The sequence below is a fragment of the Lolium rigidum genome, chromosome 3, assembly GCF_022539505.1.
Source record: "Lolium rigidum isolate FL_2022 chromosome 3, APGP_CSIRO_Lrig_0.1, whole genome shotgun sequence".
In the NCBI taxonomy this organism is placed as follows: domain Eukaryota; kingdom Viridiplantae; phylum Streptophyta; class Magnoliopsida; order Poales; family Poaceae; genus Lolium; species Lolium rigidum.
In genome coordinates this window covers 26,457,990-26,530,078 of record NC_061510.1, presented here as the reverse complement: position 1 = coordinate 26,530,078, position 72,089 = coordinate 26,457,990, and the positions used below count along the sequence as shown (strand labels likewise).

The following is a 72,089-nucleotide window of genomic DNA, read 5'->3' as shown; positions in this document are numbered from 1 at the left end:
GATACCAGTTTGGGATTAGACGTAGGAGGTTTGACATTAAACGATACCATGATATTCTTTCGGGATTTACACTTTTTGAGACTTGGGGTCTATGAAAACACAAGCCATTATGAATATTAAATATGTCTATTTTCATTTTTATGAGTCGGGTACGAGAATGACCCTTTCTTCGTTTGGTTCGGGCATTAGACCTAGCCTCCCTGGGGCATTTATTCATTATCACGTGCGCCGATGCGATAACGTCCCGTCAATAAACTTTTCATCGGCTTCCAGTGCAACTACGCGCGTGCTAGCTCGATTCTCGCGTACCAGCCCGGTCGTTCCCGCATAGCCGTGGCTAAAAGAGGGACAACGCCGACCACAGTGTCCATGCAAACACTAGCTAGCACCAATGGCAGACCACAAGCAGACCCGGAGTCACTCGAGCGAGATGGGGACGAGACGGTGCTCGCGGCCGTCACATCAAAGTTGGTCGGGCGGAGAGGGAGGCGGTTCATGGCGAGTAGTATGTGGCAACAACTTAGATGATTGTTGAGGCAGTGGTGCTAAGGCCGGAGGCCGATACCTGACAAAGGACAAACTATGCTAGCTGGGGCATATGCGACACTGGCTTAGTTGCAGACCTGGCGGGCGAAGATAGCAATGCAACAATAGCTTGTGGCTGACGCGTGGTTGGACATTGACCTTGATGATGAGGGCGACACACCGGACACGACGAGGATGCTCGCCAGCTAGAAGTATTGCCATCCAATGGTCCCTAGCAGGGGTGGAGCTATAGTGTACTCACCGGTGTCACTTGACACCGCCCCCTAGGACACATTCCCTTGTAGCTATAGTGCATAAGAAATAATGACACCATCAAAAATAGTTGTAAGCTTGTGTTGCTTGTTGTTTTGACACCAGTGACTATTATTCTAGAAGATTTGCCCCTGGTCCCTAGCGTTGACCCATCGCGTGCACATGCATTGCTGGTTGAGGCGGGGCGTAGCCGGCGGCCGCGGGTGGACCAGTAGATGTATCCGGTCGACGCGATGATGGTGTAGGTGTAGGAGGTGGAAGGATGGGCGTCGTTACTGCGACATGCATGAGATCTTGTCCGAGGCCGGGTTCCCGCGCCGACGCAACGACCTAGAGCACGGCGTGTGCATAGCGCGAGTTTTGCGGCTCGCATTGGCCTCCGACGGTGTCCGCCCCTCCGGCCACACTAGGGACAGTAGGCTGCGCAAAAGCATAGCCCGACAATGCTAGGGCGCGCGGCAACGAGTATATGCGGTCCTCCTAGTTTAGGTTAACCCTCTCTAAGATATGTCACTTTTGGCCAAGTTTTAAAACCCCCAAACTGTAATTTCTGAATTTATGGTGGTCCGCAGGCCATGGCAAGGTGGAAAGAAGAAGACGGTCCGCATGTGTCAACACAGATGTATTTCTAAACCTAAATTTTTGTTAGGAATGGATCTGCGGATCAAAATGGTTGGATCGCTGGAGACATCAATCGGCCGTGAATGATCGCTTGATGCATGGTAGATTTTGTGAGGACGACGTTCAGTTCCCCCACACCCTACGTGTCGTCGAGCTGGAGCGTTGGAGTGTATGATTTCCATAAGCGATACGCCTGTGTGTTGCTAGCCTGCTACGAGGGTTCAGCGTGCGTGCTTCTTTGTGTTTTAGTGGTGTCAACTGTATCTTTGCCAGGAGTTATGATCGATGTGAGGTGACGAAACCGCGACTGATTGTGATATGATAGGGACATGGAAGCTACGATTTCTCAATAGCACGATAAATCACATTGATCTTCTGTGCACGCTTCCTATTTATGACTGATGTTCCGTCATATACATACGACTACACGGGAATATTGAGTTATCAGCACGTACTACTGGCCAATTATGAAACTCGTTGTTGACTCGTTGATTTAATTGGATAGGCCGAGACTAGCAGAGAAAGATGGTTGTGACTTGTGAATCTGGGGGGAACTCATCACGGTTTTAGTTAGGACTCTTACTAGTACGGCTTTGTGGAATAATAATGTTATTTCTTCTCTATAAAATTGTGTGTTCACAATTATATGCCACAGCTGGGACCGTTCTGAAGATGTGTTGATTTTATAACATTTTTGCTAGCTCTCGGCTAACTGAAAAATAGTTCAGCGTCGGCCAACCTCTCGTCACGTCAGGTCGTGTCTCAAGATTTTGTGCAACCTTATTATTAACTCATTCCTTTTCTTTCTTACACACGACCGAATGAATCGCGAGAGGTGAGGCGGAAACCCTTGTGCAGTGACATTGACGATGCATCGAACCCACAGGGATGGCCAAGGATGATGGTGGACTGACGGAGGACAAGCTTAAGGCAAGGCAGTGCGGCGAGTCATTGCGGTAGTGCGCTGGCCATGGACGGGAAGGATAGCGGTTAGCCGACGGTGTTTGCGGGAGCTCACTAGAGGAGAAGAAGAACGCCATGGGAAGGCAGCACTAACATGGACGGAGAGCTAGCTTGGTTCTTGGTCACATGAGACCTAGGCGCATAAACACGCCTGAACCACTGAAACAAAATAAATTAAGAAACTCACAATAAATGGGAAGGGTGTTTCTGCACCGGGTGCATATGCACCCATTATTTGAAATGCATTTTAAACATATTTAAAAATATCAAAAAAATATAATAAAAAATGTCACATGTATGTCTTGACATATTACATGCTCATAAAGTTGTTTTAGCAAAAACCGACATGTTTTGTGCCCTGTGTAAAAAAGAAAAAATTTGGTACTAAATCAATCCATTTCTCGTGACATTTTTTTTTTGTCTTTTTGCACAGGACACAAACATATCGGTTTTATGTGAAACTTTACATGCGCACATAGAAAATATCACTCTACATATAATATTTTTTACCAAATTATTAACTTTTTAAAATATGTTTTTTTCATATGCATCCGGGATTAGTTTTGAGTTTCCAACAATAAAGAATCAAACAAAAAAACTTAATTAGTGCTAGTGGTTAGCAAGCAATGAGCAACAACGAGCTAGTGGTCACCTAGCTAGCCTGCGAAGGCCGGTGAGCTTCCCTTGTTGGAGAGCGTTGGATTTATGCCGTCTCTGGTCCTGCCCTCCTGTCGTCATTCTGAATCGATTGCCCTTGATTAGTCATGCGATTTGCTCATACAAAATAAATAGTACATTATCCCAACGTCGACAGACCAAGGATTGATTAGAATGGACGGTGGTGCCGCATGCCGTATTGATTTCGTGCACGATGCTGGGGTTGGTGAAAGGCGTCGAGCTCGATATTTCTACCTGGATCGATCAGTCATCTCTGTCCATTAACTTTTGAACGAGGTTAAGTTTAGTCCAAATAAGACACTTTAACTTTCTCCTCCGGCCATGTCCGTCCATGTCGCTCCGTTTTGCATGACCCTTGAGGCTCAAGATTTTGAGCAGCGTTGCCATCACCGGCACCATCATTTTGACGCAGATTTTGACAGGTTTCGGTGGGTGCGCAGATGTTGGTTCTGTCACACAGATCCACGGTGTTTACCGACGATCGCCGGAGGATTCCAATGCTGATTTGGTGACTTGTCTTCACAAGTTGTTCCATACATATTTGTTACTAGCTCATGCTTTTCATTCACATATCATCTTCAGTGAAGCCGAGAGGACACCAGTTTTTTTCTTGCAAAGCAGGAGTTAGCACAGTTGAAGCACATCGTATTGATGCCTTCTAACAGGATTATTTTGTGTATGTATTGCATTATTTAGTGGAAAAGGTTTGCGATCGATCGAAAAAAGCAGAGGATAGACGAGACAAGAAATGAAGTTAAAATAATAGGAGGGGATGGGCTCCAAGGCTTACGTTCGATTTGGGGAGCGTGCGCAGAAAGGGAGACAAGAGTTGAATGGAATGGATATGTGAGTGGGGGTGGGGAAGATCAAGATAGGAATGAACACAACGGGAGTGGCGGCTGCCTTTGCATTATGTGGAGAGAAAGCATATCACGTACAGCAGCAGATGCATCCCATCAGAAGACCAACGGTGGTGCTGCCACGCGCGCACGCCCATGCCACGCAGAACCGAGAAATTTGTTGATATAATTTTTTTGGCCCGGACGAATGGACGATGATCTTGTCGATCATTTTGGAATGAAAATAATGTGCGGGGGATGCTCCATGATGTCCCCTCCAGTAGGGCGACGATTTGGACAACTTTGCCTTGCCTATGCATGCATCACATATTTTCTTCTTCCTTTATGATATTGTTTCGTCCTAGTACACGTAATATGATGTTATGATATCTCGAGCTTACAATATGAATTGCTCCAAAGCAATTCGGACCAACATACCTCCCCTCATGCCAGAGGCGGACCTATGTACAAGTCGGGGGGGGGGGGCACCGCCCCCAACTTTTTGAGAATTGTCGAAGGAAATTTCTTTGCAAGGCTTACAAGACACTTTTTTGATCACTTGGGCCCTAGATATAGATATTTTGTGTTTTGCCCCTCATATTTTCTTGGCAAGCTCCGCCACTCATGCGTCTAGATGAGTCGGCGAGAAGAAGGCGGGGTCTTCACAAACTTAGGGAACACGTTGACCAACAACTCCGACCTGCGCGACAATGACGAGAAATCCAAGACCCAAGTTGTTCGGGAGAATGTCGTCGCTTCGGAGGTCGTGGAGGAGGTGACATCCCACTTGCTCGCGCGATCGCTATGCACCAACGCCGTCAAGATGAAGCAGACGTGAAAGGACGACGAGTTCCTCTTCTCATAGGTGCTTTATGCGAAGAGGTTGTGCACCAACGCCGTCAAGATGAAGAGGACGTGAAAGGATGACGAGTTCCTCTTCTCATAGGTGCTTTATGCGAAGAGGTTGTGCACCAACGCCGTCAAGATGAAGAGGACGTGAAAGGATGACGAGTTCCTCTTCTCATAGGTGCTTTATGCGAAGAGGTTGTACCTCGTCGAGCTGGAGCGCGAACGGCGGAAGAAGGCAGGGCTCCTTAATTAACTTTGTCTACCTCACCTCCAACGAGGAGAGAAGTCTGCCGACTAGGTAGCGGTGCGAGGGACATAATGTTGTGATGTGAAACTCATTATCTTCACATTTTCAAAATAATCACTTAATTTTCTTGGGATTTTTCTGAAACATACAAAGGATTTGCCAGATTTCTATGTAGTCAATTGACTACACGAAACCCCATGGCTACGCCACTACGCGCTGCCACGCTGCACGCTCCGATGAGGTATCCCGGAGCCGCCTCTTGGTAGATTAGGGTTAGGAGGCGATGAACCAGGGTTGAATTGGTAATTTAGTATGAATGTACACATGTATGATGATTCGCTGCCATTGTAGAATAAACTCGTTTTTTAATTTTTTTTCAGTTTCATCTATGATTTCTGTTTTGGTCGACGTAAATTCAGACTGTATTATGGGTGTCTTGTTGAGAAGTTCTTACCGTTTATATGTAACTGTAAACTGCTACAAATTAATTATGTATATGCAAAATGATTGCTAGCAGTAACAAGGATGTTGGTACAGAAGAGGTACCGGAGACAGAGTGCATACTGGCTGATACGGACAGACGGAGAGACGGCGACGGGACAATACGCGCTGTCGACGAGAGGGCCGGCGACAGGGGCGAATAGGAGGAGGTGTACACCGTGACATTGGCTCGGCAACAAGGCCGATGCCGATGCAACCATGGTGGGGGTGGCCGCCCGGGGCTACCTGGCCGCGCGAGAAGACGGAGTACGGGGAAGAAGACGAGAAGTGGAAGGAAAAATAAGATATGGCATTGCCTTGCCATCCGTGTGCACTGCGCGGCGCGGAAAGAAGACGAGGACCACTGCGCCGGAGCGGCCCTGTTTGGCCGCTTGCAACGGAGTATCAAACGTGATCTTCATCCTCCCTGGCCGTGTATCGTCTCGTGTAGATATGTGCCTAGACTCTAGAGCAAAGCGTGGCTCTTGGAGCTTTGGAGGTAAATCAAATCGGTGGCGGTCTCTGTCGACGTCCCACGCATGCACTCAGTCTCGGGCATGCATGCCACGGCTCCCACCATTTTCGTGTGGCTACGGTTCGATTCGACGAATTCAACTGCAGCGAATGACCGGTTGATGCTTGATAGGTAGATTTCGCGAGGACGACGACCTTCTGTTTCCCCAACCGCTGAACCGTAGCGTTGGAGTGCATGGTTTCCATACGCGACACGTACGTCTGTGTAGTCACACGCAGCTGTGCCTATGAGATCAGAGCGTGCTCCGGCGTTTCTAGTGGTGTGAACCGTATTATCGCAAACCGTATCTCGCAAGGAGTTATGGTCGATGTGAGGCGACAAAGCCGAGACTGATTTTATCGGATGTCCCCGAAGGGACAGCCGAGACTGATTTTGATAGTACTTCCTCCTCCGTTCTTAAATACAAAATAATTTCACTTTTAAGGTAAACTTTAGCTAATAATTTGGTTAATAAAATATGAGTTGCATGGCATGTAAACCTATATCATCGGATGCACATTTTAATGAACTTTCCAATGCTATATTTTTGAATGATATATAACTTATATTTCCTTTACTAAATTATTAGTCAAAGTTTGACACTAAAAACGATGTGTCCATGTATATTCATGAACATAGGAAGTATGTGTTACTACATCCCGTACAAGTTTGTCCCGCTAAAAATCATCGCTGGTTTTGATGTACTTGAACATATTTGAATATCGATACATGTGAATCTAAAACAACAAACGCGGAACGGAACGAGAGTAGGCAAATGCTGCTTCGTGGAATGTTGAGTTTTCTTTTTGGCCAATTTAAAAACTTTGACACCTTGACTTGGGGGATTTGGATAGGAGTAGACTAGCGGAGAAAGATGCTTGTTACGTTTCTATATGTACGGCCTTGTGACATGATATTGTTAACTTTTACATAGAATATATATTAATATGTGTATAATTGTAATTTTAAGAGAACTGGATGTACAATTCAGCCACTTAGGTTTAAATTCTCGGAGACGCGGATTTAGATTCTTGTTATTTAAAAAATCTTTATAAAGGATTCCTCTACTGTACTTATTTTTATATAAAAAAATATTATCCAAATTTTAAGCGGACCGTTCTAGGGGTGTGACTATTTTATAATGGTTTTGCTAGTTCACACCTGGCTACTAAGATTTAGTTAGTGCTCCGTCACCTTTATAAACCTTACATTTGCCCCATCATTCGTGTGCCCCTATGAGCTACAATTGGATTGTAACACAGTTTTTTTTTTTTTTAGTTTCAAGCGGGTTGCAAAACTAAGAAAACTTTTTCAAGGCAGTGCCAAGAAATATTCACCCAGTAGCCCTATGAGTTGCAAATGGATTAGCTGAGTATTTTGATGCTCATGCAGTGCAATTCCGTTTTACGTAGTAGCCTATGAGTTGCAAGTAAACTGCAACCAGGTTTTTTGAGTTGCAAGTAAACCACAACCGGGTTTTTTGAGTTGCAAGTAAGCTGCAACAGACAAAAGATTGTTCACGTAGTAAAAAGTGTTAAAGTAGTAAATTCTTAATGCAGTGCAACGTGATGACGATGTCAGTCGAGCGGGAAATAAGTTATTCCCTCCGTTCTCAAATAAGTGTATGTTTGGACATGGCTTAAGTCAAATTTTATTAACTTAGGCCAACTCCCCAGAAAAGAGTACCAATATTTATGACACTAAATTAATGTCGCTAGATTTATCTTGACATGTAATCCCTCCGGACGGAAAAGATTGACGCGGAGCTAACACATCGCTAGCGTATAAGAAGGCACAATCCGGCGTCGATTAAAACCGACCGGAGTAGTAGTTCAGTAATATAATAATATGTCATATATGTTGATATTTTTTGTGTAAAAATTTAATCAAATTCAAAAATTTCAAAAAAAGAAAATATACACTTATTCGCGAACGAAAAGAGTAGTTCTCGGTAGAGCAAGAGTTAGACGGATCCTTTAATAAACTAAGAATCTCAATAAAGAATCGAACAGAATAACTTAATTAGCATTAGTGGTTAGCAAGCAATGAGCGCAACAAGGAGCTAGTGGTCAGTTGGTCACCAAGCTAGCCTGCGACGGCTGGTGAGCTTCCCTTGTTGCGGAGCGTTGGATTTATGCCGTCTCTGATCCTCTCCTCCTGTCGCCATTCCGCATCGATTGCCCCTGATGATTAATCATAGTACGATTTGCTCATACAGATATAATAGTGTACATTATGCCAACGTCGACAGGCCAAGGATTGATTAGAGGAGACGGTGTGCCGTTTGATTTCGTGCACGATGCTCGGATTGGTGAAGGGCCGTCTGTCGAGGTCGATATTTCTACCTGGATTAACTTTTCGGCGAGGTTAGTTTTAGTCCAAAGAGGTTCCTTTAACTTTCTCCGTCCACCCGTCCAATTCACTCCGTTTTGCAGGACCCTTGAGGCTCAAGGTTTTGAGCAGGGTAACCATCACAGGCATCATCATTTTGACGGGTTTTTTCTGTGCTGCACGGATGGCTGGATCTTTCACACAGATTCACGGTACTTACCTTGACAACTCCACGTTTGGTAGCTCATGTGATGCACATATGATCTGTTGATTCTGCACACAAAAATTTTCACCAGTACCTAAAGTGAAGCCGTGAAGGTTAGTCGTTTTATTTAGGCTGGAACGCGCCAATGATACAAGCACATCGTATTGATGCAATCAGGCCTTTTATCAAGATTCATTATATTTTTTTAGAGGAAAGGTGTGCGACCGATGGGAGAAAGAAGAAGATAAGACAAAATAAATGAAAAAAAGAAGGGAGGGAATGGGACCGAAGGCGTACACTGGATTTGGGGAGCGTGCGCAGAAAGCGAGAGGAGAGTTGAATGGAATTATGGAGGGATGGATGTGAGTGGAGGAAGATCAAGATATGAATGAACAAAATAGAAGTGGTGGCTACCTTTGCATGATGTGGAGAGAAAGCAAAGGTGCAGCGAGCGAGCACGGGAGAAAGGATCAACATTGCTTATCATGTACAACACACGACCAACGGTGCTGCTGCCACGCCCACACACCACACGCACAGAGGAGAAGTTCCCTAATATAATTTTTTGGACCGGACGATGAAAATAATGTGCGTGGGATGCTACATGATGTCCCCTCCAGTAGGGCGACGATATGAACAACTTTGTTTTGCGTATGCATGCAGCACATTCTTTCTTTCTTTCTTTCTTTCTTTATTAATCTGTTGTTTCGTACTAGCGCACGTAATAGAGTGGTACCGTGTCCCAAGTTTAAAAAACGAATGGTGTCATATATTCCTCTTGGCGAAGACCAGCTCTATATTATAATGCCATGCTCCCTAACCATTTGAAGCATCTGAATATTTCAAGTTTTGTGTTGTCAAACTTGGTGCAAGTTGAGACCCCACATTATACAGGAGAGTGAATTCACTTTTTACCCTCGTTATGCATTTCTGATACTAATAACCCTGCCCAATGAAAATTCGTGTGAATTACCCATTTTAAAAGCTTAGACCCTTGTTTTCTAATGTGTGTCCATTGGGTAAGGTGTTAGGTGAAGATCGGAGTCCACAAATATCAAGATGACAGTGAATAATGGAACATATGGATTAAACAAGTTTGGACATAATCGTCCATGAGGCCCTCCGATATTTACATATTTTGTGGCTCCACCTGAACATATCATGCCTATCCTATCAAACAATTACAAGCAATATGTAAAATTAGGATGAAACCATGTTTAAAGTCTCCTAAATGGAATATTTTGGTAGAAACTCCACTATATGGGGTAACATGTGCTAGAATTGGACAACTTAAAAAGTGAAACTCACTCTATGCAGAATGAACTTAATCCTAGCATCCAATATTTGCGTCGAAACCATAGTCAAGTTTGTGGTCACATTTTCAACTTGTAATGTTGTGAAATGTGGAACTCAGCTAGTAAATCTTTTTTACAGTAAAGAAGGATTCTCATCTTAAGAAATGTGGGTTCCAACGATCTTATGTATATACAAATTTAGAGATTAAATGGATTTTTTTTGCATGAGGGGACTAAAGCTAGTCGTAATGGGTAGTTACAACGGCAAAATGCGGTAGCAGCATAGTCTTATATTTGTTAATTTTTAGGATCTTAATGAAAATTGTGTGGAAGATATATTTTATCATAAATTTTCTAATTCTACGTAGTATTATACATGATGTAGTATGTACTCCTATTATACCCCCCGCCGCCGCCCCCACTCACCATTACCTCGCATTTTAGACAAATTACCGACATTCATAATATAAATGCATACAATTTATATTGTAAATATAGTTTATGATGATTCTAATATAATGAAATGCATACAATTTGTAAATACATGAATAATATATCTCCAAATATTCTTCCTCCGATTCTAATATATTACCAATATTCATAATATCAAATGCATAAATTTGTAAATATATTTTATGGAGATTCTAATACAATAGATTTTATGTTGTAGATGTTGATACTTTTTCCAAAATATTTGATCAGACTTTAAAAAGTTTAATTTTTAGAAACACAAAACATCGGGTAAGTGTGTCCAGAGAGAGTACTACCACTATCGTCTCTAATCATTAATCGCAGTGACACATTAGCTTATTGCATGAAATGCATGATACAAGTTGCCCTAGTACTGCGAGTAGATATTGATGAACGATGAAAACAACACTATACATTTTATCAGACCGTTAAGGACAGGTCGAGAAAAGCAACCCAGTCCTAGTTTATGCGTGGAGCCGCTGAGTGGATTCAGTTCGTCTGCAACGAGCTACCTGCCGGCACGTTTGCGGTGTCCAGGAATCAGGGTGGAGGGAGTGACGATTCAATTTGAGCTGACAAAACCGAACAACTCCACTGACCGATCATTGCAGGTATTAAATCTCCGTTTCATTTCATTAAATCATAACAGTCATGTCCACGGTGCATACGCTCGATCTTGTCTGATGCACATGACGCTTTGTCCTTGGTACACATTTTCCCTGGTGTAATAATAATGTATGCTGGGTCTAGTCGATGATTTGTCATTGGAAAAGATTGAGCTACAAAGTGAATCGTGGAACATAGTCTGAACACCTGCGCGTTGTGGGTATGTCGATCGATCGGTACTGATCACAGGGAACCCCTTGTGTCGTAGGGTTCATGCACCACAAAGGTCAGAGAGTCTGGTTATAATAATAACGTGGTTTTAGATGCAGCTAACCTGTCAATTTGTTGCCACGATACAAGATTCAGTCCCGTGCGTAGGCCGCACCCGTGACACAAGCCAACAAGCGGCGAATGGCGACCAGGTTGGCCGGCCTGTCGTGTGTCGATTTGAGCCAGCGCACGGTTCGGTTCATCGACCCCATGGGCTAGAACCTGAAGCTGCTACTTATTTGGCGTCTGACGAACATGGAGTCCCAAGGCAAGGGTTGGACGCACTTCGCTCTCCAATCCTGACCGGCCTTTCGTTTTTATTCAAGGTTGTTGTCGACAGTTTAGAATTAAGAAAGGTTTTAACCATGAAAGTAAGACACTTTTATAGTTTCGCAAATGGTTGACACTAGAACTAACTTATTCACTCTCGTGTACATGACGAAGATACGATCGAAGGGTATGAGCAACTCAAATCTTGCACAACAAATTATTTAAAAAATAGGGAAACTAGATAAAGTGAATTTCTAGATGGACAGATCCAGAATAGATGATGACTCCGCAGTTTTGGTCTGTTTGGGTCACGCGGTGGACATAATGTGGATCGCGGTCCAGCCTGCCAAGCTTGTGTCCACAGTGGAGCGACCCATTTAATCCGCACCGACAAATTTGGCCCGTTGGCCGCAAAGAACAATTCAAATCGAATTCAAATAAAATTTAGAAGCGCGTGAAATTTTGAAAAATATTTCATTCCATTCATTTGAACATAATTTACATAGGAAATATAAAAAAGAATAACCTAAGCCCTAGTTCGTCCCAGCGCCACCATCTTCCTCGTCGTCGGTGGTGAGGTCGATGAACGGCGGAGGCATCCATGGTGATGAGCGATGGAGTGGTTGCCGCGAGATCTTGTTAGTCGGCTCTTCTTCCGGCGTGTTCGGCTCGTCTTCCTCCTGGACTTCCTTTGCTATGAAATCAGAGTTGCTGCCTCGGTGGCGAATGGTGATGATGACTGGTGATGGGCGCTCTAGGTGTGAAGATCTTCGTCGGCGCAGGTCCTGCACATCTCATCTCCGGAACTTGTCGTCAAAGTTGGAGCTGCCAGATTTCTGTGCGAAGGGTCGGCTATTTGGCATGGACCAACGTGAGCTTCACGGGGATGCCATGGCGAGACCTCTCGGGTGGTCATCGTTTGATGAAGTCGGAGTCCCTGGTCGTGGAGGAGTGATGACGATGGTATCGGTGGGCAACCTCGACGATGAAACTTATTTTGGTGGTGTATGTGCGGTTTTTGTTGGTAGCCAGGTTGGCCCGGTGTGCCCTCACGACAGTCCTTTCTTGATGGATGTCGAGGGTAGTTGTGATGGTTTTTGCTCAGCTTTTCACTAATAAACTGGGCAATGTTGTTCTTAATTAATGAGGCGAGGTTCAGGGATCATCAAGAAAGACTCTCCCCAACTCCCGACCCCTCCCCAACCCCTCCTCTCCCGACCCCTCCCCAACCCTAACCGCCGCCGCCGCCGGTAGCGCCGCCGGGGCAAAGATCCTCGGGGCGTGGTGGCGGCGGGGGCCTCTCCTCGCCGACGTGGGGGACGGCGGACGGGCTCTCCCCTCCTCGACGCACGCGGTGGCGGCCTTCGCAGATGGTGATGGGCGGCGGCGGAACTTGCGCTGTGGTCTTCCCCCTCCCCTCCCGTAGGCTTCCACCCGCCGCACATCGGCAGGGGCTAGTGGTGGGCGGCGGCCAGGCCCTCGGTCTGTGCCATGCCCTCCCCCCCCGCCTCTCGTCGGTGCGTGGAGGCGATCTCGGGCTTCTTCCGCGTCACGAGGACGCCCGGGGCAGCAACCTTGGGTTCGACGGAGGAGGTGGCTCTCTTCTACGCCGGAGAGGGTCGGCCAGCGGTTGGTGGTGGTGGATCTTTTGATCTATCACCGCGATCCGGCGGCGAGATGGAGGGGCTTGGAAGCCGGCGATGGTGTCGCTGGTGGAGGGTTGGTTTGGCCAGCCCGGGATGGTCGCCGACGTGGGGGTCCGACACCGTATAAAGGCGGCGGTCCTAGGGCCTCTCTCGCGTGAAGAGGAGGACCTACCGCAGGCTCGGACTCGTGATCCGGCCGGGGTTGAGTTCGGAAGGCTCCGCCGGCGAATGTAACGAGTGCTTTGCCCGGAGTTTGCTGGATCGGAGGTATTCGGTCGTGCGCACCCATGCTTTTATTCCGACCGATTGGTTCTGGAGGGAGCGGCGCGAAGCTCTTTTTCTTTGTTGACATCAGGTGACTATGGATCCATGATGAAAGTTGGAAGAAGAGAATTTTATGAAGGCTAGAGGGCAGGACTAGCTAAGGGAGGTTCAAATCTTCGCGCTGTTGAGAGACTTGCTTGATGTTCCGGGCTTCACAGCAGCGGTATGAAAGTGGGGGCGACAACACAGGTGAAGTGCAGAGTCCTACCTTTCAGGGTGAAAACCCAAGGTCTGGCCTTAACCTGGTTGTGCTCGGCAATGGCCTTGGTGGAGGCATTGTTTTGAGAGCGGGGACTATCTTCAGGGTGAAAACCTAAGATCTTTGATCGGGCGACGACGGTGTGTGAGCACTGTTCCCTTCTTGGAGGCATCATTTTTTGGAGAGTCTTTAATTCAGGTGTTGTCTTGGCGGTGGATGTATTGCTGTTGTTAGGTCCGAGATACTGTAGCGGGACTTTTGTTTCTTAGTTTTCTTTTCCTTTTTTGGCTGTGTGCATCCGTAATGCCATTAGGGTGGTGCGTTATTGCAGAGGCTGGGTGTAATTGGTATCTTATTGATATTAATATATTCCCTTTATCGAAAAAAAACTTATGTGTGCACAATTATAAGCCACTCACTACTGAATTTAAGCTGTCCGTTCCGAGGGTGTGCCGATTTTCTAAACCCTGTCTGAACCATTCAAGCAAAATAAATTAAGAAACTCATAAAGAATGAAAGAAAACAACTTAATTGGTGCTAGTGGTTAGCAAGCAATGAGCAACCATGAGCTAGTGGTCACCTAGCTATCATGTGAGCGTTGGGTTTATTCCGCTTCTGGTCCTCTCCTCCTGTCGCCGTTCTGCTTCGATTGCCCCTGATTAATCATGCTACCATTTGCTCATAAGAATAGCACATCATCGCAATATCGACAGACCTGGAATGATTGATTAATCAGGAGGCCGTTGTGCCGTATGCCGTTTTGATGTCGTGCACAATGCCGCGGAGTTGGTGAAAGGTGTCGAGCTCGACATTTCTACCTGGATCGATCAGTCAGTCATCAGCTGATTAAGTTTTGAACGAGGCTAATAAGTTCAGTCCAAACAAATCGCTTTAACTTTCTTCCCAATCTCCGTCCATCCGTCCGAGTCACTCCGTTTTGCAGGACCCTTGAGGCTCAAGATTTTGAGCAGGGTAACCATCACCGGCATCATCATTTTGACGAGGATCTTGACAGGTTTCGGTGCGCGCGGGGATGTTGGTTCTGTCACACAGATTCACAGTGTTTACCGATGATCCCCGGAGGATTGCTATGCTAATTCGGCGACTTGTTGGTTTGACAAGTCCATCCGTCTGATTCGGCACGCGAAATTAGTCACCACACCTACAGTGAATTTGATAGTACACACAGCTCCTTTTTAGGCCGGAGTACTCTCAGTGGACACGTCGATGATACAAGCACATCGTATTGATGCTATGCTGCCTTTTGCCATGATTCATTATACTTTTTCTTGGAGGAAAGGTGTGCAAGTGAATCATCGCAGAAAGAAGAAGAAGAAAGATAAGACAAAATGAAATAAAATAAAAAGGAAGGGATGGGATCGAAGGCGTACATTGGATTTGGGGAGTGTACGAGGCAGAAAGGGAGAGGAGAGTTGAATGGAATTATGGAGGGATGGATGTGAGTGGGGGAAGATCAAGATATGCATGAACAAAATGGAAATGACGGCTACCTTTGCATGATGTGGAGAGGAAGCAAAGGCGTAGGATTAATTGTAGGAAAGTATCATGCAGATCAAGATGCATCTCATCACACGGCCAACGGTGCTGCACCCTGACACGCTCACACCACGCAGAACCGAGAAATTCCCTGATATTTGAATAATGGCACGAAGATTATTTAGAGAATCGAAAATAATGCGGGATTGCATCCCTCCGTGACGTGCCCTCTGGTAGGACGACGATTTGGACAACTTTGTCTAGCGTATGCATGCAGCACCATTTTTTCTTTCTTTATTAATATCGTATTTTTTAATAGTACACGCAATAGTACTCGTATCTTGAGTTTTAAAGCCCGAAAGGTATCATATACTGTCTTTGTTTTCTTTTGGCGAAGACCAGCTCTACTATTTTTTAATTGCATGCCCCCTAACCGTTTGGAGCATTTGAATATTTCAAGTTTTGTACCGTCAAACCTGGTAGTACAAGTTAAGACCCCACATACATAGAACGAACCTAATCCAATACTCCATCATCCTACTTTCTTTGAAACAATTACATCACTCCAGCTTGTGGTTCCAGTGCCCAACTTACTAAGGGTGTGTTTGGTTGTGGAACATAGTGGAATTGGAATGGAATCCAATAATCTGGAATGTCACGGTTCCATCCCGTTCTTGCGTTCGGTTGGACAAAAAGAGATAAAATGGAATGGTTCCCAAAATTGAGGATTAGCCCTAACTAATTTGGAATTGGCAATTCAACTAGAGAGGAAAGGGGCCAAATTGCCCGGCCATGGCCGCCGCCGCTGCTGGCGAGGCCGCTGCTCGCCGTGCTGCACCTGGCTCGGCCGTGGCCGCCGCCACCCTCTGGCCATGGCCGCAGCCGCTGCAGGTCGTGTTGCGCCTGGCCCGGCCGTGGCCGCAGCCGCTGCAGGCCGTGCTGTGCCTGGCCCGGCCATGGCCGCTGTCGCCGGTCCTGGCCGCGCCTGGATCCCGCCTGGATCCCGCTGAGGGCGGCGAGCACGGAGGAGCCCGGGCCGACGTTGGCTTGCTAGCTTATTGGATAGGGGCGGCCGGTCGTGTCGGGGAGGGAGACGTTGGAGAGAGAGAGAGAGGTCATGCGAGGGGAGAGAGAGATTAGCGCTAAGAAGGAGCCGTTCCACCTCGTCCGGCCAAATTGGAGGGACGGGTGACATGGGCATACCCTTCGGATACCCATTATTAGTATACCTGGCTCGGCCCAATATGGAGAAGACCAAATATGGAGAAGGCCCAACAAGGCAACCCGAAGAAGTAGTCGACTAGGACTCTTGTAAAACCCTAGGCTGATTGCATATATAAAGCTAGCCAGGGCACCCAAAGAAAAGAGACCAACAGATAGACAGAATATAGACAACATAGCTCCGCCCATGGCGGCACCATGTAAACATATTATGCTCATATACTGGATTGCTAGCAGCACGTAGGGATCCTCCACCGAGGGGACCCGAAGCTGGGTACGTCGTGTGCCTAATCTCGCTCCCGGAATCTCCATCGTCGCTCTCTCCCGAAACCCAAGTCTACAATACGTAGGCATTGCCGAGGTGATCCCTCGTCAACGGGTGTATTCCGCATCTCGCGAGAATATTCCCTGCTGAGGAACGAGTGTGTTCCATTCCATTGCAAAACCGAACACTAGAATGAGTCCCAGGTGCGGAACGGTTCCGTTCCATTCCAGTTGGTTCCAGAACCGAACAGACCCTTAGTAGTAGTACAGGGTGACCTCCACCCACGCACCACCCAACCTAGGGCGACACGATGTGTGACCAAGTCGGTGCCTCTGATAAGTCTCCGACGTATCGATAATTTCTTATGTTCTATGCCATATTATTGATGACACCTACATGTTTTATGCACACTTTATGTCATATTCGTGCATTTTCTGGAACTAACCTACTAACAAGATGCCGAAGTGCCAGTTCCTCGTTTTCTCGCTGTTTTTGGTTTCGAAATCCTAGTAACGAAATATTCTCGAAATTGGACGAAACGAAGACCCGGGTTCCTATTTTCACCGGAAGCATCCGGAACACCCGAGAGCCGCCGGAGGGGCCCCGTGGGCCCCGGATGATAGGTGGCGCGGCCTGGGCCCTGGCCGCGCCAGCCTATGGTGTGGCCACCCCTTCGACCCTCCTGCGCCGCCTCTTCGCCTATATAAAGCCTCCGTCGCGAAGCCCCGATGCGAAAAACCACGATACGGAAAACCTTCCAGAGCCGCCGCCATCGCGAAGCCAAGATCCGGGGACAGGAGTCTCCGTTCCGGCACCCTGCCGGAGCGGGGAAGTGCCCCGGAAGGCTTCTCCATCGACACCGCTGCCATCTCCACCGCCATCTTCATCACCGCTCGTTGCTCCCATGAGGAGGAGTAGTTCTCCATCGAGGCTCGGGGCTGTACTGGTAGCTATGTGGTTAATCTCTCTCCTATGTGCTTCAATACAATAATCTCATGAGCTGCCTTACATGATTGAGATTCATATGATGATGCTTGTAATCTAGATGTCATTATGCTAGTCAAGTGAGTTTTACCTATGTGATCTCCGGAGACTCCTTGTCCCACGTGTGTAAAGGTGACAGTGTGTGCACCGTGTGGGTCTCTTAGGCTATATTTCACAGAATACTTATTCACTGATGAATGGCATAGTGAGGTGCTTATTTATATCTCTTTATGATTGCAATGTGTTTGTATCACAATTTATCTATGTGCTACTCTAGCAAAGTTATTAAAGTAGTTCTATTCCTCCTGCACGTGTGCAAAGGTGACAGTGTGTGCACCGTGTTAGTACTTGGTTTATGCTATGATCATGATCTCTTGTAGATTGCGAAGTTAACTATTGCTATGATAATATTGATGTGATCTATTCCTCCTACATATGCATGAAGGTGACAAGTGTGCATGCTATGCTAGTACTTGGTTTAGTCTTTTGATCTATCTTACACTAAATGTTACTAAAATATGAGCATTATTGTGGAGCTTGTTAACTCCGGCATTGAGGGTTCGTGTAATCCTACGCAATGTGTTCATCATCCAACAAAAGTGTAGAGTATGCATTTATCTATTCTGTTATGTGATCAATGTTGAGAGTGTCCACTAGTGAAAGTGTAATCCCTAGGCCTTGTTCCTAAATACTGTCTATTGCTGCTTGTTTACTCGTTTTATTGCGTTACTACTCTGCTGCGTTACTACTGCTTGTTTACTCGTCCTGGGCAAAGCACTTTTCCGGTGCCGTTGCTACTACTTATTCATACCACCCGTATTTCACTATCTCTTCGCCGAACTAGTGCACCTATTAGGTGTGTTGGGGACACAAGAGACTTCTTGCTTTGTGGTTGCAGGGTTGCATGAGAGGGATATCTTTGACCTCTTCCTCCCCGAGATCGATAAACCTTGGGTGATCCACTTAAGGGAAACTTGCTGCTGTTCTACAAACCTCTCGCTCTTGGAGGCCCAACACTGTCTACAAGAATAGAAGCTCCCGTAGACATCAAGCACTTTTACTAGGCGCCGTTGCCGGGGAGGAAAGGTAAAAAGGCACTCATACTCCGGTTCCGGGTAACAGTACTTTTCTGGCGCCGTTGTGTTTGTGCTCGAAGCTATTTCCTTTAGATCCTGCAATTGCATCTTTTTGTTTCTTGTTTACACTAGTTTGGCATAATGGACAACAATGAGCTTCTTATTCTATTTCCTGATTTAAGACATGGATGGTTTGATGCGGAAATTAAAAAACCCATGGAACATATTAGCATGAATACTTTGAATACCATTGTTGCTAATGATATGGAAAATTCTAAGCTTGGGGAAGCTGGCTTTGATGAGCATGATATTTTTAGTCCCCCAAGCATTGAGGAGAAAATTTTCTTTGATGATACTTTGCCTCCTATTTATGATTATAATGATAGTGGTCTTTTGGTGCCACCTACTATGGAGAGTAAATTTTGTTGTGATTATACTATGCCTCCTACACTTGATGAGAATAATAATGATAGCTACTTTATTGAATTTGCTCCCACTACAACTAATAAAATTGATTATGCTTATGTGGAGAGTAATAATTTTATGCATGAGACTCATGATAAGAATGCTTTATGTGATAGTTATATTGTTGAGTTTGCTCATGATGCTACTGAAAGTTATTATGAGAGAGGAAAATATGGTTGTAGAAATTTTCATGTTACTAAAATGCCTCTCTATGTGCTGAAATTTTTGAAGCTACACTTGTTTTATCTTCCTATGCTTGTCACTTTGCTCTTCATGAACTTGTTTATTTACAAGATTCCTATGCATAGGAAGCATGTTAGACTTAAATGTGTTTTGAATTTGCCTCTTGATGCTCTCTTTTGCTTCAAATACTATTTCTTGCGAGTGCATCATTAAAACTGCTGAGCCCATCTTAATGGCTATAAAGAAAGAACTTCTTGGGAGATAACCCATGTGTTATTTTGCTACAGTACTTTGTTTTATATTTGTGTCTTGGAAGTTGTTTACTACTGTAGCAACCTCTCCTTATCATGTTTTTGTGCCAAGTAAAGTCTCTATGGTAAAGTTGATGCTAGATTTGGATTGCTGCGCAGAAACAGCATTGTCTGTCTAGTCACGAATCTGGGTCTAATTCTCTGTAGGTAACTCAGAAAATTATGCCAATTTACGTGAGTGATCCTCAGATATGTACGCAACTTTCATTAGTTTTGAGTTTTTCCATTTGAGCAAGTCTGGTGCCATTTTAAAATTCGTCTTTACGGACTGTTCTGTTTTTGACAGATTCTGCCTTTTATTTCGCATTGCTTCTTTCGCTGTGTTGGGTGGATTTCTTTGTTCCATTACCTTCCAGTAGCTTTGAGCAATGTCCAGAAGTGTTAAGAATGATTGTGTCACCTCTGAACATGTGAGTTTTTGATTATGCACTAACCCTCTAATGAGTTTGTTTCGAGTTTGGTGTGGAGGAAGTTTTCAAGGGTCAAGAGAGGAGGATGATATACTATGATCAAGGAGAGTGAAAACTCTAAGCTTGGGGATGCCCCGGTGGTTCACCCCTGCATATTCTAAGAAGACTCAAGCGTCTAAGCTTGGGGATGCCCAAGGCATCCCCTTCTTCATCGACAAATTATCGGGTTCCTTCTCTTGAAACTATATTTTTATTCGGCCACATCTTATGTACTTTACTTGGAGCGTCCGTGTGCTTTTGTTTTTGTTTTTGTTTGAATAAATGCTTGTGTGGGAGAGAGACACGCTCCGCTGGTTCATATGAACACATGTGTTCTTCGCTTTATCTTTTAGTGTTCATGGCGAAGGTTAAAACTGCTTCGTTCATTTTTATATGGTTGGAAACGGAAAATGCTACATGTAGTAATTCTAAAATGTCTTGGATAATTTGATACTTGGCAATTGTTGTGCTCATGTTTAAGCTCTTGCATCATATACTTTGCACCTATTAATGAAGAAACACTTAGAGCTTGCTAATTTGGTTTGCATATTTGGTTTCTCTAGAGTCTAGATAATATCTAGTATTGAGTTTTGAACAACAAGGAAGACGGTATAGAGTCTTATAATGTTTACAATGTGTCTTTTATGTGAGTTTTGCTGTACCGTTCATCCTTGTGTTTGTTTCAAATAACCTTGCTAGCCTAAACCTTGTATCGAGAGGGAATACTTTTCATGCATCCCAAATCCTTGAGCCAACCACTATGCCATTTGTGTCCACCATACCTACCTACTACATGGTATTTATCCGCCATTCCAAAGTAAATTGCTTGAGTGCTACCTTTAAAATTCCATCATTCACCTTTGCAATATATAGCTCATGGGACAAATAGCTTAAAAACTATTGTGGTATTGAATATGTACTTATGCACTTTATCTCTTATTAAGTTGCTTGTTGTGCGATAACCATGCTTCTAGGGACGCCATCAACTATTCTTTGTTGAATATCATGTGAGTTGCTATGCATGTCCGTCTTGTCTGAAGCAAGAGAGATCTACCACCTTCATGGTTGGAGCATGTATATTGTTAGAGAAGAACTTTGGGCCGCTAACTAAAGCCATGATTCATGGTGGAAGTTTCAGTTTGGACATATATCCTCAATCTCATATGAGAATAATAATTGTTGCCACATGCTTATGCATTAAAGAGGAGTCCATTATCTGTTGTCCATGTTGTCCCGGTATGGATGTCTAAGTTGAGAATAATCAAAAGCGAGAAATCCAAAATGCGAGCTTTCTCCTTAGACCTTTGTACAGGCGGCATGGAGGTACCCCATTGTGACACTTGGTCAAAACATGTGCATTGCAAAGATCCGGTAGTCCAAGTTAATTAGGACAAGGTGCGGGCACTATTAGTATACTATGCATGAGACTTGCAACTTGTAAGATATAATGTACATAACTCATATGCTTTATTACTACCGTTGACAAAATTGTTTCATGTTTTCAAAATAAAAGCTCTAGCACAAATATAGCAATTGATGCTTTCCTCTTTGAAGGACCATTCTTTTTACTTTTATGTTGAGTCAGTTCACCTATCTCTCTCCACCTCAAGAAGCAAACACTTGTGTGAACTGTGCATTGATTCCTACATACTTGCATATTGTACTTGTTATATTACTCTATGTTGACTATTATCCATGAGATATACATGTTACAAGTTGAAAGCAACCGCTGAAACTTAATCTTCCTTTGTGTTGCTTCAATGCCTTTACTTTGATTTATTGCTTTATGAGTTAACTCTTATGCAAGACTTATTAATACTTGTCTTGAAGTACTATTCATGAAAAGTCTTTGCTTTATGATTCACTTGTTTACTCATGTCATTACCATTGTTTTGATCGCTGCATTCACTACATATGTTTACAAATAGTATGATCAAGGTTATGATGGCATATCACTTCAGAAATTATCTTTGTTATCGTTTTACCTGCTCGGGACGAGCGTGAACTAAGCTTGGGGATGCTTGATACGTCTCCGACGTATCGATAATTTCTTATGTTCTATGCCATATTATTGATGATACCTACATGTTTTATGCACACTTTATGTCATATTCGTGCATTTTCCGGAACTAACCTACTAACAAGATGCCGAAGTGCCGGTTCCTGTTTTACGCTGTTTTTGGTTTCGGAAATCCTAGTAACGAAATATTCTCGGAATTGGACGAAACGAAGACCCAGGTTCCTATTTTCACCGGAAGCATCCAGAACACCCGAGAGCCGCGGAGGGGGCCCCGTGGGCCCGGATGATAGGGTGGCGCGGCACGGGCCCCGGCCACGCCGGCCTATGGTGTGGCCACCCCTTCGACCCTCTCGCGCCGCCTCTTCGCCTATATAAAGCCTCCATCGCGAAACCCCGATGCGAAAAACCACGATACGGAAAACCTTCCGGAGCCGCCGCCATCGCGAAGCCAAGATCCGGGGGACAGGAGTCTCTGTTCCGGCACCTGCCGGAGCGGGGAAGGTGCCCCGGAAGGCTTCTCCATCGACACCGCTGCCATCTCCACCGCCATCTTCATCACCGCTGCTGCTCCCATGAGGAGGGAGTAGTTCTCCATCGAGGCTCGGGGCTGTACCGGTAGCTATGTGGTTAATCTCTCTCCTATGTGCTTCAATACAATAATCTCATGAGCTGCCTTACATGATTGAGATTCATATGATGATGCTTGTAATCTAGATGTCATTATGCTAGTCAAGTGAGTTTTATCTATGTGATCTCCGGAGACTCCTTGTCCCACGTGTGTAAAGGTGACAGTGTGTGCACCGTGTGGGTCTCTTAGGCTATATTTCACGAATACTTATTCATCGATGAATGGCATAGTGAGGTGCTTATTTATATCTCTTTATGATTGCAATGTGTTTGTATCACAATTTATCTATGTGCTACTCTAGCAAAGTTATTAAAGTAGTTCTATTCCTCCCGCACGTGTGCAAAGGTGACAGATGTGTGCACCGTGTTAGTACTTGGTTTATGCTATGATCATGATCTCTTGTAGATTGCGAAGTTAACTATTGCTATGATAATATTGATGTGATCTATTCCTCCTACATATGCATGAAGGTGACAGTGTGCATGCTATGCTAGTACTTGGTTTAGTCTTTTGATCTATCTTACACTAAAGGTTACTAAAATATGAGCATTATTGTGGAGCTTGTTAACTCCGGCATTGAGGGTTCGTGTAATCCTACGCAATGTGTTCATCATCCAACAAAAGTGTAGAGTATGCATTTATCTATTCTCGTTATGTGATCAATGTTGAGAGTGTCCACTAGTGAAAGTGTAATCCCTAGGCCTTGTTCCTAAATACTGCCGTTGCTGCTTGTTTACTTGTTTTATCGCGTTACTACTGCTGCGTTACTACGCTTGTTTACCGTCCCGGGCAAAGCACTTTTCTGGTGCCGTTGCTACTACTTATTCATACCACCTGTATTTCACTATCTCTTCGCCGAACTAGTGCACCTATTAGGTGTGTTGGGGACACAAGAGACTTCTTGCTTTGTGGTTGCGGGGTTGCATGAGAGGGATATCTTTGACCTCTTCCTCCCTGAGATCGATAAACCTTGGGTGATCCACTTAAGGGAAACTTGCTGCTGTTCTACAAACCTCTGCTCTTGGAGGCCCAACACTGTCTACAAGAATAGAAGCTCCCGTAGACATCAGCCTCCAACCCCCTCCCACCACTCTCTTCTCCTCGCCGCCACTGGCAGCCTCCGCTGGGAAAAGCACATGCTGAGATGGTGGAGGCAGGGCTTCTCCCCTCGTTAGTGTCCTCTTCCTACCAACGACGGCAGCGGCTTCGGGTGAATCTCGGTGGCACGGTGTCGCGGAGGTGCGGCCTCGACGCGACGACAGTGGTGGAGGTGGGGCTCCCTACCCGGACTCGTGGCCCCTTAGCAGGGCCTCAAATTTGGTTCTGGCATGGGCTTGGCAGCCCGTGGATCCGAGGCCATTGCACCACGGGGCGTGGCAACGCCCACTAGGACGCGGCAGCTGTCTGGATCCTAGGTGGTTCCGATGGCGGTGGCCGTGGTGGTTGACGCCCTTCTCAGACGTCGATGTTCCTCTCCTGTCGGTGGTGGTTGTTCAAGCCGTTGGGATTCTCTTCGTCCTCCATCTCCACTCAAGCTCCGGCAACATCCGAGTAACGGTGATTGACGGGGGCGAAAGCCAGGTGAGACATACAACATAGTGAGATACATGCAAATTTAGATAAAGTTGAAAACATTCTTTTACGGATGGAGGGAATACGTTTCATATGAAGTAACGTGGGTCCGAATATACCGCGTGTTAGAAATAAGCCACGCCGCGGTGTCGACCAGCGTGTGCGCACCTAGGTCAAGTTCGGACTGCGGTGCGTGGCCGCGTTCGTGCTTGTATTCGTGGCCACGTTAGGTGTGCCTAGTGTGTGGTGTGTGAGCTAGCTGAAATAAGAGAAAAAAGGTCGTATGTGCGCCGCGGCCTCTGTCGTCGAAAAAAAATCTTATGCTTCTTCTACCTCCATCCGAGCGAGAGAGGTGCTGCGGAGACGGCGAGACGCAGCCTCAACATCGTGTGCATCCATTTTTAGAGGTGAAATTTATTGTTTGACATGTGGTTGATGGAAACAATAAGTACTCTCTCCGTCTCAGTTCGCAAGGCAAATTCCCAAAAAATATTTGTCCCAAAATCCCTCACCTTCTAGGCACATTTTGCATTTAATGTTGGAGTAAACTAATTCATTTTTGCATGCAAACACTCCTCTTTTCATCTCCCACCACGCACTAGTACTTCATGCATGTGAAACCACCGCGCACTAGTACTCCATGCATGTGAAAGGCAAAGTTTTTGCATGTTTTAACGTGCAAATTTAGGGCCAATGAAAATTCACCTTGGGCTAAGATATTTGAAAACTTTACCTCGCGAACTGGGACGGAGGGAGTACAATTTATCTGTCCTAATTTATGCGTGGAGCAGCTGAGGTGATTCAGGGCATCTCCAACGCGGAGACCCAAACCCAAAAACGGACACCACTTTCGTCCGTTTGGGTAAAAACGCGTCCCAACGCGCAGACCCAAATGCAAAACGGACGGCCATTTAAGTCCGGGCGACCCAAACTCCGACCAAAATCTGGGCGGATCTTGCGTCCTGTCCGGATGGCTCGGGACACCTCCGGACGTCCGTTTTTCTCCACATGACCCCACATGTTCTCTCTCCTCTGTCCTCTTTTTCCCATGGAGATGACCGGAATAGCCACCGGATTTTGGCTGGCTTGGCCAACTGCTCCCGTCGCCCACGCCGGCCACACCCCGTCGCCGACTCCTCACTTTTTTTCATCCATGCCGGAAGTTGCTGCTTCAAAAAAAGCTTCGGCGGCAAAGCTCGTCGACGGCGATGTGCAGGGTGGCAGCCGCTCGCCGCGAGCACGGTCGCCTGGCGCGCGAGCCACGGCCACGGTCGCGCGCTGCTGCTCCGCCGGCGCCCGCGCGCTGCCCAGGACCACGGCCACGGTCGCGCGCTGGCCGCTCCCGCCAGCGCCGTGCGGCTCCGCTCGCGCGCCGCGCGCGCTGCTGCTCCGCCGGCGCCGTGCGCCTGGCGCTCCGCCGGCGCCCGCGCGCTGCAAGCATCTCTTCCACGTCGTCTGCCCAGGACGAGCCCCGCCTCGCCTTCCACGGCCGCGCCCCGCGCCTGCCCGCCCAGCCAGGCCGCCCGCCCAGAGCCGCGCCGCCGCCCAGAGCCGCACGCCCAGGCCGTCGCAGGGCTCGCCGCGCCCTCGCCGCCCGCCCGGCCGAGCCGCCCGCCCGCCCGCCCAGCCGCTCGCCCGAGCCGCCCGCACAGCCGCACGCCCAGGCCGTCGCAGGGGCTCGCTCGCGCCCTCGCCGCCCGCCTGGCGGGCCGCCCGCCCGCCCGCCCGAGCCGCGCCCGGCCGCCCGCACAGCCGCGCCACGCCCGCGCACGCCCAGGCCGGTCGCAGGGCTCGCCGCGCCCTCGCCCGCCGACCACGGCCGTGCTCCCATCGCCTCGCCCGCCATGGCCGTGCAGCGCGCGAGGGGCTCCGCCATGCGCTGCTCGCGCGGAGGTCACCGGGCGTCGACGGAGGCCGCCGGGCGGGGCGGATCACGCCGGGCGGGGCCGGAGCTAGTTGGGTCATCGTAGTACTAGTAGTTGGAGAAGATGAATAGTATTGGGTATCTCTGCGCGTTGGGAAACAAAAACAGCCACGGACGTCCTGGTGTGTCCGTGACTCCGGAAGCCGACCCAAACAGCTAAAATCGGACGTCCAAATACATCCGTTTGGGTCACGCGGTTGGAGATGCCCTCAGACATTCAGTTCGCCTGCAATGAGCTACCCCGCGCGCTGGCACGGTTCTGGTGACGATTCCATCTGAGCTGACAAAACCGAACAACTCCACTGACCGATGAATGCGCTTATTAAATCGCCGTTTTATTTCATTTCATTAAATCATCGTAACAGTCATGTCCATGGTGCGTACGCTCGATCTTGTCTGATGTCTACGGCGCGCGGTTTGTCCGTGGTACACACATGTGTCCCTGCTGAGCCGCACACCTGCGTCGTGACATCCACTGTAATTCTTTTTGCTAAAAAAAGAGACACAGTACACACATGCATACTGATGAGAGAAGGTACCTAGCTTGATCACAGGGAGCCCCCGTATCGCAGGTACAGCCGTGCGTGCACAACATATATAGTCACACAAACAGACAGACTGGTTATAATAATGATGTGGGTTTAGAACTTTAGATGCAGCTAACCTGTGAATTTGTTGCCACGATGCAATCCTTGTGCAGCCCGCGCGCGCCCGTGACACAAGCGAACAAGCGCGGCGGCGGATGAGCATGCCGGCGAACGCCGACCAGGTTGGCCGGCCCTGCCTGTCGTCGTGTCGGTTAGAGCCAGCGCACGGCTGGGTCTCGACCGACCCCATGGCGAGAACCGGAGGAAGCTGCTACTCATTTGGCGTCTCACGGACGTGGAACCCCAAGGGCCATGGGTAGGACGCCCGGCCTTCGCTATCCATTCGTCCATATATATATATACATATATATATGTCCGTACCTACTTGGACGGTAGCTGGACGTCGCGCCGGATCACGAAGCCCTGCCGCACCGCCTCTAAAAAGTGCGGCGACGTGCCGTGGTATGCCGCAGCTTCGTCTGTCTTGTCCTCGGAAGTCGAAATTAATTGGGCGCGCGGGACGACATGTCATGCATCTTCTGATGCACACGGCGTGACGCCAAGGATCGCCGTGCCGTGGTTAGCTTGGGCTTGGCGAGCTCAAAGCAACGAGCCGCAACACACAAAATAATGCCAAAGAACCGGAGAACACACATGGCCGGCGTGAACGAGTTGCTTCGTGAGGCTTAAATGGAGATTGATGAATAAGATTCAGTTTACGGTGCCGAGCAAAAAGAAAAAAAAAAAAGACATGTCATGGTTGACAAGTACTTTCATGAGCATAGAAAATTTGAACCTGCAATTTTAAGAATGATTGGAATGACATCTCCCTTCAAAAGAGAGGTTCATTTATCACTGCGAAGTGCAGTAAATTTTGTGGCGCATGCGAGCATGTGAGAAGGACCAGCCCGTGAGTGGCATTGGCGTTGGATACTTGGTAAAACCTCACCTATTCTAAATGTGTGAAGCATATGTGACTATATCTAATGGATTTCATCCATATGTAGGTGCTCCAAGCTTTCAATTACTTTAAGGAGCTCTATGAGAAAAAACCATTCATGTTGACCCATTGTTGGAAGATGATTAAAATGTGTCTGCAAGTGAGAAACAAGCTATGATTCATACAAAACGGTCTAAGAGGCTCGAAGAAATGTGACAACGAATCACCGGCCATCGATCTTGACATTAGTAGGAAACTAGCTATAGGTGGGATGCTATTCTATGGCGCACCAGTTTTACGTGCGCCACAGCGTATTTTTGTGGCGCACCAGACACACATGCGCCACAGAAATATGGTGGGTCCCACCACCGGCCAGGCCCAATAATTGATTTCGTTATTTCTGTGGCGCATAGAATCATGTGGTGCACCACAAAAATAAGACATCTTGTGGTGCACACGCACACATACGCCACAGAATGTGGCCTTCCTGTGGCGCACCTTGACCCATGCGCCACATAATGACAGAAAGAAGCTTTTCCACACACCCCTGGATCGCCTAGAAATTACAAAAAAAAAATCATTCGAGGTGCCCATGTATTATGTCATCTGGTACCACTTAAAGTTAACAAACATGAATTTTGAATTTTTTTTGCAAAATTGCGTTGCAAAATCATCAAACTGGATTTATGGTTGCATACGAACTCGAAAAAAATGCACAATATATCAAAATGACCGGAAGAAAATTCTACATCCGAATTCACTGGGGCTTGGCGGTGAGACAATTTTCAGATTCTTAAAATTCAAAAAGAGTATAAGGATATGACAAAGTCAAGATTTTTTGCTGCAAAAATAAAAAATTCGGAAAACGCACCATATGCCCATGCTCCACGGAATTGTAGTGCTGAATTTTGAATTTCGGGGGCGTCCTCCTCCTTCTCCTCTTCCACTTCTCCTTCTCTTCTCCCTTCTTCTCCCTCCTCCTCCTCCACCCACACCCGACGACCTCCTCTGTCCCCAGCGACCACTTCCTCCTCCGGCGACCTCCTCCTCCTCCGGGGACCATTTGATTATCAGGGCATCTTGCTGAAGTAGAGCATGTACCTCAACAATTTGCCGCTTTCCTTCACATGCACCAAGAAATCCGAGATGCAAGTGTTCATGTTCAACTTCAGACAGATCTGGTTGCGCATTTGTGGAGAAGCCGCCAACAACACATGATTTAATTTGAATTATTATACGAATAATTTCCTTTGTATTTATGTTAAACCTATATTAAAATATTATATGAATAATTTTATGTGATAAAAATATTATTTCAAAACATTGTAAAAGGAAAACAAAAGATTTTGAGGGCGCCGGTTTGGAGGACACCGGTGTGAAAACCCGTTCCCCAATTGAAAAATGTTCTGCCGGCGCTCTCCCAAACGGGGGTCATAAGTGGAGATGATATGCATCGATTGCACACTCCCTGTACTGTACAAGACTACAGCACGAGGGAGGCCTGTGGGCACTGTACAAGTGCTAAACAGTTTAGCCTAAACTGTACTTGGCGATCGACCTTAGACCTAATTCCTTTGCTCGATGACACTCGTCTTACATGGACTCAATGATCATCCTTGATTAATTCATTCAGTGTCATTGCTTTGTCGTTACTGTCGTCGAATCTAACCGTGGCGGTGGCGCTCCCCCGTCCAGTTGTCGCTTTACGTCATTTTCCTTCCTGCTCGACATCTTTATTGATCAACCGTCTCTCTAGAAGATAACCGCCGTGTCTACGTCTCCATCCATCGGTTCTTTCTTTCATTGAAGCTTTACATCGGACAAGAGAAAAGGCAGAAAGCACTTGGGCGTACGTGCAGTATATGCTTGGCCCATCCTATGCGGTTTGACTGTGAGAGATATGTGGTTCACGGGTTGGATTTGCCCTATGCGTGATTGGAACAACAGAGCATCATCGATCGAGGGAGCGCTGAGCTGATAATATTTTCTGGTGCGGTGTTGATACATGTAATCTGCCTTTGCTTACATCAGTCTGAGACTTCCTTGGGCGTTTGTGGAGGCCAAATCGAATGCAGGCAGCTGTGTCGACCACCTACCAGCATTAGCACGCTTTCCAAGTGATTCAGTCATCAGTGGACTAACGGTCGAATTGCTGGGAGTAAGCACGTTTTTTGTGTAACTGTTGGGAGTGAACCCAATAAAGTTCCCAGCTGAAAAATAACAATAAAGTTGTCTAAACTCATGGAGATTAGTTTCGTGCCAATCTGTTGTACATAGTACAATTTGAATTCACTATTACTTATAGCAAGAACAACAACCAAAAAAAACAGTTCTGGTTCTGTTACTGGGCCCAGTTTGAATTCACTACCTATAGCTTACGATCTTTTTTTTTTGCTTCAGATGTGGGCCTAATTTGAAATTAAATGGCATGATAGATATGCTGAGGTTATGTTCTTTGTATGTGGCGAAGGCCTTTCTTGGGCCGAAGATTTAGTGATCAGCCAGGTAACTATTGCAGCTGACTGTGCTGGGGTCACTAGTAACACATTCAGGTTAGACAGAGTTTCCCACCATTGTGAACATACAGTCATACAGAGTAATAGTGAATATATATACTGAACAGTAAGCTGGCCATCCCCGTATGTACTCTGATTGTACTAATTGTTGTATCACTGGAAAAATAACACCAGATTGAATCACTAATTTTGTAGGATTTGGAATCTCGACAAGTTTACTGCCGCAATGGTTCTGGAGGATTCCTCTCCTCTCTCGTTCTTTATCCTTCTGGTCTTGTCTTATTTACATTTCCCTCCTCCACTATACAAGATCTACATATTTTTTTTTGCGTGAAAACCTGATATATTAAAACAAGGATCCTTACAGATCAGCCCAGAACAAAGCAAAAAATACAACAAAGTCCTGCTGGACCACGAAGACAACCACCGCACGCGAACGCCGCCGGCGCGCCGCCGCTGCTACTCCTCTTCTTGACTTGGATCGGGAGAGCCCCCATGCGGACGGGAAGTCGACGAACCTCGAGCTTCAAGAAGCCTCCATCCTGCAGCGCCATCATCTTCGTCTTACTCCAATACACCACCGTCTTCGGATTATTGCATAACCGGAGCCGCCGCGACTCGATCTCCGGCGAGGGAAGCCCTGCTCCGAAGCTCCGAGGAACCAGGAGCAAGGACAGGACAGGCGGTCGACAACGGAGACCACTGGTACTCCACCGTCGAAGAGGACGACCGCCTCCCTGCATAACACCACCGACTGCGCCGCCGGCTGAGACCCTACTAAGCTCTACGCTATGTACACGGTGGGATCCGGTGTTCCCCCACCCTACCGCCGCCGGAGCGGCCGCCGGAGGGAGAGGGAACCGCCGGAATCGCCGCCGGCGAGGTGAGCAAGAAGGGGGATTCAGAAATCGCCTCTCTGCACTGTTCACGGGGAGAGGTTGGGTCCAAGTTATACAAGATCTACATATAGTTACACTCTTACACACACACACACTTCTACACTAATACCGATGTCGGGAACGCTGAGCTATAATATCCTGGTGTAAAGCTGGTATGTGTAATCGGATGCCAATCGAATGCAGGCCATCCAGGCATCGTGGCATGTACACATACCGACATATAATCATTAACAACATCCAGCAATAATCACTCATTCTACATGTACAGATGTTCAATCTCGTAGCTAAACTCTGCATCTTCCACGGCTGTCTTCGTGCAGGTGGCAGCGCGCGCCCTGAAGTTCACGGACGAAAGGTCGGCAAGAAGCTGCTGTTGTGGCCAAGTGGGCGGGTCGAGGGGATAATAATTTCATACAACAAACTAACTTGGCCAAAAGATAAAGAAGAGTTGGTAAGGTTGGTTAGCAGGCAAACCCGTGCTCAGGGACGGAGCCAGCAGGGGGCTGGCTGGGGCCATGGCCCCCCTCATGGTGAAAACCCCCTTGCTAATTTTTTTCTTTTTTCGAAATGGGGGTCATCCCCGGCTTCTGCATCGTGATGATGTACACAGCCTTTTATTAATATAGTTCAGAGTAACCAAGTTTACAAAACACTAATCATCGAGGACTGGTCCCATAACCAACCATCGAAAGAAAAACGCATAAGAAGACTACAAATTAACATAGTCTTCTAGTAAGACGCCACCAGCCACGGCACAAGATATCCTGAGCGACCATCAGGAGCCGTGTGCATCCAGTAGCCATGGCATCCCGCTGCCCCTCCGGGGAGAGTAGGGCCCAGAGCTGCACCCAATGGGAAACCATATGAATAACCTGCAAAAAATGAAAAGACGATTTTTTTGTTAAAGATTATATCATTCCTGGTCCTCCAAATAGACCAACATAAAGAAGAAACCCCAATCTGGATAAATGCCTTAGACTGTCTATCTACTACATTCAACCAGTTACCAAACATATTAGTAACACTGGTAGGAGGTGGAAGAGCATAAGTAAAATGCACCGTGCGCCATAGGAGTTTAGCTAAAGGACATTCAATAAACAGATGTTGAATGGTCTCCTGTTCCCCACAGAAGACACACTTTGTACACCCATTCCAATGACGTTTAGCTAGATTATCTTTTGTTAGCAATACCTTATTACTCAAGAACCACATGAAAATTTTAATTTTTTGCGGAACTTTAACCTTCCATAAATATTTCCGTAGAAAAGGGGTATGGTCACACATAATATCCTCATACATCGACTTCACTGTAAACAAACCATTAGCTGTCAAATTCCAAACAAAACGATCCTCATCATCATTCAAATGTACCATCATTAGTTTCCGACAAAGTTGTAACCAGGCCGACCACTTGCTACCGGTTAACAATCTTCTAAACATAATATTCAAAGGCGACTGACCAAGAACATGTGCGACAGTGACATTTTTGTGGTGAGCAATATTATATAGAGACGGGTATTGTTGGGTCAACGGAGTCTTGCCTAACCAGGTATCTTCCCAAAAACGAGTACTGCTACCATTACCCACTTTGAAAAAACCCCTGGAAAAAAACTCCAGTTTGACCTCCATTAGTCCTTTCCAGAAAGGCGAATCAGTAGGTCTCGCTTGAACCTCCGATAAAGTCTTATGTCTGAGATATTTATTTTGTAGCAATTCCTGCCACACTCCATCCTCATTAAGAAGTTTAAACAACCATTTACTCAATAAACACCTGTTTTTGATTTCTAGCACTTCAATACCTAGACCCCCCTGGTCTTTAGGTCTACAAACAATGTTCCATTTTGTAAGCCGGTATTTTCTTTTGTTTTCGTCGATCGCCAAAAGAATCTAGATCTATAGTAGTCCAAACGTTTCCTTACCCCAACAGGTATTTGAAGAAAGACAACATAAACATCGGTAAGCTAGTTAATACTGAATTGATAAGCACTAACCTATCATCATAGGATAGTAACTTCCCTTTCCAAAGATCCTAATTTACTCTCAAACCTTGTCTCTACCGGATACCAGTCAGAATTCTTGAGTTTTTTTGTAATGGATTGGTATACCTAAGTATCTAAAGGGGAGTTGTCCAGCATCACATCCAAAGATATGTTTGTACTGATCCTCTTCCTCCTTTGCCTTTCCAAAACAAAAAATCTCACTCTTATGAAAATTAATCTTGAGTCCCGATAATTCTTCAAAGAGACACAAAATTAGTTTCATATTGACAGCTTTGTTTAGGTCATGCTCTAAGAAAAGGATAGTATCATCAGCGTACTGTAGTATAGAGAGACCTCCCTCAACCAAATGTGGAATGAGTCCTCCAACTTGACCATCTTCTTTGACTCACTCAATTAAGATGGCAAGCATGTCCACTACAATATTAAAAAGCATTGGAGACAGCGGGTCTCCTTGCCTTAAGCCTTTTTTTGTTTGGAAATAATGACCAATATCATCATTGACCTTCACACCAACACTGCCCCCTTGGACAAAATGTTGAACTAATCTACCCCATTCTTGAGCAAAACCTTTCATCCTTAACGTCTGTTGTAGGAAAGGCCATTTTACCTTGCCATATGCTTTTTCAAAATCTATCTTAAATAAGACACCATCCAACTTTTTCGTGTGTAACTCATGAATTGTTTCATGTAAAATGACTACCCCTTCCAAAATTTTTCTACCTGGCATAAAAGCATATTGGGTTGGCTTTATTACTCTTGGGGCAATCCCCGATATACGATTAGTACCAACCTTAGTAAATATTTTGAAACAAACATTTAGTAAACAAATAGGTCTATATTGTTGTATCTGAACCGCGTTTTCTTTCTTGGGTAGTAACGTGATAACCCCAAAATTCAGTTTATATAGGGGCAAATCCCCATTCGAAAATTGAGAAAATAGGGCCATCAGATCATGCTTTATTACTTCCCAAAAATGCTGATAAAACTCAGCTGGAAAGCCATCTGGCCCCGGAGCTTTGTTCCTTTCCACCTAAAAAATAGCTTGACGGACCTCCTCTTCAGTAAAAGGGGCTGTCAAAATTTCATTCTCAATAGTCGAGATCTGCGTAATATCATGTGTCTCCGCTTCGTTTAATGAGATATTTGTTTGAGTGGGTGCTCCAAACAATTTTTTGTGGAACTCCGTAATATAGACCTTTAAATTATCTTCCCCAACAATCGTTCCCTCTTGTTGTTCTAGTTGAAATTTTTTCTTCTTTCGGTGTTTACCATTCGCTATTAAGTGGAAATATCTAGTATTATTACCTCCTTCCTGGATATGTTTAACCTTCGCTCTCTGTGCCCATTTTGATTCCTCTTCCCTTCTTAATTTGTTCAGATTCTCATTTGCCTTTTTAAGTACTTCCCTTTCATTTGTATTCAAAATACATGTTTCGGCTTTCACATCTAGATTATCAATGATATTTAGTAACCGTTCTTTCTCTTTTTTATACTTTCCACTTTGATTCTTTGCCCATCCTCTAAGAAAGCGTCGTATATGTCTTAACTTATTTAGCCAAATATCCATTGGAGAAGCTCCACTCATAGCTGAATTCCACTCCGTTACTATCATATCAAAGAAACCCTCTTGACGCAATCAATGTAGCTCAAAAGAGAATTTTGCTTGATTGCCCAGGTGTGCTTTCACTCCTAAGTCAATTAGTATTGGAGTATGATCAGAATCAGCCCTAGATAAGGCTCTAACAGTTACCAAAGGGAACTTTTGTTCCCATGAGATTGATGTTAGAACCCTATCTAACTTCTCATAAGTAGGTTGAAGTCTTCTACTTGCCCATGTAAATTGCCTTCTAGTAAGAGCAATTTCACGCAAGTTCAGGTGTTCAATAATTGCATTAAAAACAAAGGGCCAACGCGCTTTGAAATTATCATTATTTTTCTCCTCCGTTTACGAATAATATTGAAATCACCACCTCACCAACATAGGTAATGTTTCAGATTCACAAGTTCTCACTAATTCAGCTAAGAATTCTGCCTTATGCTCGTCTTGGGCAGCCCCATAGACCGGCACCAGAATCCATTCAAAACCATCATTCTTACATTTAATATGAAGTTTGACACAGAAATCTCCAGTAGTTACTTTTAACACACGAAGCGTATCGGAGTTTATTCCCACTAGAATACCCCCTGAGCGACCGTGTGGTGGTAGACAAAACCAAGAGAAGTTAAAGCCTGCCGCCAGTTGGTTCAAAAAGGGTATCGAGAAATTAGATCTTCCAGTTTCCAACAAAGCTATGAAGTCTAATTTATGTTCCCTAATTGCCTCTTTGACAAACAAGTGTTTAGCAGTATCTCCAAAACCTCCTGGATTCCAGTTAATACCCTTCAGATTCTGCATTATGACCATTGTTTCTTGACTCTTTTCCTAGTGCTCTTACGAGTGTTATTAGTATCATAAATTTTGCGTTGCCTAACTTTCTTTACTTTCACCACCGGTTTGAGATGCTCAAGATGAACATCTAAATCTAGAGTGGTGTCATCCTCATAAACCAAATCTTCACAAAGTGTGGATACTTTTGACATTACAAGAGTCTCCAATCCTTCTTTCATATTTTCAATCTCATTATTCTTTTTCTCTAGAAAAGTTAGAATACGTTCCTCTTCCACCATTTTAAGCCCTTTAACCGATTTACCTATATGTCCTGCTGTATTACCTAGAGATATACCTAAGTGATCCGCTCTCCTAACAATCTTAGAATCTGGAATATTAATAATAGAAAGCCTGGGTATAGTATACTGACCTGAAGTGGAAGCTTCATCACTTATTTTATATGTAATTTCACCTAAATTTAGCTATATGGCCCCCTTCAAGAAATTTTGCATGTAATTAGCCTCCCTTGTGTCACTTTCCTGGCTTCGTCCCTGCCCGTGCTCAAGTAAAAGATGCACCAAAGCAGTACAACAAGTATATCTAAGCAAGTTAAGAAACTACTCTACCAACTGCAGTAGTTATTCTCCTCTTATTACTTCTATAACCATAACTGAATGGTAGATATAATCTATTCCTATACGATTCCTTAGCCAAGCCGTAGCTAGCACCCAGGGAAGCAAGAAAATCATCGCCGCATAAACTCTAGTAGTTCAATGACCATGCTTAAGTAAAGAAGCACCTGCAGTTTTATATGCACAAGGGATTCAGATAATTAGCTTCGTACCTAGTAGCGCCACACACACACACATGCAACATCCTATGTCCTCGGTACAGCTCCAATGCCTCGTCCCATGTCACTGCCCTGCATAAAGCAAGATACTTCGAATTAAGAACGCATATTTAACAACCACTCTAGTGTCGACTCACTCCAGAATGAATTCCTTTTGGGGCAAGATGATCTAAACCCGCTATATCAGTGTGCATGCCTCTTTTCAGTTCTTTTTGAAATCAAACAAAAGTAAACTATACAGAATCAATGGACTGGCTAAGCCGATAAAAGAGAAAATTTAAACTAGTATCTCCAAGCAGGGCATGCACACAGCAGACTCAAAAATTGACCAAGATTGTTAAAAGTGGCAATTGCACACAGCAGTCAACATATTTCACAAACACAATAGGCTACAGCTGCTGCATCGGACAAAGAAAAGGCATATTTCCACATCAGAATGCAAGCATAGCACAATCATATTTAACCAGTCACTAGTAGGCCTAGCTCATCAACTAAGCTCCAGATTACAAAAAGGCAACATTTCAGGTTTAGTATCCATGTTGGAATCCAACTAAAACCAGATGCTTCCCAAAATGCTAAACATTTCGAATTTGCACAGCCAGCCCAGCAACATGGCTAAATATTTCGAATTACTCCAGAACCATGTCCGTGAACTTAGGCAACTATTGAACACAGACAGTTAAGTTCTAGAATTAGATTCCAGAGACTGTAAACCAGGTTCAATTGGCACAAACTGACTGCCTTGAAATTTACCTCATACCACATGATGCAAAGAATGGGTCGGCCTTGGCGGAAGTCCACCCACTGCTGCCGGAGGGGTACAGCATGATGATTTATGTTCTCTTGACGCATCGTAGAGTCGAACCCTGCATTTCATAGATAGTGCATCAGTAAGAAGCTACAGCTCCATGAGTATATAGTGTACTGAATAATACTCTAGCATGAAGAAGAGAACATATTGATGGCATATGAAAGAGATCCCATCCAATTAAAACATGAGAAAAAGACACCAACACTTTGAACATCAGAATTCAAGAGAGAGCATGAGGGTTTTACAAATTCCGATTATAAAGGCCGATTTTGATGATGAAGTATGCTGGACACACACACCTAATGCTCAGTGCACAACAAAGAGTGCATACACGTGTTTTTTGCAGGATGCTAGAAGCAAACTCCAGGGAATTATTTCTGACGACGAGAAGAAAATCTGGTGGGATGTGTGGAGAAATAAAAACTCCTAGGGTCAAAACCTTTGCCTGGAGATTAATTAGAAAGGCACTTGTGACGGGAGCCAGAGATTCGAAATTCTCAAAACACATTGCAAAGGAATGTTCAAGGTGTGGTATGCTAGAAACTGACTCAATTATTTTTTCACCTTTGCCAAAGCAGTTTGGTTTTGTTCTTCGATAGGATTCAAAACTGATGCCTTTGATACTACTCTCAATCCTTCAAATATTATCCAATCTATGTTACAGACTCCTCAATCTGATATATCTCCTGATAAAATCTTTACCTTGCTCTGGTGTATTTGGAGAGCACGCAATGATTATCTGTTCAACAGAAATATTTGGTCAGTATTGCAGGTTCATCACGTGGCTGCTGCCCTTCTTTTATATGGCATAGAAGACCAGGCAATGCACCAGGAAGAATCCCATCGAGCTGCTCATATGACTATACATGAAGCTATTACCACACCTCCTGTTGCTCTTTTGCCTGCAGGTCCAAAAGCATGTTTGCAGGTGCAAACTATTCTTCGGCAGCAGATGGCACCTTCTCCAGGAACTACAGTCAAGGACACATCAAACATTCCAGGGCCGATCGTCTTCACAGATGCTGCATGATCACCAGGGAGTTATGGCCAACCAGTGTTAGCTGGATTAGGTCTCTTCATTCAGTTGGGTGATGATAGGCCCTGCTTACATGTCTACATCTCGGCAGTCTCTCCACCAGTCTCAGCAATTCAAGCTGAAGCTTTTGGCCTGCTGCTTGCAGCGAAGGCAACAAAAGTACTTCGACTCCAGCGCGCTACCTTTCTGATGGACAATGCAACGTTGGCAACAGCGGCAGCCTCCCAGGATCCAATCAGTGCCCCAGGTCACTGGACAATTAGGCCACAGCTGGCAGATATAGCAGCCAGCTCTTCCTTCAATGCAACCTGGATCTTTCACATATCCAGAAGCCTCAATTTGAAAGCTCACCATCAGGCAAAGCTTGCTCTTAAGTTCCAGGATAGATCTTTGTATTTCAGATGTCTGAACTCTCCTACTGAAGTTTGTCTAAACAGGGATGTATCATCAGTGGTCAGCGTGCCTGAGTGCATGCTAGTCTATGTAAAATGCTGCTGAATTAATAAAATTTCCATGTTCCAAAAAAAAAGAGAGAGCGTGGGGTAATGATCTCATTAAACTTCAAGGATGCACTAAAGCACTACACATATACAAAAGTACTAGAGGGATATGCGATGCATTTTAGGCCTGCTAAGGTGGAGAAGAGAGGCATGCTCCAATGTCTGTATCGCGTCCTGGGATAGTGTGGCCAGCGTGGTGGGTATGCTAGCTGTAACACGCTTAGTTTTTTAAAGATGCCGCCCCGTGATTTAATAGAAAGTAGGCCCCCTTCGCTTTGCCAGATAGATAGTAACTGATTTATAGGCAGGTAAATGATAATATTAGCAATTGGTTGCGACGTGACTTTTTTTCCTCACTTCATATAGGTTGTGAGCATATTTGATTGGAGCTGAGGTTTTGAAGAGGGAAAAGATCGACATTTGCGCATTGAGAGGACGGGAAAAAGGTGAGGTGGTTGTGTTGTGTTGTGGGGTGATGAAGATGTGATCAGGTCCTCAGGAGATACCGCAGATGTTTTTTTCCGCCCTTATTCAGGAATCTATATAGGGCCCAATCAGGTGACAGGAGAAGCTATTGACAATCTAGATGGCTGTTAGCTAGACCAACGGTACAGAGGAATGCGGCGAAAACTCATGAGTCTACATAATGGTGAGCAGAAAGGATAAAACATTTCAATATAAATTCAGTATTATGCTTAGATGCTCTCTCTCCTCTTCCGATCACTATGAAACTATATTTGGAATAAGAACTAAACAACACCATATGGGAATGAGACTATCTAGAAAAATATCAACGATGCATTTAAAAGGCTCCAACAGACTGCAAATAATCCCAGAACTATAGTTGAACATCATTGAGCATGTGTGTGCGTTACGCCTCGATAAAATTGTTCACGTTATACCCTTGGTCACAAAAAAACACATATAGTACTTAAATGATGCGGTACGCCACCTAAACATTTCAGAAAATAAACACCAAAATTACACCCAAAAGAACCTACAAAGCTACCTTGTAGTGGGTTCTGCTGCCGAATGCCCTCCATTCATGTTGGCTCGTCAAAGATTTTTCTCTAGGAAATGCCTCCATGCAATTGGTAGATCTGCATAGCAGGTAAAGGTGTCTTTTCAAAAATTATTAGATCATATCAATACCTGTGAAAATATCTCTTCTTTGCACTTTACATAAGGCATGATATCTAGTTTGTGTGGGAACCAAAAGGTCCTTACATGATTTAGGGCATATTTGCTTTTTATAAATGGGACATAAAGACAATATTAATAACATTAATCATACACATTGCATGCCACAATATTTGAAGAACTGCTACTGATTTCTATTTCAGTTGTATACATACTGTTGTTAAACAATTTGGTTATTTCTAGAGAGCAGGAATGCAACAGATGCTAAATAAGGTATTCTATTAAACAGAGCATTTTGTAGGGAACGAAACTTTAGTTGTTTTGACAAAAGTTCTTGGGACCAGAAGTTTAATGTATGGGTGTGGAGAAAAAAATGTTGAATGCTCCCCTTCCTACATGTACTCAAATGGAAGAAACTCTCACATGACTACCTAGACAACAACTAATACCAGCACATCAAACAAAAAGCGATTAACCTGAACTCTATATGTATTAGGCATTAGTTATCACTTCTCAGGCATAAACTCTAGAGAAAATAGGGCATGGTGTTTCTCTTGGGAAAAGAGAATTAGGACAGAGTATAGAAGATATTGTGTTCAGTTGCATTCAAAAATATTGGTTTACACTAACAGTAGAAAACCTGCTCTGCAGCACTCCCAGGGTTAGTCTCTGTACATCTCTACTTACAAAAGAATCTCAAGTGCAGTTAGTTAGTCGACAAAAAAAAACTCATGTACAGCTTTACTCCCTGGCCAAATAATAACATGGCCAAAATTATTCCCTTATCCAGACAACCAAGCAGCAAGGCATTTATACAGAGCAATTACCAATCTTTCCTCAGTTCAGGATAAGTGCTCATTGCATTTTCAGGGATAGGCGCATGTGCACTTGTTAAAACAGTAGCAATATATATATGTTCTCTATGATCTCTAAGTAGTTTGATTCAGTTAGCTATGCGGTAATGATCCAAGTGATTTAACTGTAAAATGTGAATGTATCAGTGATCCGACAATTTTTTAGGATGGAGGGAGTATTTAAAATGGCAGCATCAAACTTGAATATCCCAGAACAATGGAAGAACATACATGTCTAAAGGGGAAACCATATGCATCTCAGTAAGCATATGGTATGCATCCCTCGAAAAGAAGCCAAGTTTAGGCATAAACAAATCTGAGAAGCACTTCCAAAAACACGTGTAGTTTGTTGTACTAACCAAAGCAAACCAGTGAGAAGAGAGGAGAGATACTACTATTATGATACTTCTATTATGTTTTTTGTCCAAGGTGCAATATAAAACCTATCACTTTGGTCTGGGAACTTCACCATACCAATGGTACTACTGCATGTCTATTCATGTCTGGACTTTGGTAAGGTTTGTATCTGGACTCTGAAGGACAAACCTAGTGGCCATAAAGAAGTCAATCAAAGTTGGCAAGGACAGGAAGAAGAAATTCCCCGATGATATTATAATCCAATCCAAAATGAGGCACACGAACATCGCTCCAAGCTTATCTAGACAAAAAGATCAAGGGAATTTATCGATAATGAATCTATGTGGCATCATGTATGTGGGGGTGGGGCATCACTATTAAGTATCAAACGAATGCTACTACCTTAGGCGTCATGTCAATCATCTGTACTTGTTTTAATCTGCTGGATTCTCCAGGGTGGCATGGCAATCAGCCTTTGCGTCCAGTCGAGCACGGCTACTACCTTCCATCCTCTTCTAGTATTCAACATGTTACATCTGGTTGTGTAAAGTTTGATTGTTCTGATAAACTTTACTATCTTAAATATATGCCAAGACATTAAATTACCCATTTATTGAAGCAGAGTAATATTGGTTATGTGCTCTTCAATATTGTAATGTGATTTCCTCGTCTGTTGCTAGCAAATGGCGTTCCACACATTGCAAACTAGTCTATTTAGAAGAAGAAGAAGAAAAAAATCTGACAAATATATCTCTGCTTTCCTATCCTCTTCACCCAGAACTTGAGCGACATGGACATCTCGGCAATTCTGTGAAGCGCTGGCATGTAAAATTCTTGGTGATCCTCTTGGAACACCCAAGAACAGTGCTTAAATTAGTGACGAGGGGCGTGGACTGACAGACGAAGAAGAAGGGGTTGATACGACGCATACCAGAGATGGCCCTTTTGGTCCTGAAGGCGGCAGCGAGCACGGCGTATGCCGGCGCCGGCGGCATCGTGCCTGCCGCGGGTGGGGACGAGGCAGAGTGTGCGGGAGCGCGCGCATGAGACAGAACGGGAGCTTCGCGCGCTCAGTCGATTACCGGCAGCGGATGGCGGGAAAACGTGCTCCGAGTCGGCGAGTCCCAGCCGGTGTGGCCGCAGTGCCGGTCGCGGAGGCGGCGCCGGCGCCGGCGCGAGCGCGTGGCAAGGTGTTATGGGGCGGCGGGGGGCAAAACGGTCTTCTCGCATCGGAGGCTCGGTATATTTTTGTTAAAAATAATAACTCGGGGTCATTTTATCGATTATTAGCCACTCACTCGCCCCCTCCGCCGGTAAGGCGGCGGCGCGCCGCCGCGCCCGACCACTCCCCGCTGGCCGCCTCCTCCCGAGCTCCTCCAATGGCCGGAATGCCTCCTGCTGGCGCCGATCCGTGCATTTCCCCAACGGAGGCATTGGCACAGCGGGCACAGCGGCTCCCGGCCACCCTCCTCTTCCCCGCCCAGCCCTTCGCGGCCCCGTCCACGGCCCACGACGCCGGCCTCCGCGCCCTGGACCTCCTCCACTTCGTCCGCCTCGACCTCTCCGCCTCGGGCGCCCCGCGGCCCGACCTCGTCGCCGAGCTGATCGCCAACTACCGATGCAAGCCCGGCTCCGACCGCGGATGGGGCTCCGTCCGTGGCAAACGAATCGAGGTCTCCTCCGAAGCGCTCGCCATTGCGCTCTGCCTCCCGGTGGGAAGAGCTACTACGAGCCGTAGCGCGGCCGCCGACCCCGCCGTCGTGGCCTCCGCCGCCCAAGAGTTCGCAAAGGTTTACATCTTGCAGAGGGGCGTCAAGGATGCAGCTTTGAGGGCTGTGGAGGAGGGCAGGGCGCATGATATCGACTGGACAGGGCTGATCTGGCGCCAAGTCAAGGTGGAGATCAAGGTCTTCATGGCCAATCAGAGCGCCGACAGGGTGTGCTACCACGGCGCGCATCTGCAGAGGCTCATCTGGGTCCAGAGGCCGGAGCTCTTCCGGCGGCCACTGGAGGAGCGAAGAAGTAACCACCGATCACTTGTGGGTGACATGCAGAGGCCGACACTCTTCCAACTGCGCCCACAGCAACAGGAGGAACGAGGTATCAAACGAGCAGCTGCCAATGAGAACCAAAAGTGTTGCTTGGAGTTCAACATGCAGGAGGATACACCAAGACCCCAGCAGATTAACCTGGCATCCAAGAAGTATGATGCGGCATCTAAGAATTTCGATGCGGCATCTGAGAGGTTCATTGTGGCATCTAGGAATTTCTTTCCTGCGTCTATGATGACCGATGCTAGATCCAAGAAGATTGATATGGCAGCCGAGGGGTTCGATGCGGCATCCGAGAAGCTTGATATGGCAAGTAAGATGATGGATGCGGTGTCTAGGATGATCGAAGCCACATCCAGGCAGCTTGACGCGAGAGGAAAACAGATTGGCGAGCAAAAGGGCAAGCTTGACGCGAGAGCAAAACATCTGGGCGAGAAAGAGGGCAAGCTTGACGCGAGAGCAAAACATCTTGGCGAGCAAGAGGGCAGGCTTGACGCGAGAGCGAAACAGCTTGAAGAGCAAGAGACCAAGCTTGGCGCGAGAGCAAAACAGCTTGGAGAGCAAGAGGGCAAGCTTGACGCGAGAGCAAAACAGCTCGGAGAGCAAGAGGGGAAGCTTGACGCGATAACGAAACAGCTTGGCAAGCAAGTGGACGAGGTTGACGCAACAGCAGAACAGCTTGGTGAGCAAGAGGGCGACATGCAAGCAATGGAGTTGCTCAACAGCGCATTGGTTACAAAGGAAAGAGAAAGCAACGACGAGTTGCAATGTGCTCGGAAGATGCTCATAGAGGTAACTGAGCAACTAACCCATCCTTTGTGGATGCATGCATTTGATACTTCCAAAGATAATCTCACTATTTATTATCATTTATTATGCACTGTGTGTTGGGCAGGCTTTGCAGAAGTTTACAAATGGTCGGTCTCATATAGGTGTCAAAAGAATGGGCGAGCTTGACCCTAGAGTGTTTGCGAAAGCTTGTACATCAAATGTACACCATGAGGATGCCCAATTGAACTCCGCTGTTCTTTGTTCGAAATGGCAAGCAGAAATTACAAACTCGAAGTGGCATCCTTTTAGGATAATCACGGTGGATGGTGAACCAATGGTATGGGAACTGTAGAAGCTCTCTATTATTGTTCATAGTTTCTGTACTCTGCTAGCTTAAAACGGTGAGTCATTAATTTCTCGAAAATTGGCATTTAGCTTCTATGGTAATTGTGTTTTACTCTTAGAGACAAAGGGAGACCCCTGATCACCCTATTTCTTAATTGTCACTTTGCTGCTAAATGTTGGAGGAAATTTGACATTTTCTGGAATTATAGCCAGGGACCCAAGTTTATCACTCGCATGTTTGAGGCAGCAAAACAGAGTTTTCAGGGACCAAAGTTTTTTGAGGTTGCCACATGTTCTCTATGGGGATTTGGAAACAAAGGAATGGTTTGATTTTTGAAAGCAAATAGCCATCCACAATTATTTGGAGAGTTGTTTTCGTGAAGGGCACTACTATTTCACTAGCTCACAGAGTTAAACCCTCACATACGGCGCCTTGATTCTTTCTAATTTTTCTCCTGTTGCCCTTTCTAGTTTTTTCTTGTTATGTTACTTTTCCACCCCTGTGGCATTATATATGTACAGAAAAAACAGCATCTATTTTTGCAAACATTTATATACTCGCAAGCATTTACATGCTTTCACCTGAATGTGAGATTCTTTCATTTCTTTCGTTTAGGAAATTCTCTTGGAGGACGACAAGAAGCTCTGTGAATTGAAGGAACAGCAAGGTGAGGAGATCTACGGCTTGGTGACAAAGGCTCTGCTTGAAATCAACGAGTACAACCCCAGCGGACGTTACGTTGAACCGGTGCTGTGGAACTATAAGGAAAGCCGGAAAGCGACGCTGCAGGAAGCCATCCTGTTCGTCCTGAAACAGTGGCAGTCACACAAGAGGAAGCGCTAGAGCAGGCTGGGGTGTGTCCTGCTTTTGTTTTTCATGAACTTGATTTTGTTATTGTAGCGGCAATGGATCAGTTCAGAGGTCTGTGTAGCGGTTCAATAGGAACTTAATGATCATGGATCTACTAAATTAATTGTAGCTTTTTTTTTAACGGGATTGTAGCTTAGCTACATGCTCCTATTGTATATAGCCTTGGCATGGATGCTGGTACCAATCATAGAAATGTATAGCTTTCCTCTCTTGCCTTTGTACTATAATAGTATCATTAATATGTAATGTGATGCTTGCCCTGACTCTAAGAGAAGAGGAGCTGCTGAGCCTGGAGCTCAAGCTTGACAATGGTGATGCTGGCTTTGGTCCTGAAGGCGGACGCGAGCAGGGCATGGGGCCGAACGGCAAGCCTGGTGCACTCGGCCGACCCAGCTGCCGGAGATAGTACCATGGGACGACGGGGCTTCTCCCGTCGGAGGCCGCTGCAGCCGAAACGGGCGTGGAGGCACCAAAGGAATACCAGGTGCTGAGAGCACATCGGCCAGGCGGAGGAATCATGACCGGTTTGCTATCCGATTAACACCAATTAGTTTGGGTTTCGTTATTCAAATCTGGCATATCGGCACACAAGAAGCAGTATACCCTCCTGGATCGTGTATATATAGACATTTCATTTCATGTACAGTGTAAAGCTGGTGAGATCCCTCAGTTACAGATAGATACTCAGTCATACTGGGACAAAGGGCAAACGGGAGCTAATTGTACAATGATGATGAGCCAAACGTAATGCAGAGCCTTGACATCCCCAGAGGGCAAAAGATGAATCACGTTGGCATTTCAGAGCTTGGATGTCGCGAGCTTGATAAGATCTTTCCTCAGTATCTTGCCGGAAGCATTCTTGGGGATGTCTGTCACAAACGCCACCTTCCTGACCTTCTTGTAAGGTGCTACCTGCAGAACATTACACAGCCACGGGTCAGAGAAATCGCAGGAATCAGCTGAAGTCTCTCTGTCGGTGGTAACAGAAGCTCGCTCATTTTGATGGATTTTATCATTCACGAGTCATGCTCTGCTCACCTGTTTCGCCACAAACTCCATCACCTCGGCCGCTGACAAGTTACTCCCTTTCTTCCTCACCACATAGGCCATCGGGAACTGTCCGACCTCCCTGTCCGGGAATCTGGAAGGACCAAACCATTAAGAAATCTGGTCTAACTAGGTTGTTAAAACTGATCAGACATCTTGATGATACTCACGGGATAACGGCGACATCAGTAACATCTGGATGTGTCAGCAGAAGAGCTTCCAACTCTGCTGGAGGCACCTATTTTATACACATGTCACATTCAGATGTCAAGAAACGGTTACAAGTTAGAAGCATGCCTCTGTGAGAGACATCTGCATGTACCTGATAGCCTTTGTACTTGATCAACTCTTTCAGACGATCCACCACGAAGAGATAACCATCCTCGTCTATATAGCAGAGATCACCAGTCTTGAGCCATCCATCAGGTGTCACTGTCGACTGTGTTGCCTCTGTGTTCTTAAAGTAGCCTGAAGCGAACAAAGTTGCAATTTAAGATACTCTGAGTGTTGCTGATACTTATACTTGCAAATCTCCAATATGTTAGCTGCCGGACAGTGTAAAGACCTGAAATGAAATAACTTTGCTCTACATGGACTGCAGCATGTTGGAGCACGATCTACGCGATCCTACTCATCATTCTATCTAAAAAGGCTTACCTCACGGCCTCTAGCTGATACACTGTCATAAAAGATGAAGTGAGAATTTATCTGTGTGTGGATGTTTGAGTCCCAGTACTCAGTCTGGCCTTTCTTCTCGATGGTGCATGGGTAGAAACTTCTGATTTCCTGGAAGTCATTCCAGGTTACCAATTATATACTAGCTGCATAACTAATGTACTTGTTTCACCTTGTGGGTAATTTGAATTTGCATGCGACTTACTGAGTTTCATTACACTATGGAACATATTCTAGACCATCGGTAGGAAGTATTAGATGGCATGGCGGTACTATTGCAAACACGTTAGCTCAATCAGTAAAAAAAAAGCAGAGCGATAAAAATAGAAAAAACTATGTTTTTCTATTACTCAGATGTGTCAAAGTCGAAGTCTAGACCCCCAACTCTAGCATAAAAAATCGTTGGTTCCTCACGTGTAAAAAATATAGCACATATGGAAACCCAACCATAGTCGGAACATAAAGTAAGAAAAAATGAACAGAATTTTTTGAAGTTTTTTTAGCTCAACTAATTTGGGAAAAAATTAAAAGATATAAAGTTTTAGAAATTTTACAAAATTAATATGAATTTTTTGTACACTTAGAGAACTGAAAACTTAATTAAAACACATGTTTTTAAGAAAATTATAATAAAAACCCAAAAAAGCATAACCTAGGAAAACTGTAGAAAATTGAAAATACACGGAAATTTTGAAAAATTAAAATTGTTCATAAATTATATAAAATTAGAATAGTAAAGTTTTTAAATTTAATTTGCACAATTTCCTGGTTTGCTAGAAATATCTTGGGCTGTTATGCATTTTTTTGTATTTCCTAAAATGTTCGGTGATTTTTCTTCCCTGAATTTCCTATTTTATGGATTCTCCTTCATTTTCACATTATTTTCCAACACTTTGTGCTTACTGGGCTGCTACATGTGCAAAATCATCTCCATGTCATCAATAAAACATATTTTTAAAGAGCAAGACACTAGACGGTTTTGATTGTTGAGGGACAGAGAATGTCTCCTAAATTCCAGGGATCAAAAACTTAAACTTTGGCAATAGTCGATGAACAAAAAGAAACTAATTTTGTATCAAAACAGAATTTTGGGAAAAAAAACAGAAGCATGAAACAGCGAAGAATTTATCAGTATAAAATCAAAACCAAGAAAAGTTTGAATAATTTAAGGAGAGCATAAAGCGAAGGACAAAATTTCCCCTTTCATGTTTTCATTTTCCTTTGTTTTTCATGTGCTTAATCGGCCGTGACCTTGGCGAAACCACTAACGCTTATTGTACTGGTTTGAAAGACAGAATCTAAAACATCTCAACAGTTCAGTGGCAAAGTTGTCTAGTCATAGAATCTAAAGACAAAATCTTGTCTGTGTCAATAGATTTTTATTTCAATAAATGTCTTTGCGATAGGGATGGACGATAAGATGACTTTTCTTATAAGTATTGCAGTAAATTCAGTAAAAGTAGAGCAAAAGGGCACCATCATCAAGCGTCACAACAACCCACTAAGTAAAGATGACACCAACTTCTGCCAAAAGGAAGACACGAACATATAATTGGCTCTACTTGAAACTACTCAGACAATGTGAAACACACTACTCAGAACATAATAGAGCACCATCAGAAGAAATCCGTGGGTGTCAGTGTCAACCTATTTTCGCCACCAAAATTAGGTGAAGCTGGCACCAAACTATTTTAACAACATACATACATACTGTCATACTGAACCTGTTGGTCTAAGGTTACACATGATCATTAGCTCACATGCAGTGTATGCAGACCTACGAGATCGATGAGGACGCATCTATACCATCAAGTTCCAAGTTATAACACTAGTTTAATTGCTGATATATATATACTTACCCCAAAAAATAAACAATGTTATCTTGACACCTCATCTGGTAGTTCACATGTACTATACTAGCAAAGGGATTGAATCAACAATTTTATAGGTTATCTGGAAAAGGCACACCGATTTTTTTTGTTAATTCAAAAACATGTTTACTAAGTTTCACTATACGCCGTGATCTAGCATAGATTACATTCTAAATTCTAAGGGTTCCTGCGCCGAGCTGTCGAATCGAATGAAGTGTCATACAGTACGAATTGTGTAGATTAAACATGAAAAAGTTGGAATGATGCGCACATGGTGCATGAACCTTTTTGGTAGTACCTTTCATGACGTATGGTCCCCTGATCCATAGCTCGCCGGTGCGGTTGACCGGCAGCGCCTCGCCGGAGTCCGGGTCGACGATCTTGGCCTCGGTGTTGGGCGAGAGGAGGCCGGCCGTGCCGTACCGTCGGCTCTCCTCGGCGGAGTCCGTGGACGCGCCGATGGCCGTGCTTTCCGTGAGGCCGTACCCCTGCAGGATCTCCACCCGCGGGTACTTGTCCCTGAACCCCTCGATGAGCTCCTTGCTGAGCGGCGCGCCGCCGGAGAGCACCTTGCGGAGCTGGCCGAGGGGCAGAGGTTTGGGGTGCGCGACCATGGCGACGAGGATGGGCGGCACGAGCGGCAGGTAGGTGACCCCGTAGGCGGTGATGCAGCGCAGCATCTCGGGCAGCTCGAACTTGGAGAGCACGACGACGGTGGCGCCGCAGCCGAGCAGCCCCGTGGCGAAGGCGACGAGGCCGTAGACGTGGAACATGGGCACCGTGCAGAGGAACGTCTCCGTGGCGCCCGCCGAGTCGTCGAGGCGGAAGCGGGTCATGACGATCTGCACCATGGCGATGAGGCTCCGGTGCGTGGCCACCACGCCCTTGCTGGGCCCCGTGGTGCCGGACGAGTAGAGCAGCGTGGCCTGGTCGTCCTGCGTGACGCGGTCGCGGCGGCGGGATGGGTTGGGCGTGGTGGCGGAGATCTCGTCGATGGTGGCGATGATTCGTGGGTCGGTGGTGGTGGGGAGGTGGTGGTTGTGGGCGGGTTCGAGGAGGATGATTTTGAGGTTGGCGTGGGCTGCGAGGGGGAGCTTGGGGAGGAGGTCGCGGGTGGTGAAGGCGAGCACGGGGCAAGCGTCGGCGACCTGCTTGGCGATCTCGGCGGCGGTGTTGAGCGGGTTGGCGGTGGTGACGACGGCGCCGAGGGACATGGCGGCGAGCGCCGCGACGGGGAAGTGGACGGAGTTGGGGGAGAGGATGAGCGCGACGTGGCCCTTGCGGAGGGAGAAGGGCGGCGCGGCGAGCGCGGTGGCGGCCCCGGCCACCGCGCGCCAGAGCTCGGCGAAGGTGGTCCTGCGGCCCGTGGCGGCGTCGACGAGCGCGACGACGCCCGAGTGGCGGCGGGTGGCGAGGAAGGTGACGACGTCGAGGTCCGGGTCGTCCGGGAGCGGCACGTCGGCGCGCTTGCTCCGGAACGCGCGCGTGGCGGCGCAGTAGCCGCTCCGCGGGTCCACCGCCGCCGTCTCCGACCGGGCCATCACCACCAGATCGCCTCGCCGCGCCGCTCCGAGTGTCGACGGTTGGCTTTCCTTGTGCTCGGTCGCTGTCTGTGTTTCGACCGTGCGTCGGTCGCGTGTTTGGTCTGGCTCTGAGCTCTGACCAGTAGCCTACTACTCCAGGCAGGCACTACTTTTAAACCGCTCAGTGTCAACTTTAAATCCTGAGCTGGTAAGCGTGCCTCGTGCGCGCATGTGCGGAAATGGGTTCAAAGTCTATAAAATCAGTCAGCACGAATGTGTGCATGTGTTCCGAGCATCAACCAGTCGGTGATGTACCGCCTGGTCGCTGCCATGCTTTTTTCTTCAAAATAGAGGTTCTAAAGCCTCTGCATCAAAATTATGCCCACAACTTTTTTTTATTAAGCTTATTCACAAGCAAAATACAGAGATTAAACTAAAGTCACCTCACTAATGACAGCTGTCGCAACACCTACAAATGTAACGAAGGGGGTGATCGTGTCGGGGACTCATGCCTCGGACCTCACCAACACACATCATCAGAAAACCGGAAGCCTCACCAAAACGTCTCATAGTGAGTTGGGAACTTAAACCGGTCCAACCAACCCTGAACGCACACCACTGCACACGGTCGAGAAGTCGCTGCCACCATCTTTCGCTGACCCATCTTCTGGAAGGATCAACGCATTGACCTTGTCACGTCTGCCATCGACGCCGCCACGGCACTAGACGACACCGCCACCCTGCACGACTCCGGCCAACCACGTCCATCACCGGGACTTCGCTGCGCCACGCCACCGAGAACGACAACATCAACGAGGTAGACGAAGACCGCCTCACCTTAGAGCTCCTCCAGCCGGCATCAGCTCCAAAAACGATGACCCTGTGGGGGAGAACGACGCCTCACGTTGTCATCGTAAGATCCAGGAGACCCGGGTCTGAGGTTTCCACTAGAGCCAGTGACCCTTCTTGTAACCTACGCGGTGGCCCAACGCCTCCACGCCTTCGACCATTTTGAGGAGGTGTGTCCGGACAAGATGTTTGATGCAAGATGCCCTTGTCAGACATAAAAGCACCCATGTCCCTATTAACATACTCAGTGCCATTGTCTGATCCGGGTGCTTGAATTTTCACATTGATTGAGTTTCAACAAGTGCATAAAATGTTTTAAAACACCGAAACACTTCATCTTTATGTCTCAGAAGATAGACCCAAGTCATTCGAGAATGGCAGTCAATGAAGGTAACAAAGTACTTCATACCACTGATAGATAACGCTGGACATGTCCATACATCAGAATGAATTAAGACAAAGAGGGTTATGTTCCTTATCCCCTTGCTCACATATGAGCTTCTGGTATGTTTAGCAAACTCGCACGCATCACAACTCAGCTTGCTCTTGTCCACACCACTCATTACATCAGGAAATACTTGATACATTTTTTCAAAAGACACATGCCCCATCCTACAGTGATGGATTATGGCTCTAGTCTCCTTATCCTCGGCGACTGCAGCCAGCATGTGCATCCCTTCCTGGTCTGTCATGTTGCAGTCCATGTACCACAAGCCCCTACGCCTCGCTCCAGTCCCAAGACTCTTGCCCGTTGATCTCTCCTGGATCAAGAACAGAAATCTATCAACAATGAGTCGGCAATCAATCTGGTCAACCAAAGCACTCAAGGACAGTAAGTTGACAAGAAAAGATGGCACATGTAACACTGATGATAATTTAATACTCGGTGTGCAGCTGACTGTCCCCACACCTGTGATAGGCTGGGCTGTGCCATCTGCTGTGTAAATGGTTTTCGGACGTGTGAGAGGGTGTGAAGTATATGATGTAAACTCATTAAAGTCTCCAGCAACATGTTGTGATGCTCCAGAGTCAAGCACCCATTCAGAATTTTGTTTATGGACTGCTATATTGACGCGTGTTCAATGTTACCTTCATTTGTGTTGACAAAGTTCGCATAGCTGGTAGCAGGCTCCTGCCCACTTGCAGGTTGCTTCCCCTCAGTTGAGGCAGCAACATTTGCCCCGGGAGCATTCCAATGAGGAGCATTCCAATAACCACCACGCCCATTCCGACCACCTCTGTAGCTACTGCCACCACTATACCCTCGGCCTCCGCCTCTTCGGGGTTGTTCAGTACAAAACCGGTTGATATGTCCTGGGTTACCACAATTATAGCAGTCCCTAGAACCACGCTGATCAGCCACTCTGTAAGTAGATTCATTTCCATCTCCTCCTCTAGACTGCAAGCGTACCTCTTCCTGAGACATTGCAGCAATGGCATCATCTAGAGACACAAGTGTTGTCAGATGTAGTAGTGCAGCATGTCTGCTCTCCAGGCCTTTATTGAGGCCCTTTAAAAACTACATCACGCGTCTACGCTCAACCCAGTTCCTTGCAATGTCCATGGACTGTGCATCTGGAAGCTCAAGAGGATCACACTGATCCAGTTCTGCCCAAAGGTGTTGTAGCTCATTGACATATACCAACACACTCTTGTCCCCTTGACGAACATCATGTATCTTGTCTTCGATTTGTGACATGAGCATCAGGTTTCCCTTACCAGAGTATCTCTTGGACAGCAGGGTCCACACAGCCGAGGCACACGGTAATGCCTGGGACGCCGCAATGGCTGGAATCAAAGAGGTCAACAACCAGGCCAATATCATGGAGTCAGTGACACTCCACTTCTTCCATTCTGAGCTCTCCTTGTTAGCCGGTTCTTCAATCGTTCCGAGAACATATCCCGTCAGGCCCTTTGTCTTCAGGATCAGCAAAGCCCGCCTCGACCAACTCAGGTAACTACTCACGCCATTCAACTTGACCTCATTTGGCATGAGCTCAAGCTTGAATACTGGATCTGCTTGGGGCACAACAATTTCGCCACCTACAGGAGATGACCCTGCTTTTGCGGTCATGAGATCCGCAAGTTTCTCTAGCAAAGAGGTAATGTCAGTCCCCATGACAACCTCCACCTCTTCCTCCTCTCTCCTTCTCAATTAGTAGCATCGGAAGCTCTCTCCACAGCCAGCAGCCACACAACAGCTCCTCCAGCAGGTAGTAGCTCTCTTTCCGCCTCCCTTCTTCTTCTTCCCTGCTCAGCTCGAGCTTCCCTAGCTTCTCCTCTCCCTGGCGAGCAGTAACAGCAGCCCAGCCTGAGCTTCTTCTCCCCCTGACGCGCAGCTGCCCCCCACTACGTCGCCCTGCCGCCGGCAGCTACACCAGCACCTCCGCAGCCGTCGCCATCGCCCCTAGATCTGATACCATGTTGTTCAAGGGAAGGTACTTGTAGCTTCTTGGTCCTGGCGGCTGCTCACAGGAGCAGCTCGTGCTCTCTATCTATTTTTTCACAACCTTTAGGTCACAGACCAACCTTATATACATGGCTTACATGGGCCTGGGCTATATGGGCCTCACATACAATAGGGCGCTGATACGTCTCCAACGTATCCATAATTTCTGATGTTCCATGCTTGTTTTATGACAATACTTACATGTTTTGCTTGCACTTTATAATGTTTTTATGCGTTTTCCGGAACTAACCTATTAACAAGATGCCGAAGTGCCAGCTCTCGTTTTCTGCTGTTTTTGGTTCCAGAAAGGCTGTTCGGGCAATATTCTCGGAATTCGACGAAATCAACGCCCAGAACCCTATTTTTCCCGAAAGCATCCAGAACACCGAAGGAGAGTCGGAGAGGGGCCAGGGGGCCACCACACAACATGGCGGCGCGGCCCCAGGCCTGGCCGCACCGGCCTACTGTGAGGGGGGCCCAGGCACCCTCCGACTCCGTCTCTTCGCCTATATAAGCCCTTTCGACCTAAAAACGCGATACCAATTGACGAAACTCCAGAAAGACTCCGGGGCGCCGCCGCCATCGCGAAACTCCAATTCGGGGGACGAAGTCTCTGTTCCGGCACCTCGCCGGGACGGGGAAGTGCCCCCGAAGCCATCTCCATCGACGCCACCGCCTCCATCATGCTCCGTGAGTAGTTCCCCCATGGACTACGGGTTCTAGCAAGTAGCTAATTGGTACTCTCTATCCCATGTACTTCAATACAATGATCTCATGAGCTGCCTTACATGATTGAGATCCATCCGATGTAATCGGTGTTGTGTTTGTTGGGATCCGATGGATGATACATTATGATTAGTCTATCTATAAAGTTTGTGAAGTTATTGTTGCTGCAATCTTGTTATGCTTAATGCTTGTCACTAGGGCCCGAGTGGCATGATCTTAGATTTAAGCTCTATAATTATTGCTTAGATTGTATCTACAAGTTGTATGCACATGTCTATGTCCGGAACCAAAGGCCCCAAAGTGACGTAAATTGGGACAACTGGAGGGGAAGGCTTAGATATGAGGATCACATGTTTTCACGGAGTGTTAATGGCTCCGGTGCTCTATTAAAAGGAGTACCTTAATTTCCAGTAGATTCCCTAGAGGCTCGGCTGCCACCGGCTGGTAGGACAAAAGATGTTGTGCAAGTTTCTCATTGCGAGCACGTACGACTATATATGGAAAACATGCCTACATGATTAATAAGCTGGATGTTCTAACTTAATGCTTTGATTCCTATCAATTGCCCAACTGTAATTTGTTCACCCGACACTTGTTATTGGAGAGTTACCACTAGTGTAGATCTTCGGGAACCCCGGTCCATCTTTCATCATCATATACTTGTTCTACATGTCATTGGAAGTAGTATCAACTATTTTCCGGTGCTATTGCTCTCATATTGCTATTACTCGCTCGCCGTGTTCACTGTTACTATCGCTCTCATATTATCGCTACTTTCACATCACCCTCGTTACTAGTGCTTTTCCAGTGCAGCTGAATTGACAACTCAGTTGTTAAGGCTTATAAGTATTCTTTACCTCCCCTTGTGTCGAATCAATAAATTTGGGTTTTACTTCCCTCGAAGACTCGCCGCGATCCCCTATACTTGTGGGTTATCAAGACTGTTTTCTGGCGCCGTTGCCGGGGAGGCATAGCTCTACTCATAAGTTCACCTGGGGAGTACACTCCACCTCTCTCTCTATTTTATTTTATTTTGTTTTGCTTAGTTTATTTCTGTCTAGTATTATTTTGCCTAGTTTAGTTTTGTTTAGTTTGTTTTTGTTTTGTTTTATTTTCCCTATATACCCGAAAATCCATAAAAATTTGAAAAACTGAAAAATTAAAAATTGTTATTATGGGAGAACCTACAACCTACTTGGAGCTTATAGAATATTATAATAATTATAGAGAATCAAGAGCGGGAAAAGTGATGAGTGCTGTGACAGAAAAATTGAATACAATTGCTAAAATCTTGCTTAAACGCCATGATATAAACTGTTGCTCTCAACAGGACACGAAACATCTTAAATTTCAATGTGGCTTTAGTGAGGAATTTTTAATTAAGAACTATAATCGGAATAGCTATATTCATTTTGGGTTTGAAGAGGTAGAACAATTTGTCATATTTATGGGAGCCTGCGAGATAGAATCCTTCATGGTTAAAAATTATGAAACTTGTGTTGTTTGTAAGGACCTTAAAGATTATGTCTCTTCTATCCTTAATTTTTGCAATGAAAGTTACACCGATAATCCTTATATCATTGATTATAAAGAGAGACTCATTAATGCACAAGAATGCACTCACAATTTGCGTGGACCTCGTGGAAGAAGAAATTGATGAACCCGAAAGCTCATTGGATGAAAAAGAGGAGGAAATTGATGAACCCGAAAGCTCATTGGATGAAAAAGAAGAGGAGAGTGATGAACAAAAGGAGGAAGAATGGATTAGCTACCCATGCCAACCTTCTAATGAGAGTAACTCTTTATCTCTTACACTATTTGATTGTCCTCCATGCTTACCAAAGGAGGATGAATGTTATGTTCCTGTGGATTCTCTTGAAATATTCCCTATGAGTAAAACTTGTGAGAATAATTATGCTACTGTTATCTATGATAATCCATGCTACTTTGATAAATCTTATGATAATGCTTTGTTTATGCCTGATGTCGAAATGCATGGTACAAAAGAGTTTTGCGTAGCAAATGTTTATGATAAATCTCTAGATGATGGTCCTATGTTACTTGATAATATTAATTGTACTACTAATGAAAATGGGATTGGAGAGGTCTTGACATTATCTATGAGTCCCATATCTCTTGAGATTGATCAACTATCTTGTTATATTATTGATAAAAGTGTGTTTGAAAGTTTTAATCGCACTATTTTTGAGCTTGATAAAAATTATGTGTTTATGGATCATGAGAAGCATGCTTCATGTGATAGTTATGTTGTTGAGTTTGTTCATGAAGCTACTGAAAATTATTATGAGAGAGGAAAATATGGTTGTAGAAATTTGCATGGTACTAAAACACCTCTCTATATGCTTAAAATTTTGAAGTTACTCTTGTTTTATCTTCTTATGCTTGTCACTTTGTTCTTCATGAATTTATTTGTGTACAAGATTCCTATGCATAGGAAGTGGGTTAGACTTAAATGTGTTTTGAATTTGCTTTTTGATTCTCTCTTTTGCTTCAACTCTTATTTCTTGCGAGTGCATCATCAAAATTGCTGAGCCCATCTTAATGGCTATAAAGAAAGAACTTCTTGGGAGATAACCCATGTCTTTATTTTGCTACTGTTTTGTTGTGTCTTGGAAGTTGTTACTACTGTAGCAACCTCTCCTTATCTTTATTTTGTTGCATTGTTGTGCCAAGTGAAGTCTCTAATAGAAGGTTGATAGTAGATTTGGATTTCTGCGCAGAAACAGATTTCTATCTGTCACGAATCTGGGTATGATTCTCTGTAGGTAACTCAGAAAAATCTGCCAATTTACGTGCGTGTTCCTCAGATATGTACGCAACTTTCATTAGTTTTGAGTTTTCTGATTTGAGCAACGGAATTACCTGTTTAAAATTCGTCTTTACTGGCTGTTCTGTTTTGGCAGATTCTGTCTCTGTTTTTTGCGTTGTCTCTTGTGGACTTTAAGCAAGGCTTTCTAGACGTGGAGAGCTGTAGCTAATGTTTTATTGAGTTCTTGCAATGTGTCACTACAGGACCAAGGTGGATTCAAGTTTTTTGAGTACTAACCCCTCTAATGAAGTTTATGAGAAGTTTGGTGTGAAGGAAGTTTTCAAGGGTCAAGAGAGGAGGATGATATATGATCAAGAAGAGTGAAAAGTCTAAGCTTGGGGATGCCCCCGTGGTTCACCCCTGCATATTTCAAGAAGACTCAAGCGTCTAAGCTTGGGGATGCCCAAGGCATCCCCTTCTTCATCAACTTATCAAGTTTCTTCTATTGAAACTATATTTTTATTCGGTCACATCATATGTGCTTTACTTGGAGCGTCTATGTGCTTTTATTTTTGTTTTTGTTTGAATAAGATCGGATCCTAGCAATCCTTGTTTGGGAGAGAGACACGCTCCGCTTTTTCATATGAACACTTGTTCTTCGTTTTACTTTTAATGTTCAATGATAAAAGTTGGAAGCTACATCACTTATGGTTATTTGGTTGGAAACAGAAAATGCCTCATATTGTCTTGAATAATTTGACACTTGGCAATTGTTTTGAGCTCTCAAGTAGATCATGATTAAGTTTTTTCATGTAGTTTAAACCTATTAGTGGATAACTACTGTAGAGCTTGTTGAAATTGGTTTGCATGATTGGTCTCTCTTAAGGCCTAGATATTTTCTGGTAAAAGTGTTTGAGCAACAAGGAAGACAGTGTAGAGTATTATAATACTTGCAATATGTTCTTATGTAAGTTTTGCTGTACCGGTTCATACTTGTGTTTGCTTCAAACAACCTTGCTAGCCAAAGCCTTGTACTGAGAGGAAATGCTTCTCGTGCATCCAAAACCTATGCCAAAACCTATGCCATTTGTGTCCACCATATCTACCTACTATGTGGTATTTCCTGCCATTCCAAGCAAATACTTCATGTGCTACCTTTAAACAATTCAAAATCTATTATCTCTTATTTGTGTCAATGTTTTATAGCTCATGAGGAAGTATGTGGTGTTTTATCTTTCGATCTTGTCATTTACTTTTGACGGACTTTCACCAATGGACTAGTGGCTTCATCCGCTTATCCAATAATTTTGCAAAAAGAGCTGGCGCGGGGTTCCCAGTCCCCAATTAATCAACCTTCATTAATAATTCTCTTCACATGTTTTGCTCTGATTCATCAGTAAGCAACTTAATTTTGCAAATAGACACTCCTTCATGGTATGTGAATGTTGGAAGGCACCCGAGGATTCGGTTAGCCATGGCTTGTGAAAGCAAAAGGTTGGGAGGAGTGTCAACCATAAATAAAACTAAAATACGTGTAAACAAAAGAGTAGAGGGATGATCTACCTTGCTGGTAGAGATAACGTCCTTCATGGGAGCCGCTCTTGAAAGTCTGGTTGATGAGGTAGTTAGAGTGCCCACTATCAGTCGTTGACAACAACAAACACCTCTCAAAACTTTACTTTTATACTCTCTATATGATTTCAAAACTTAAAAAGCTCTAGCACATGATTTAATCCCTGCTTCCCTCTGCGAAGGGCCTTTCTTTTACTTTATGTTGAGTCAGTTTACCTACTTCCTTCCATCTTAGAAGCAAACACTTGTGTCAATTGTGCATTGATTCTTACATACTTGCTTATTTGCATTCATCATATTACTTTGTGTTGACAATTATCCATGAGATATGCATGATGAAAGTTGAAAGCATTTGCTGAAACTTAAATCTTCCTCTGTGTTGCTTCAATGCCTTTACTTTGAATTTATTGCTTTATGAGTTAACTCTTGTGCAAGGCTTTTGATGCTTGTCTTGAAAGTATTATTCATGAAAAGTTTTGCTATATATTATCTATTTGTTAGCAACTATAGATCATTGCCTTGAGTCACTGTATTCATCTCATATGCTTTATAATAGGATGATCAAGATTATGTAAGTAGCATGTCACTATAGAAATTACTCTTTTTATCGTTTACCTACTCGAGGACGAGCAGGAACTAAGCTTGGGGATGCTGATACGTCTCCAACGTATCCATAATTTCTGATGTTCCATGCTTGTTTTATGACAATACTTACATGTTTTGCTTGCACTTTATAATGTTTTTATGCGTTTTCCGGAACTAACCTATTAACAAGATGCCGAAGTGCCAGTTCCTTTTTCCGCTGTTTTTGGTTCCGGAAAGGCTGTTCGGGCAATATTCTCGAATTCGACGAAATCAACGCCCGTAACCCTATTTTTCCCGGAAGCATCCGAACACCGAAGGAGAGTCCGAGAGGGGCCGGGGGCCACCACACAACATGGCGGCGCGGCCCCAGGCCTGGCCGCGCCGGCCTACTGTGAGGGGGGCCCAGGCACCCTCCGACTCCGTCTCTTCGCCTATATAAGCCCTTTCGACCTAAAAACGCGATACCAATTGACGAAACTCCAGAAAGACTCCAGGGGCGCCGCCGCCATCGCGAAACTCCAATTCGGGGGACAGAAGTCTCTGTTCCGGCACCCTGCCGGGACGGGGAAGTGCCCCCGGAAGCCATCTCCATCGACGCCACCGCCTCCATCATGCTCCGTGAGTAGTTCCCCCATGGACTACGGGTTCTAGCAGTAGCTAGTTGGTACTCTCTATCCCATGTACTTCAATACAATGATCTCATGAGCTGCCTTACATGATTGAGATCCATCTGATGTAATCGGTGTTGTGTTTGTTGGGATCCGATGGATGATACATTATGATTAGTCTATCTATAAAGTTTGTGAAGTTATTGTTGCTGCAATCTTGTTATGCTTAATGCTTGTCACTAGGGCCCGAGTGGCATGATCTTAGATTTAAGCTCTATAATTATTGCTTAGATTGTATCTACAAGTTGTATGCACATGTCTATGTCCGGAACCAAAGGCCCCAAAGTGACGAAATTGTGACAACCGGAGGGGAAGGCTTAGATATGAGGATCACATGTTTTCACGGAGTGTTAATGCTTTGCTCCGGTGCTCTATTAAAAGGAGTACCTTAATTTCCAAGTAGATTCCCTAGAGGCCCGGCTGCCACCGGCTGGTAGGACAAAAGATGTTGTGCAAGTTTCTCATTGCGAGCACGTACGACTATATATGGAAAACATGCCTACATGATTAATAAGTTGGATGTTCTAACTTAATGCTTTGATTCCTATCAATTGCCCAACTGTAATTTGTTCACCCGACACTTGTTATTGGAGAGTTACCACTAGTGTAGATCGCTGGGAACCCCGGTCCATCTTTCATCATCATATACTTGTTCTACATGTCATTGGAAGTAGTATCAACTATTTTCTGGTGCTATTGCTCTCATATTGCTATTACTGCTGCTGTGTTACTGTTACTACTGCTCTCATATTACTGCTACTTTCACATCACCCCTGTTACTAGTGCTTTTCCAGGTGCAGCTGAATTGACAACTCAGTTGTTAAGGCTTATAAGTATTCTTTACCTCCCCTTGTGTCGAATCAATAAATTTGGGTTTTACTTCCCTCGAAGACTGCCGCGATCCCCTATACTTGTGGGTTATCAGGCGCGATCCTCAAAATGATCACCGAGCTCCCGGAGTTCGTCGCCGATCGTTTTGATGCGTTGACAGAAAACGGTGACCGGAGAACCGCCTTGGCTACTGGTGCATAGCTCGATGTGAAGTGCATTGATACACGCGTTGGAGACTTGGAGTTATCCTGGAATAGCTGTTGAAGAGAGGCCCAAAGCTCGGCAGTGGTGGCATCATCGTTGGAGACAAGATTGAAGAGCTCGATGGAAATCCGAGTGTATATCCATTGGATGACCGTGAGATCATCCTTCACCAAACAAGCATGGGTAGGCCGTGGTGCAGAGAATGGGTGGATATGGTGGCGAAGACCACAAAGACCAAGATGGACGTGGAAGAGATGGCGCCAATGGTTATAGTTGTGGGTGGTGAGATCAAGCGAGATCGGAATAAACGAGGAGACGTCAATTATTGTATTTGCGAGGGAAAGTTGAGGTGGTTGGGGAATTTGTTGTTGAGTAGTAGGGTTTTGGGTAGAGGAGGAAGAAGAGAGAGGTGAAGCTCTGGCGGTGCGAAACTCGACCATGGTGAAGGGGGGACGAGGCAGCAACGATGGAGGAGTAGGCGACGGAGCCATGCCGAGAGCGAAAACCTAGTCGTCTGATACCATGATAATTGGAAAATAATAGGTGTATTGATTGTAGCCTCAATGGGCTGTTTATATGGAGTACAAGTCTTGGAGTACAAGAATAATAGAGATATATTACAACTCAAACTACTAAACCGAATATTCTCTAATAATGATATATTTTCAATAGTACAAAAACTTTATCATTTCCGAATGGCTGGACTAATCGAAGTGATGAAAACCGAGAGGTAGGGTGAGACTTTCAAAATACGGTAGACCCACGTGAAATTTTTGGCTTTTGAGGAATTGGGAATTTCATCATTTGTATGCCTCGGTTAGTGGAATTCTTATACGTGAGGTTATTGCAGGATTCGATTTGTGAACTGATCGACTTAGATTTTGTCAGACGAATGTTCCTAATAGGGTTATAAAAGCAGAGTTTGGGTCGATTGTCAAGCTGCTTGACATGGATAACTGAGACAAGATTTTGCCCCTCTGAATGGAGAGATATTCTCTAGACCCTATCGAATATATCATTCGGAAACATGGTCATGCGTGCCTCGGTTGAGTGCTAACCGAGGCAGCCAAGTAAGAGTTAGCCGGATGAATCAATTTTAGGGATCGAGAAAAGAGTTGAGCTATTATAGGAAAGACAATAACTCGTCTATAGCTTGACAAGATATGATGTGGAGCAAAAATGACGACGAAAGTCACATTGAAAATATTTGTCGTCTTAACTCTATGGTATCTAGGAGTCGGCAGGTTCTCCTACAAGCCACTGCCGAATGATCGACATTATATCTAATTTTTTGTGTGCAACCATTCTGCGTTTTTGCTACAATATTACAAAATTTTAGCTATGAGGTCTCCGACAAGAGTCTCCGGCGATATCTTTGGCAAAGTTGGTTTTTCTATAGTTGTCGGGGGGAAGACCCCGGGTAGGGCAATGGACGCAGAGCAGCCGGCTAGCCACTGGCCGGTTCGCGGCAAAGGCCGGCTGAGGAGCAGCCGGCTGGCGCCGTGGCCGGCTGGTCCGGAAGCCGGCTGGCTCTAGGTCCTAGTCGGCCTGGCTACGGCCGCCAATGCTGTAGCTGGGCCGGCTTCTACAAGCCATATCCGACTGGGGGTTTGTACCTCCAGACCGACTCGAGGCTGGCGAGTCTTGCACTGGAAGGAACCGGGTTGGTGATCCGGATTCCCGAAGTCCACGCTGACTTCATCTTCCGTAAAGCGCGGGGCACTGTGGAGCAATAGTGCCCCGCGCCGGACAGGCCATCATGGCCTACGGCGATCCGTACTGGCCACAGTGGCTGATGGCGACAGGGACACCTCCTCTCCATACCTCTGACCTCGGCAGCCGGATGGGACAGGACATGAGGCCTCAACGACTCCTGACGTCACTGCCTCGGGAAGGAGCGGAAGCCGGAGCCGGCCAAGCCGGCCAGTAAACTATAGGGTCTTATATGTAAAGTGCCGGTACCTATATAAGCCGCACTACCCCCCCCGTGTGGGGGATCGATCATTCTCATTTCATTCCACCCTTAGCGCTGCCCTGTGAGAGAGACCATCGTCTCCCTTAGCCTCCCGTGAGCAGCCGGATACAGCTCTAGGAGCACCATTGTATTGTGTGTTCATCATATACACTCTAGCAGGAGTAGAGGTTTTACCTCCATCGGAGGGCCTCGAACCTGGGTACGTCGCCGTGTCGCTCGTCCCCATACCCGCATCCGGATACCGCCGTGAGATCCCTCAGGAACCACCTTCGATTAGCCACCCTATGGCATATGCCGTGACGATACCACGACATTTGGCGCCCACCGTGGGGCCTTCAGCGTCCGCGGCCGGTGTCTTCATCCGGACGGGCCTCACCATCACCACCGGCGAGCGAGTCGCTTCAGGCTTGATCTGGAGATTCGGCTCCCTCGACTGCGTCAGCGACAACGCTGGCTGCTTCGCCGACCGGCCCTTCCCAGCCGGCGGCAGCGTCATCAGCTTCGGCGGCTTCGACATCTACGTCGCCACCGTTGCACCACCGCGCTATCCGCGCCAGATCCTGCGCTGCGCAAGCCCTCCCCCTGGAGCCGGCGCCAGCCTCTACGCCGCCAATCCCTGCGTCATGCACGAGGTCATGGCGGCCGGCGACGAGCAGCCCACCAAGTCCACGCGCGTTCGCGGCCCCGACTTGGAGCGCGACGTCGGCGGGCACGCGTCCGCGTCAGGCGCAAGGCCGCCACCACCACCATCCCGGCTGGAAGAAGTCCGGGCAAAGCTGAGCACTCCGCTCACAACCGGTGCCGGCGCCGACGCCGCCACCGTCGAGGCAGACCTGGAGGCGCACCGCGTGCTCCTCCTCAGCGGACCGAGGAGCTGGCTGCTGCTAAGCGCCGCTGGGACATCACCCGAGCCGCGAGTACAACCGCGCCCACGGCCTCACCCCGGGCGGCGACAACCCCAGCCCGAGCCGGCCGGATCCGCCGCAGAGGCCGCGACCTAGGCGCCGAGATCGACCGCGACGGCGCGGACGCGCCGGCTCCGTCAATGGAGCTGCCCATCTACAACACCCCCGACAAGAACATGCTCGCGGCCGAAGCCGCCGCAGAAGAGCTGCACCGCCTCGAAGGCGAAGAGTTACGCCGCCAGACTACGCGGGTGACTGAGTTGCTGAAGGCTGCCAACCGGCAGTCGAAAGATCCCAGGTACGCCCAAGATCCTAGAGCTTCTCACGCTCGTGGTGCCGCAGGCAATGCCAGGGATACGGCCGAGTCCATCTCCCCAGCGCCAAGCCGGCGCAACGACTCCCGAGCCACGCACGCGAGCTCAAGTCGGCCGAGCCACCAGCCAGGTGGCGGCAGCAGCCGCAGCCGGGCCCCCACAAGCCGGAACCAGGAGCAAGACTCCGAGCCTCGACGCCCACACCGGCCGGCTCCAGAAGCCTGTGGCGCCCGCCAGCCGGCCCACTCCCGGCTGGGCCCGCGCATCGAGCCAACCGACGCTCGGGACCGCCTCGACCGGCTGGTTCAATCCCGCATCGCGGAAGAAGAAGGGCCAGCCGGCCCAAAGTGCTTCGGGCCGCGGATCCTCAACGAGCCCATGGTTGACGGCTTCCAGCTCCCCCGCGATACCCCCAAGTATGATGGCACCGCCAAGCCGGAGGACTGGCTGCTGGACTACTCCACCGCAGCCGGCATCGCCAAAGGCAACAAACGCCGGGCCGTGCGCTACTCCCCCTCATGCTGCTCGGCTCCGCCCGCACATGGCTCAACAACCTGCCAGCCGGCAGCATAAACGGCTGGCTGGACTTTGAAGCTGCCTTCATCAGCAACTTCACCGGCACCTATCGCCGGCCGGGTCGCCCTCAGCAGCTTGAAATGTGCAAGCAGGGCCCGAACGAGACGGATCACGCGTACCTGACGCGCTGGTGCGAGATGCGCAACTCCTGCGAGGGCGTGCACGAGACGCAAGCCATCAGCTTCTTCATGGGAGGCTGCCGGCCCAACACCATGCTGTGGCACAAGCTACGCCGCAGCGAGCCCAAGTCGATGGCCGCCTTGATGGTCATCGCAGACAAGTACGCGCTGGCTGAGGAAGCCGGCAAGGCGCCGGCTGAGATTTCGCCGGCCCTCGCCAGGCGGGACAACAACAACAACAAGCCGGCCGAGGGCGGCTCGCATGGCAGCCGGCGGGATAATTACCGCGGCAAGCGGCACAGCGACCAGCCGGACCGCCGGTACGGCTCCGCCCATGTGGCAGCCGTGTCAGACCACGCGGCGGCTGGCGGAAGCCAGCGCCAGAAGCAAACAGACCGGCCCTGGAAGCCGAAGTACACCTTCGAGCAGATGCTCGACTCGCCGTGCAAGTATCACAGCGGCAAGAACCCCTCCAACCACACCACCCGCGACTGCCACTTCATGAAGTGGCTGACAAGCGGTGAACCCCTCCCGCCCCCACCCCCGCCTCCTCCAGCCGGCGGGCCGGGTGGCCAAGGCGGCGCGAAGGACGCCAACCTCGAGCACCACGAGGCTAACCAAGTGCAACATGGCCGCTACCTCGCCGAGGATGCCGCCTACATCATCTTCACCTCCGAGCCCGAGGACAAGACGAGCCAGCAGAGCCGTTCCCTCGAGGTCAACGCGATCATCCCACCGGGTCCCCCAGTACCTAAACTGGTCAGAGCAGGCCATCACCTTCGATCGCCGCGACACACCGGCTGTCCTGCCGAAGCCGGGCAGCTACGCCATGGTCCTCGACCCCACCATCGCCACAACCCGGCACAGCGTGCGCTTTTCGCGCGTCCTCATCGACGGCGGCAGCAACATCAACATCCTCTACCGCGACACCGCCCGCAAGCTGGGCATCCAGGAGGCCGAGTTGCGCCCTACCCCCACCGTCTTCCATGGCATCGTGCCAGGCCACTGCTGCCAGCCGATTGGCCGGATCACGCTCGGAGGTGATGTTCGGGAAGCCGGATCACTTCCGCACCGAGAGAATCGAGTTCGAGGTGGTGGACCTCGTGAGTCCCTACCACGCGCTCCCGGGCAGGCCGGCCCCGACCAAGTTCATGGCGGTGCCCCATTACGGGTACCCGAAGATGAAGCCGCCTGGCCCTAAAGGGGTCATCACGGTAGCCGGCGACTATCGCCGCTCCATGGACTGCGCCACGCAGAGCTCCAAGATGGCCCAGACGCTGGTCATCGCCACCGAGAAGCAGCTCATCCACGACGCCATCGCCCTCGCCAAAGCCGCGCAGACAGACATGCCGGCTGCGGAGCAACCCGAGCCGGGACGACTCACTTCCAGCCGGCCGACAACACCAAGAAGATCCTGCTGGACCCGGCGCAGCCGGACAAGTACGTCACCATCGGTGCCGGCTTGAGCAGGAAATAGGAAAGCGAGCTCACCAGCTTCCTCCGTGAGAATCGGGACATCTTCGCATGGACTCCAAGAGACATGCCGGGTGTGCCGAGGGAGTTGGCCGAGCACCACCTCCACGTCGGGCCCGAAGCCAAGCCGGTGAAGCAGCCTCTCGGGCGCTTCGCCGAAGAACGAAGGAAGGCCATCGGTGAAGAAATCGCCCGGCTGCCGGCAGCCGGCTTCATCATGGAAGTGCTGCACCCGGACCGGTTGGCGAACCCGGTCCCGGTTTTGAAGAAGAACGGCTCTCGGCGCATGTGTATCGACTACACCAGCCTCAACAAGGCGTGCCCGAAGGACCCCTTCCCCGCCGCGCATAGATCAAGTTATAGACTCGATCGCCGGCTGTGAACTGTTGTCTTTCCTAGATGCCTATTCGGGCTACCACCGATTCCTTTGAATCCGGCCGATCAAATAAAGACTTCGTTCATTACCCCATACGGGGCTTACTCGCTACACGACTATGCCGTTCGGCTTGAAAAATGCAGGCGCCACCTACCAAAGGTGCATGCAAAAATGCTTGCGGGATCAAATCGGCAGAAACGTTCACGCATATGTGGATGATGTCGTTGTAAAGACCAAGGAGACGACTACCCTCCTTGATGACCTGAGAGAAACCTTCACCAATCTGAGAAGATTTCGGATGAAGCTCAACCCGGCCAAGTGCACATTCGGCGTGCCGTCTGGCCAGCTCCTTGGCTACCTCGTCTCTCAGCGAGGGATCGAAGCCAACCCGGAGAAGATCAGTGCCCTGGAGAAGATGGAACTGCCGCAGTGCCTCAAGGACGTCCAGAGGTTCGCTGGCTGCCTGGCTTCCTTGAGCCGCTTCGTCGGCCCGGCCGGGGGAGAAGGCACCGCCCTGTATCAATTGATGAAGAAGGCGGACAAATTCGTCTGGTCACCGCAGGCGGATGAAGCCTTCCGTGACTTAAAGCGCGTGCTCTCAACCGCGCCCATCCTCGCATCGCCGGCTTCAATGGAGCCGATGCTGTTATACATCGCAGCCACCAACCGAGTGGTTAGCGTCGTCCTGGTGGTGGAACGCAAGGAAGCCAGCAAGGAAGCCGGCAAGGAGCAGTCGGTTCAGCGCCCAGTCTATTACCTTAGCGAAGTGCTCTCCCAGTCGAAGCAAAACTACCCCCACTACCAGAAGGTCACATACGGCGTATACATGGCCGCCAAGAAGCTCAAGCACTACTTTCAGGAGCACCCCATCAAGGTGGTGGCCACAACACCCTTGGCGGAAATCATTGGCAGCAAGGACGCCAATGGCCGGGTTGCCAAGTGGGCCCTGGAGCTAGCCGCCCATACCATCATCTACGAGCCACGCACAGCCATCAAGTCGCAGATCCTCGCGGACTTCTTCGTCGACTGGGCTGAGATGCAATATCTGCCGCCTGTGCCGGATTCCACACATTGGAAGATGCACTTTGACGGCTCGAAGATGCGCAACGGCTTGGGAGCCGGCATCGTCATCACCTCTCCCAAGGGAGACCGACTGGACTACGTCCTACAGATCCACTTCACCGCATCCAACAATGTAGCGGAGTATGAAGCGCTCATTCATGGGCTGAAGCTGGCCAAGGAGATTGGTGTGCGTCGCATACTATGCTTCGGCGACTCCGACTTGGTCATACAACAAGCATCTGGCGACTGGGACGCGAAGGACGCCAACATGGCCTCATACCGCTTCCATGTCCAGCAGCTATCCGGCTTCTTCGACGGCTGCGAATTCCACCATGTGCCACGAGCAAACAACGAGGCGGCAGACGCCCTATCCAAGATTGGCTCAACCCGGCAAGCCATTCCGCCGGGCATCGCCTTGGCGGTTATCAAGAAGCCGTCCATCATACCGTCACCGGACTCGGATTCAATATTCGTGCCGGCTGACCCGGGGGCTGCTCAGCCGAACCCGGGGCTTCATCGCCCAAGTCGGGGCTAGCAAGCCGAACCCGCCGGCTACCATGCCGAACCCGGGGACTTCTCGGTCCAACCCGGGGGCTTCATCGCCAAACTCGGGGGCTAGCAAGCCGAACCCGCCGGCTAGCAAGCCGAACCCGGCGACCATGCGGTCGAGCCGGAAGCTCCCACGCAGGAGGCCCCGTTGGTCGGCGTATTCGAGATAAGATGCGTACCTTCATGGGCACAAGAATTCCTCTCCTACCTCACCGACGGTGTGCTGCCTGATGATAGAGTCCAGGCCAGGCAGATTGAGAGAAGGGCCAAGGCCTACACAATCATCAACCACCAGCTGTACAAACGCAGCGTAAGTGGGGTGTTCCGGCGGTGCGTCGAGCCGGCTGAAGGGATTGAACTCCTACGGGAAATCCATCAAGGAGAGTGCGGACATCACGCCTCATCCAGAGCCATAGTGGCCAAAGCCTTCCGGCACGGTTTCTACTGGCCAACTGCGCTCAGAGACGCAGGAGAGTTGGTGAAGAAGTGCAACGGCTGTCAGCGCTTCGCAAAGAAGAGACACCAGCCGGCTTCCGCCTTGAAAACCATCCCCATCACATGGCCATTCGCCGTATGGGGCTTGGATATGGTAGGCCCATTCAGGACGGCGCGAGGCGGCATGACACACCTCTTGGTGATGATTGATAAATTCACCAAATGGATCGAAGCCAAGCCAATCAAGAAGCTGGATGGCTCCACAGCCGTCACATTCCTCAAGGAAATCATTGTGAGATTCGGCTACCCCCACAGCATCATCACCGACAACGGCAGCAACTTCTCCCAAGGCATCTTCTCTCGCTATTGCGGGGAAATGGGGATCCGGATGGCCCTATCTTCTGTGGCGCACCCGGAGTCCAACGGACAAGTGGAAAAGGCTAACGGCTTAGTCCTAGCCGGCATCCGGCCCCGGCTAGTGGAGCCGCTTGAGCGAACAGCCGGCTGCTGGATTGAAGAATTGCCCAATGTGCTATGGAGCTTGCGCACAACGACAAACCGCTCAGTCGGCTTCACACCATTTTTCCTCGTATACGGGGCCGAAGCCGTCTTGCCGACTGATATCGAGCACGACGCGCCAAGGATCAAGCTCTACACAGAAGCCGAAGCCAAAGAAGCTCGCGAAGATGGAGTTGACCTGGTCGAAGAGGCCCGACTGCTGGCTGCGTCCAGATCTACTATCTACCAGCAGAGCCTCCGATGCTATCACAGCCGGAAGGTCCAACCCTTAGCATTCCGAGAAGGAGACCTAGTGCTCCGGCTGATCCAGCGGACAGCCGGGACAGCATAAACTCGTCATCCCCATGGGAGGGTCCCTTCATCGTGAGCAAGGCAGTGAGGCAATGATTCCTACTATCTCATAGATGCCCAAGAGGCTAAGAAAAACAAGCCGGACAAGGCTGACGAGGAGACTAAACGTCCCTGGAATGTCAACTTACTCCGCCCATTTTACACATGAGAGCAGGAACGTATGTATCCCTTGTATCCCTTTTGTAAGCTATGAAAAAGCATGCGCCGAGAGCGCCGTTTCCGACAAGTTTTTCGCGTACTCTACTTCGTTTCGCCAATTGGCTTGAACCCTTTCACGCGGCCGGCTCAGTAACGTGATCCGGTTTCCGACAGCCGGCTTCCGATCCAGCTACAGACCGCAACCCGGCTGTCCGGGCTGGCGGGAGTAAGGCCTAGGGAGCCGGCACGCGAAAAACGACTAAGGGAAAGAGTAAAAGCGAGTTGACTTGCAACTTTTCATAAAAGTGCCGGATTGCCGAATTCAGCTTGTTCGGCCGAAGTATCGTCGGCCTCCCTCGGCGGCCCGCTCTTGATCCGGCGACGGATCGCAAGTCGGACGTACGACCGGCAAGAGCACAGCCAAAGAGTGGGGCGGATGGGAAAAAGCGAACAAGTCGAAAGAAAGCAACTCGGCACACAAATGATTAACAAACACATTTAAAATGTGACTTAATAAAAGAGATGATAATATCCATACATATGCACCCGGCATCCCGGGGATTTAATAAATTGTCTTGGCAAAAGCAACAACTGAAAGATAGGTAAATCAAGGGCCAGCTGGAGGAGCATCAGAGGGGCCGGCTGCCGGATCGTCTTCGGGCGCGTCTTCCGCCTCCTCATCTTCCATCTCGTACTCCTCATCAGACTGAGGGTTCGGGTCCGCGACGAAGAGGCTTTTGTCGACGAAGTCGGCGATGGCGCTGGCTCGGGCAAGCCGGGCGGTCTTGTGTTCGGCCGGGAGCTTGTCCTCCACGCCGGCTCGCCGATACTCGAGCTGCTCCAGGTCCACCTCGTTGTACCGGGAGAGGACAAAGGACAGCGCCATGTCGGCACCAGCGCGCGTGGCAGACTCCTTCCAGTCGAGGAAGCGATCCGGCGCCCGCTCCATCAAAGAGGTGAGGTTGGAGATATCTTGCGGCACCGCCTCCGCGGGCCACAGCATCGGGACCAGCTCCTCAGCCGCCTTCCGGAGCTCCCAGCCAAGCTTGGTGATGGGCTCGGCGCGAGCAGCCATGGACGCCATGTAGTCCTCCATGGTGAAGTACTCCGAGCTGCCTTCGCCAGTCGCCCGCCTCCTGGACTCGCGCGCAACGCCAACGGCTGCCAAGGCCGCGTCCTGCGTTTCCGGGAAGGCCGCTGGAAGAAAAAGCATGTCAGAAGTCATCAAAGCCGAAATAAGCTGAAAAATGCAAATTTTCGAAGTCCTAAAGTAAGCATGGCGGCAGCCGGCACGAGCCGACTGCCCCCAGCCCGAAGATGGAGATTCCGAAGCTCTAAAGTAAGACTGGCGGCAGCCGGCACGAGTCGACTGCCCCCAGCCCGAAGATGGAGATTTCAAAGGATAAAAGAAAAAGCCTGGCGGCAGCCGGCAAGAACCGACTGCCCCCAGCCCGAAGATGGAGATAGCGAAAAAGATAAAAGTTTCTGCCGCCGGCTACCAACCTAGGCCGGCAGCCGACAGCCGAAAGCCGGCAAAGGGAAGGGAACATAGAGGCACTCACCCGACAAGCCACGATCAAGCGCGCCGATGTCGTCCGGTCCGGCCGCTGGCGTAGCCGTCAGCTCCGTAGACTTGGTGGTGACCTCCTCCTGAAGCGCAAGCCGCTGCTTCTCCACCTCGGTCAGCCGCCGGCTCAGATCCTCCACCTTCTCCTTCTCTGCCGTCCTAAGGGAGGCGAGCTCAGTGAGATGGTTCTGCTCCAGCAGGCGCAGCCGCGTCAACTCCCCCTCAGCCACCTTGAGCTTGGCGGCTGCAGATCGGCCCGCCTCCTCACTCTCGGCGCACTGGGCGCGAGCAGCCCGGAGATCCGCCTCCAGCCGCGGGACCTTGGCGGCCTCAACTGCGAGGCAGCCGGAAAGAAACGTCAGCCAACGAAGACTAAAAAGAAAGAAGGCATCGAGTCGGAAGAAGCAAGATCTTACCCTTGACGGCCTCCAGCTCACGAGCCAAGCCGGCCCGGTCCAGCTTGGCCTTGTGGTAGTGGGTCACGGCGCGGTTGTACGGATTGGTGCGCCGATCCGCCACGGCCTAAGGAAAAAGAAAAATCAGTATGCTAGGCGAAACCCGGACCGGCTCCAAGCAGCCGGCCCATGCCTCGGAGGGCTACCGGGATGACAACCAAATCAAAAAACAGATGAAGCTTACCTTGCTGGCTTCCTCCACCTTGGCGAGGCTGGCCGCGGCCTCGGCAGCCCTAGCCTTGAGGTTGGCTCGCAGGCTGGAGAAGAACATCTCCACCGATGCTTGGCCGGGGTTCCCCTCCCGGCTGGTCACCTCGTAGGAGTCGGCGCGGAGCCACGCCTACTCCATGGTGGCAGCCGAGCCAAGGCTGGAGTCGGAGGCGGACGACACGTGCAGCAGAAGAGCGC

General features: G+C 47.5%; 2 protein-coding genes and 1 long non-coding RNA gene across 3 annotated transcripts; 1 reads left to right on the top strand and 2 right to left on the bottom strand.

Annotated features, from left to right (window-relative positions):
* Nucleotides 1-36,075: 36,075 nt before the first annotated feature.
* On the bottom strand, nt 36,076-41,764 carry LOC124695231. Its single transcript, XR_007000552.1, has 3 exons — nt 39,718-41,764; nt 37,115-37,227; nt 36,076-36,433 (listed from the first exon to the last, which is right to left on the bottom strand). It is a non-coding gene; the product is annotated as an uncharacterized LOC124695231 (long non-coding RNA).
* A 231-nt stretch (nt 41,765-41,995) lies between these two features.
* On the top strand, nt 41,996-45,152 carry LOC124694532. The gene is made up of 4 exons (XM_047227508.1): nt 41,996-42,086; nt 42,350-43,902; nt 44,006-44,218; nt 44,843-45,152. Exons 1-4 carry the CDS (start codon nt 41,996-41,998, stop codon nt 45,068-45,070), a joined length of 2,085 nt encoding a protein of 694 aa, XP_047083464.1. The 3' UTR covers nt 45,071-45,152.
* A 711-nt stretch (nt 45,153-45,863) lies between these two features.
* On the bottom strand, nt 45,864-50,356 carry LOC124701325 (4-coumarate--CoA ligase-like 4). The gene is made up of 5 exons (XM_047233376.1): nt 48,989-50,356; nt 46,467-46,612; nt 46,315-46,382; nt 46,136-46,238; nt 45,864-46,009 (listed from the first exon to the last, which is right to left on the bottom strand). Exons 1-5 carry the CDS (start codon nt 50,229-50,231, stop codon nt 45,896-45,898), a joined length of 1,674 nt encoding a protein of 557 aa, XP_047089332.1. The 5' UTR covers nt 50,232-50,356; the 3' UTR covers nt 45,864-45,895.
* Between the last annotated feature and the right edge of the window lie 21,733 nt (nt 50,357-72,089).

Excerpts from the sequence above, each read along its gene's own strand:
- LOC124701325 (XM_047233376.1), bottom strand. The coding sequence starts at position 50,231 with ATGGCCCGGTCGGAGACGGCGGCGGTGGACCCGCGGAGCGGCTACTGC. Across the intron at positions 46,613-48,988 it reads GGGACCATACGTCATGAAAG|GCTACTTTAAGAACACAGAG; the intron begins GTACTACCAAAA and ends TGTTCGCTTCAG. Across the intron at positions 46,010-46,135 it reads TGGAGTTTGTGGCGAAACAG|GTAGCACCTTACAAGAAGGT; the intron begins GTGAGCAGAGCA and ends AATGTTCTGCAG.
- LOC124694532 (XM_047227508.1), top strand. The coding sequence starts at position 41,996 with ATGGCCCTTTTGGTCCTGAAGGCGGCAGCGAGCACGGCGTATGCCGGC. Across the intron at positions 42,087-42,349 it reads GGGTGGGGACGAGGCAGAGT|CCACTCACTCGCCCCCTCCG; the intron begins GTGCGGGAGCGC and ends ATCGATTATTAG. Across the intron at positions 44,219-44,842 it reads CGGTGGATGGTGAACCAATG|GAAATTCTCTTGGAGGACGA; the intron begins GTATGGGAACTG and ends TCTTTCGTTTAG.